General features: G+C 42.5%; 1 protein-coding gene across 3 annotated transcripts; it reads right to left on the minus strand.

Annotated features, from left to right (window-relative positions):
* Nucleotides 1-18,490: 18,490 nt before the first annotated feature.
* On the minus strand, nt 18,491-45,996 carry LOC147612831 (uncharacterized). 3 transcript variants are annotated; one of them, XM_086783474.1, is made up of 13 exons: nt 45,886-45,996; nt 45,738-45,815; nt 45,500-45,667; nt 45,344-45,412; nt 45,175-45,240; nt 45,000-45,101; nt 44,834-44,902; nt 44,536-44,693; nt 44,357-44,447; nt 44,152-44,220; nt 43,971-44,062; nt 43,696-43,759; nt 18,491-18,953 (listed from the first exon to the last, which is right to left on the minus strand). In XM_086783474.1, the coding sequence occupies exons 1-13, from the start codon at nt 45,952-45,954 to the stop codon at nt 18,849-18,851; spliced, it is 1,200 nt and encodes a 399-aa protein (XP_086639600.1). In that variant the 5' UTR covers nt 45,955-45,996; the 3' UTR covers nt 18,491-18,848. The 3 variants fall into 3 exon arrangements, with proteins under 3 accessions (XP_086639600.1, XP_086639601.1, XP_086639602.1); XM_086783475.1 differs by having other exon boundaries at nt 45,738-45,803; nt 45,886-45,973; XM_086783476.1 differs by having other exon boundaries at nt 18,601-18,953; nt 43,696-43,764.
* Between the last annotated feature and the right edge of the window lie 26,093 nt (nt 45,997-72,089).

The raw sequence follows: 72,089 nt of genomic DNA on the forward strand, positions 1-72,089 counted from the left end.
CCTGTTTGCTCACATCCACTCATCCGAAGGCCCATGGACCACCATAACAGGGTGCCCCGCACCATTCTCACCAAGCTACTTTTCTAGCCAACCAACAAAGTGGGCCGAAGCCTTCATCACCACTGAGCTCCAGAGCTCTTGCAAGAACCCAATAGGCAAGGTACATTGTGAAAACATGCTCATCAAGATCCTTTGTCATGCCATTGACAAAGAGCTTCCCACCCTGGTGCCATGCCCAACCGTTTCACACCTTGTGGTGCCCCTTTCCACCAATACCCCCAAGTCCCACCCTCTTCCAAAGAAACCCGAATGGGAACCATCTTGTAATCCATCCATTTCTTTCCCAAGGCCCACAAATGGATGAACCTCAACCAACCACTCACCGTTTCTAACTACGATCTCAACCTCCAATTGCCACCTTCCATTTTCCTCTATCCACCCAAGAAGAAGAAGCTCCTCTTAGCTCTACCAGTGATATGTTTGAGCCTTAGGACTTCTTCACCCCTGGAGGGGTGTGGAGCCCGAACGCCCATCAAGAGAGTCACCCAGCGACCCATGAGATGGCTTCCACCACCTTCCCTCAATCGTCACCCATTCTCACTTCATCCCAACCTCCACTATATCCACTTCAATTAGCCATCCGCCCATGGAAGCATCCCATACTCACCTCTGCAACACCCTCAAGGATCCAATTGATTGGTCTCTCACATGGACCATCTCTTTCCCCATAACCAACCTAGGATTTTGTGGCTCCCCCCAATACTTCTGATGTCGACAATCACCAGTGGGTTGAGCTTATCGGCCATGTCGTCCTAACCTCCAAGCACACCAAATCCTCTAGCAAAGCAACAAGAGCTCAAGAGCTAGGATGCCTACATCTGGGAGAGGGACAAAAATTTAGCCATGCCCAACAATTGCTTCAAGCGGCCCACCATGAGGAGTGAAATTTTTCAAAGATGAACTCAAGAAAGCCACGTGTGAAATCCATTGGCTCCAACATGAGCTTATGGAAAGCCAAAGCCACCTAGGAGAAGCTAGCCAACACTTATGAGCAATAGTAGGATGACATGGATGCCCTCTTCTTTTATGCCCTCGAGATTTCTAAGGTTGTGGAGGTAGCCCAGGCACACAAATTCATAAGAGACTAATTCCTAGATGAGCTCAAGCAAACAAAAGGTAAAGAGGCCCAAGCGGTCTGTGCATCTAGTAGCCAATTCACCAAGGAGTGTGATGATGCCCTTGCCACAAACATAAAGCCACCAAAACCCTCCCAGACTTGCAAGATGAGTACAACCCCATAGTGAACAAAGTGACTGTTGTTGCTAGGGAAGCAGCCTGCCAAGATCTCCTCCTCCACAAAGAAACCATGATAGCCGAGTCACATGCCGCCGAAATTCATCACATGCAGAACCTTGCCTTCGATGATACCACATTGGAACGGCGGAAGTTGCACATGCTTCTCTCATGGGCTACTGACCTTGAAACATTGCCAACCATGAGCCAGTCTACTATCTATACAATTAACCTCATCAATCGCACCCTATCCCCATACTTGCATCATTTTAACATCTTTCTATTATACCCTATTTCTATCATTACCTTCCACACCATTTTAGGCCGCCTTAACACCACACAACAACCCACCATTGTTACCATGTTCTTCCTTGACCAAACCATCTCCTTTAAGGACTCTACATTGCTATACTCCATGGAGTCCCATCCACTTGTGCTTAACCTTGCCACTTGGTGTCATTAGTTCATCAATTCCACAATGTGAAGACCAACCTCATGACACCACCTAGCCTCAACTACCCCATTCATGCAGACTCACTTCACTCAACCATGAAAACCCTTGTTCGTGCTAAGCAATGAAGTCATCCTTCTACCAGTACTATAGCATGCCTAATCATCAGTGCAACCTGTTGGGCATCCTCCGACTATATTATATAGTCTATTCTTACCTCAACCAAGCCCTCGCCCCACCAACAAAGCCACCATTTAGACCATCCATGTGGTTACCCAACCACAAGACATCTCCATGTTTGAGGCACAGGAGGCCTTCATTTTTTTCCAAAGCCATATGCCTAAGGATGAGAATGACAACCTCGACGAGTTCTCACAAGGAACCCACAGTGGCCATGAGTCTTCTAGTGCAAAAGTCCCCCAGCCAATCAAGCCCCCTCATTGTTGGGGTAAACAGATTGGCTGCCAGAAAAAATCCCCTAGAGCCAACCCTAACCACCTCTCTAACTAACCCAACTCTAACTCTCAGCCACCCTCTTGTTTGTCAAGCAATCTGCAATATGTTCCATGGGAGCCCCTTCCTCTTTCACCACTCAACTCCCAAGCCTCGACCTTCCTTAACCAACTAAACCCCACTCAATGAGGAACCACCATAGACTACTCCCAAACATGCCAATGAAGACAAAAAGAAGGATTAAGAGGTGTCCTTGCCTATCCATAAACAACAACTCACATTGCCAACCATCTGAGATCTCCAAGTCCAAGGAAAATTCCATTGTCACATGGATACCCTAACACATGGATTCCTTATTTGCCTAGTGGAAGATCGACCACCCGTGGGTACACCAAAGGATGTTGGCATTTTGTTGATCCCAAGGACTACCCCATCGTCACAGTCACCTCACATAGAAGTCCAACTTGAGTGGCATACGCCCTATCTCCTTGGTAATCACCAAATGTGGTGGGAATACATGGCCACACACAGAGAAATCTGGACTGCCCCCGTCGTTAGTCACATAGGAGTCTAACCCAATGCTCTATCTCCTTGGTGATCACCAAATGTTGTGGGAATACATGGCCACACCTAAAGAAATCCGAACTGACCCCAAGTTCATGCTAATCAAAAGGAGGTGATCTTGGTATGTTTCTGTGTGGTGGCAAAGGGCATGCTTACAACTTTCCCTATATTAAAGGCCCTACACCTCTCCACCATAGAGATGTGGCTCCAAATGAAGAAATTAAATGACCTCTACTACTCGTCGTGCTACTACATGGCGGTTCTTCCAACTCATCATCCTCATCCTAGAGGAGAATCCCAAGAGCCGATGGAAAAGCAAAGAGCAATTGATCTCTTCGATCTCACTAACAGTCCCAACTTCCATCAACAACTTGACCTTTTACGGCATGGTCAAATACTTCCCGGTAACAAAGTGGTGACCTTGGAAGACATGCTAGATATAGGATTTTGGAAGCCCTTTGAGATCATGTTCCAGTCTGGTTGATGACTTTCCCACAAGCCCTTCGTCACATCCTTCTACAAGACTAACGACCAATGTGGATTGGTAAGTCTCAATCCACACCGAGCCCTACTGTCCAATCTTTTATAGGCCCACTTTTGGTACAAAACCCTTATCCAAGGGTACCTAAAAAAAGAAAGAAAGAAAAGAAAAGAAAAAATAAAAAAGAGAAGAGAGTCAAAGAAAGTAGATTATTTGCAGTGTTGAAGAAAGCAGTGTGTTGGAGTTTTCACATGAAGGAGAAAGCAGACTATTAGAGTTTTCTCATAAGAAGCTTTTACAAAGGCCCACCTTTTTCCCAATGCCCATGCACATCACCTACAATATCCACCATGAGCTCTACATCTAATAGTCACATAGGCCTTGTTCTTTCCCAAGCTTGTGTTGAGCATCACCATCGATAACCATCCAAGTACATTTCTGGATGGGGGACCATGGCGGGGTGTAAGCCTCAGCCATGGTATGACCCACCGCCTGGACCTTCCCTAAATCAGCATGGCCTTGTCTTTGACTACCTCATGAGCCTAGTGATTCACACTGCCTCTAACCCATGTTCTTAATAAGCCAAATCCATTAAGCCACAGAGAGACTGCCCAACTCCTTATAGTTATGGGTGCACAACCATGTGTAAGTTCGTGCATGCCTTAAACACCCTAATTATATTTACTTCCCAACAAAAGGGATGTCAAGTAAATGTCAAATAAAGCATTAAAGAGAGTCGAAGAAAGCAATTGAGTTGGAGAAGTCCTTGTTTGGAGAAGTGCCCACACACAAGCACTTCTCCAACAAAAGGGATGTCAAGTAAATGTCGAAGAAAGCAACAAAGAGAGTCGAAGAAAGTAGTTGAGTTGGAGAAGTCCTTGTTTGGAGAAGTGCCCACATACAAGCACACCTTTTGCCTATTTCCCATGTACATCAACTACATATTTCACTATGGGCATCACAATTTTCTCACTTCTCACATCTCATAGCACACACCACTCATGCACCTATAACTACCCTCATCAAACGCTAACCCTCCAAGTACATCTTTGGATGGGGGAACCATGGTGGGTGTCGACCTGGTCCATGGTACAACCCATCACCTAGAGAACCCTCGACCTTGCAAGTACCTCCAATTCACTTCCTTGTGTATCCCAATTCAACACCAGCAACACCTTGCCTTGGCCGCGGGCGGCATCAGGAAAAATCCTAATCTCTAAGCATCACGCTATGAGACCTTGGTATCATACTCTATCGTGCCAAGCTGTCCCAAACCTCCATCTACACATGCCAATCATTCCATGGAGTCCTAGCACTAATTCCACCACTCACGGGGTTCATGCCGCTTCTACACAACACTGCCTCCTATTGAAGGGTACACAACACCACTTCCACAACCAAAGAAGGCTTGGTATGAAGAACCTCTACAACATCACCTATCACTTTCCATGCCACCTCGACAAGCTGGTAGCTGCCCAAAACTTTCCATCACCTTACCCTACAGCACCTATCATTTCCATGCCGCCTCAACAAGATACTAAGTTGCCATTCATAGCTTCCCAAAGCTCCATGTCATATCCTAGACCATCCACACCATCTATGTCCCGGAAGTAGAGATTCACCACCAAATTGCTAACCCCTCTCTTTTGGTGGTTGTATAGTTGTGTTCAATGTCATTGATTTGTTAACGGCTAGCAAAGGTCACAGTGAAGTCTATTTACTAACATGCATCCAATAGAAAATGTTTAAAGCGTCCATGTTCTCCACGTGGGCTATGCTAATACGCATCTAATACCAAATGTTGTAAATCATCCATGTTCTCTCCACAGTTGTGCTAACATGCATCCGATAAAAAATGTTATGCTAATATGCATCCAATAGAAAATGTTGTGAAGCATTGATATACACATGAAAACTTAGATCCTAGTAGGGGAATCTCACGATAGGTGTGCTTGCTAATACCTTCTTTAGTTTTTTGTATGGTCATTGGCATTCGTCTACCCATTCAAAGATAATCAACATCTTATACAAGGGTCTAGCATATATGGCATACAAGAAGATAAATCTTCTCTAATACTCTACATGCCCCATGAATCTCTACATCCCGTTGTGTTGATGGGCAATGGTAACTCTAAGATCACATAGATGTTGTCCTCATTAGTGGAAATGCCATTCTTGGAGATAATATATCCAAGGATAACATCGTGTTTAATCCAAAGTTACATGAATTGACATTTGAGTGGATTTAACAAGATGGGGTAGAGCCTATATCTCTCAAAGACTAGCCAAACATGAATAAGATTCTCCTTCCACCTTAAATACATGCATAGGTCATCAACAAAGGAGATCAATGAAATGCCATTCTTGGAGATAATATGTCCAAGGATAACATCGTGTTTAATCCAAAGTTACATGAATTGACATTTGAGTGGATTTGACAAGATGCGGTAGAGCCTATATCTCTCAAAGACTAGCCAAATATGAATAAGATTCTCCTTTGACAAGTGTGACACCTTGAATGCATGTATTGGTCATCAACAAGGGAGATCAAAAGATTCTTGGATCTTTTGAAGGAGATCAAAGACTGTACACATCAAGCCTTGGAAGGTGGTGGGGCATTGGACAAGCTAAATGGCATGATGCAATACGCATAGGTTCCCCTTGGCCAAGTGACTGTGGGTAATGCAAAAGTTAATCCTTCTCTGCAGAGGAGTCCTTACTAGATATATCACTAGCTACTCATGGTTTGAAGTTGTTGGTAGCTCCCAAAAGGCATGTTGCACTAAGCATGAACAGTGAGGTTATTTTTGTCCCATATCGAGTCATGCATACCTTGTTGTTCCAAGCTTTTATGGAAGAATTTCCATGGCACTCTCATAGTCATCATGTATGGGAGAGGCTTGTAGTCCTGGTCCTCATCTTCACTATTCAACAACCTGTTGCAACATTTACACATGTTGACCAAAACTGTTTGCACAATTGTATCAAAATCATTGGTGAGAATGCCTCAACCCATGGGATGAGTCTTCTATGTCTTCCTTCAAGTTTATATTCAAGGAGGAATCATTACCTTTGTGTATATAAATGTGATTGGCTTCCCAATCATGATCTAGTCTTGCTTCTCTCATGTAAGGCCTCCCAAGGATCATTATGTAAGAATCATTATGTATGACCCTCTTCTCTGAAAATCCACAACCATGAATGTGTGGTGGAAGCTTAATCCAAAGGTCTGATCTTTGCATCTTGCAGGATGCCTAAGAGTTTGGTTGTGTTTCCATCAACAAGCTTGACCATGAGGCTTGTTCCTATAATGGGCTACCCCAAACCTCCTGGTAATCCTTGGTGATTATGTAGACGCCATCACCACCATCCAAGATCGAGGAGACCGTTAGGCCCCTGTATGTGACAGGTAACTAAGCATTCATTTTGTCCCTTCCAAAATAGTGCCCCAACTCATTCATGGGTACTTTTGGCTATTCTTTGATTTTGGTCATAGAGGGATTCTCAATGGGGCATATCGCATCCTCCTCTTCAAGTTCACATTCAGTTCTATGGGCCCATTCATCTAGTCGGATAAGTCTCTCCAAAATTGGTAATTTCCTTATAAAAGAAAACTTATCAAAACTCAAAATTCTGAGCACAAGAAGGCTATGAGGCCTGTTATGTCCCACTAATGATATTCGCACTAATTGTGTTCATACTCACTCTAAGGTGGGTTTAGACCTACTAAGTGTAAGGGATGTGCATTGATTATTCCTTAGAAGGTGGTGCCTCGGAAGGAGATGAAATAAAGTCGTTGCCAATCACCTTAGAGAAAAGTCGTCACACCGACGATTACCTCGGAGAACATGTTACACTGACTCTGATGACCAATGGAAGGCTAGCTTTCACCTCCCCACTAAGTCCTCCCTCAAAGTATCTAGCAATGTGGGGCTTGGTTGGATTGGTTCTAGAGTTACAAGATCCATAACTGGTTATGTTTGCGGCCTCTAAATAATAGTTATGGGTCTATCAAAGGCATGTGGCAAACCCTAATGTTCTCTTATCAAGTCTATGATTGGCTCTAGGATATGGTCTAGGATATGCTCAGGTAGGGTTAGTTTGTATTTTGGACCACTTACTTTAGCACTGGCTCTAGTACCACCCACAACTTCCTCTTTGGCTTGCTTTGTTCTCTCTTTCTTTAACATAGGGTTGGGGTACTCTTGGAAGGTTTTGTAATCTATGGGTTTCTTTTCTTTGGGAAGAGCGAGTTTGTGCGAGAGCTCATTGGTTGTCTCTACCAAGGGGAGGCAGCTTTGGAGCTCTCGTCTGAACCACTTTTAATGGTCACGACATCGTTGCTCTTCACAATTGATCATGCACTGCATTTTTATGTGCTCTTTGAGAAATTCTTATTTTGGACCTCAGCTTCTAGTTCATTAGCCTTTTAGGGATACTATAGCCTTTGAGGCTTGTGCCTTAGGCTCTTTAGCTTCTTGGTTTGAAGTGGTAGCCTCAAATTTTTACTTATTAGCAGCCTTGGATATTCTTTTGGTTGCTACCCTTACCTTGACTTGGAGCCTTGTGATGGTATTAAAGGGGGCTATATGAATAAGTTCTCGTTATATGCTTAACAAGATCATCAAAGTGGTAACATATGTTTTTGCCACCACGGGGGTGATTGTTACACTATTGGGACAATTCTTGTAATTTCAGTGTGTCTAGAGCACTCAGGGGATTTGGTGCAGTAGAGTGTGGTTCCTTTGCATTGAAAGCATTTATTGTTGAGGTTCCGTGCTCTTTGTCACACCATAGCTTCGAATAGAGAGGCATAGTCTATGGGTGAAGCCTATTCATGATACCCATAATGGTCATTTTATTGCTACTCATATGGATCTTGTTGATCAAAAGACTCATAGCACTCTTGTTTCGATTTTCTATCTCTACGGGCAAGGTCATCGAGTACTGTTGTACTCTAGAGGAACATGTTAGGGTGGTAGCACTAAAGGTGGATATGGCAACTAGGGTGGTCTATAAATATCTCTCGCAATATGGGGTTTTGATAGGGTAGGCCTTGGAGCTTGTGCCTACTAAAGGGTGATTGGTAGGGCTAGAAAGTCCAATGGTTGCCTTGGCCGAAGGAAGCATCTGTCATGGTGCCAAAGCTCACCCTATTGGGTTTTCTTCATACCAACAATGAGTTGTGTTATGGTTCCCATGGGGCGTCAACAATGAGCATAAAATTATTGTTTCCCAGGCCTCAACATTGGACACTCCTTACTTTTATGATTTTATTTGTACACCAAACCATATCTCTTCATCGTGGGAATAGGTGTTGGGTGTCTTACTTAAGGTGATGGCGGGGCTGGGGCTAACCTTGAGGCTACCCATGGGCGTGGCCCTGCCAACTACTAGCCTATACGGTTGAGAAAATTCTCTACCAACTCGTCCATGCTCATGTCCTTAACTAGGACTCTAGTTGGTGTTGGTTGGACACTCTTGGCCGATAAGGCTTTGGATGATGTGTCCCCTATCTCTTGGTTTGGGTGGAATTATACATCCTTATCTTGCAGACTATCTATCATGTCTATTACCTCGTGCAGGTGGCAACATGTTGTGTCTAGATCTAGATCGGTAGAGATGGTCATGAAGCCTCTCGCTCTTAAGATCGATCATAAATTAATCAATGAGTGATAAATTATCCATGAGTGTTGCATCTCATATGGAGATACTCAGTTCTAGCAATGAAATCGTGTATTGTTTCTCCCTCCTCTTGCTTGAGTTTATGGACTTATGGAATGGGGCTCCATCTAGACCAATAGAGATGGTTGCATCTCATACGGAGATGCTCAGTTCTAGCAATGAAATCATGTATTGTTTCTCCCTCCTCTTGCTTGAGGTTATAGACTTGTGGAATGGGACTCCATCTAGACCACTAGAGATGGTTGTAAAGCCTCTTCCTCTTACAACCGATCACAAATCGATCAATGAGCAATAAATCATCCAGCCTTTCACGGGTGCAACATATTAGGAGATACTTGGTTCTAGTAATGTAATCCCATATTGTTTCTAGCAATGTAATCCTATATTATTTCTTCCTCTCTTGCTTGAGGTTATAGATTTGTGTAATGGGGTTCCATCTTGCTCCACTAGGCAAGAATCCCATAGTGAAAGTGTGTTTCAAGACTTTGTAACTGGCCTTTTCAAGTGGTTTTAGTGACCTTAACAACTTGACTACTTTTTTAGGCCGTATTTAAATGATGTCTTATTATAAGATCTCATAGTTTCACCCTTAGCCTTAAAGAAAATTTATAGATATTTACTAATTAGTTAAAGGTTAACATGGATACTTGATCAATAGGCCTTTTGTTTTTGTATGAAAAAGAGCATCTTCCACTTATTGTAATGACGCCTTTCCTTTATATTGTAAGCACTCTTGAAACACTCATAGCATGTACCTTAAGATTATATCATGAAGGAACTTGGATTATAAGGTTAAGCACATGTAAAACCCTTTAAACTAGTATGACTTCCCTTGAGTCAATTAAACTCTTAGGTGGCTTGGTGGAAAATGGCTTATATAAGCCAACGGTGTGGATGCTTATTCCAATAGTGTGGGCTTCCCACTTTGGAAGGGAAAGTCATGATGAGTTCAAATCCCTATAGGTCCTCATTTGTGGTGGCAGTGGGAAGCAAAGAAGGGGAGGCAAAAGTGAAAATAAGAGCACAAGAGGTAGAGGCAAACGCGAAGAAGGGGAAGGTGATAGTGAATGCATTGTATTAATAGGTTATTAATTTTTTTGTTTATCTATAATTGTTGACTTTGGTCTAGGCTGTATTTAAATGATGTCTTATTATAATCTCTCTTAGATTTACTCTTAGCCTTCAAATTTTTAATAGATATTTGCTAATTAGTTCTGGTTAACATGGATGCTTGACCAACATACCTTTTGCTTTTGTATGAAAAAGAGCATCTTCCACTTATTGTAATGATGTCTTTCCTTTGAATTATAAGCACTCTTGAAACACTTTCACATCATGTACTTTAAGATTATATCATGAGGAACTTAGATTACAAGGTTAAGCACGTGTAAAATCCTTAGAACTAGTATAGATGCTCTGTGGTCAATTAAACTCTTGGGTGGTATGGGGGAAAAAGGGCTTATTGAGCCAAGGGGTGGGGTGCTGATCCCAACAATGTGGGCTTGCCACTTGGGAAGGGAAGGTCTGAGTGTGATTTTTGAGGGAGCTTTTTCTAGCAACTCCTCAATTCAAAATGTGGACATTCTCTCTCCAGCCCCTCCACCACTACCTCCTCTCATGTCCTCCAACTACCTCCACCGCCGATGACCTCTCAGCCCCACCCTCTAGCCCAATTTAGCTCCTCCCTTCTCTCTCTCCCACTCTCTTCCTTTCAACCCCTATCTCCCTCTCCCACTCTCTTCCCTCCCTCCCTCCCTCTCTCTCTCTCTCTCCCTTCCTCTCCCTTGCCGCCCTCTTCCCTCTCTCCTTCCTTGCCCTCTTCCTCTCCCACTCTTCCTATGCATAATCTCTCCTTCCCTCTCTCACCCTTTCTTACTTAAAGTCATATTAGAGACCTTCATGATGACTTTCCCACCCTCCCTCTGACTCTCTCTCCTTCCCCCTCTCTCTCCCACCCTCTCCCCCCTCTCTCACACTCTTCTTCATTTCCCTCTCCCTCCATCCCTTTCACTCTCCCACCCTCCCTCACTCTTCTTCTCCCCCCCCCCCCCCCCCCCCCCCTCTCTCCTTAATTTCCCTCTCCCTCCCTCCCTTTCACTCTCCCACCATCCCTCTCTCTTATTCTCCCACCCTCTTCCCCCTCTCTCTCCCTCTCTCACCCTCCCTATGTATAATCTCTTCTTCCCTCTCTCATGCTCATCTTCAACCCTTCTCCCTCCCTTTGTACCCCCCTCTCTCTCTCTCTCTCTCTCTCTCACACACACACACACACACACCTCATCTTCACATGCCTTTGTATAGCATTGCATGCGAGTTTATTTTCTACATTTATATTTTTGTTTTTATGACATTGCCTACTCTTTATTATCCTTTTTCATGTCAATACATGTATGTGCCATTACAATACATTGCATTGCATGGCATTGCATTTGGATGTTATATGTGCATGGCATTGCATGGTACTACTTGCCCTTTGCATAGTGTTGCATGTCATTGTATGCCTTTACATGTGATTGTATGTCATTTGAAGCCTTTGCATGTGACTTCATAGCATTGCATATGCGAATACAATTGACAAGGCGAATAATTTACACAATTATACATACAAGATAATATCATTCTAGGAAAGATATCTAGTATGCCTTGCGTACTATTCATAAAAAACAGTGAACAATGTTAAATTATTAAGGTTAATAATTGTATAATTATTATTAAGGTCATGGCATAATTACTTAAGAGGAAGAGGGAGAGAGAGAGAGAGAGAGAGAGAGAGAGCGAGAGAGGGAGTGAGAGAGAACAACATGACAACATTACATCCTCAAGATTGAAAATACTGCTTTCTATTACAAATAAAACCAAGTTTATTCACATACAACTTGCAAATACAACTCTTCTATCATCACTGTTATTCAGCTCCATCGAGAGTTCTATGGGCATCTCTTATCCTCCGGGGTGCAGGCACAAAGTAAGTGAACGATGTTCATTCTCTTTTGCACTTCCTCTAGCAAGAGACGCTCGAACACATCATCAATAAAACCATGGGCTTGCTACATAGCAATTAATCCCACCACTTTGGTCTGCACTAGAGAAATATCATCATCACTACTAGGAAGTAGTAAGGATGTGAGAGCTTTCCTGTGCACCATCTATGGTCTTTTGCTTAACCTCCGCATTGGTGGCCTCCCTAGCGATACGTGCAGCAACAACTTCAATGCTAATTTTTTATGAGGCCAACACAAACAATATGAAGGAGGGTTGTGGGTGGTGTGCTCTACTAAGAATGGTAAGCTAAATGGTGGTTAACTCAAAGTTATATAGAGGTTATATAGAGGTTAACTCGAAGTTATATAGAGGTTATATGTATATAGAGGTTATATGTATATTTATAGCAGTGGGAGAGGTATGCTCTTCTTTTGCACCAAACAAAAAAAGATACCTTCCTTCTTTTTTAATGTCAATAATAATGGCATCTTCACTCAAAATCCTACACCCCAATAATGAAGGCATCTTTTCTTTCTTTTTTGGGGAAGAGAGAGTATGTCATGAAGAACAATGAACAATACAAAATTGAATAGGCTAATATAGCTGCCAATTGTGTGGGCAAGAGAAAATTTTACTCCCAAAAAGAAATTTCATTTGGATCACATACTCTTTACTCAAAACAACATACTATTTGGATCACATACTGTTTACTCAAAACAACAACAAACCGGAAATTTGACAAGGCAATTAATAAAAAAGACAAAGCAAATTATAGTTGAAAGACCACTTTATTCTAGAAAGGTTATTACATCATCCTCTCGGGCTAAAGACATCTACGTACTTATAAGGGCTACAGCAATCAAATACTATTTACAATTGATAACATACCATAACTACCTAGGGTTCCAAGACCTAAGCGCTTTTATGGGCTACTCTATTCTTCAACCCGCCAAGTGCCGATAGCGTTTGCAATCTTCATATTCCACACATACAAATCTCCAGAATCAATAGGCTCATCCACTAGCATCTTGCTCCAAAGATTATGGGCCTATGTCATGATTCTGAGATGTTCTACTGCACCTCCGTCCATTTTGTTGCACAAATCTTTGCAAACCCTATCAAGGGTATCCTTCAGAGTATAGTTGGGGCCATTAGAAGAAGACATAATTGAGATCAACACAGGTTAGTTGATGATGGTGAGGGTTGTTAAGGAAAAGAATGATGATGGTGAGGGAGAGAAATATAATAAGATGGAGAGGGAGGCAATAAGATTTGGAAGTGAGGATTAGAGTAAGAGCCAGGGGTCATATTTATAGATACACAAAGCTAAAAGCAAAAAGAGATTTTGTATGGATGTTTCCTAAATTTAGAAAAGTAGATGCATGGCTATTCCCTAAATTTAGAAAAGTAGATGCATGGATAATTGTTGTGTGTAAAAAGAGGAATTACATGAATAAGTAATTTATTCAAGAATATCTACATAGACATCAATATTAAGAAGACCTTGAAATCATAAATGAACATATTCCAGCCATTGACATACAACCATATTGATTGTCCTGCTAAAATGTTAAAGAAATGAAATGTAAATAGATCTTGCTAGAGAGTTGAGACAAAGGAAATTTTATTATTGCAACATGAAGAATCTTTTCAAAACTACAGTATAATTTCATCAACAGTACAAGGTCCTTTTTAGATTGTTCTCCTTCCTATTGAACATTCTTATTAGGTCCTCCTTTTTTAGAGTGGGTTGATATATAAACATATTATGGTTCGCATCTAACCCAAAGATATGCAAATATACAAAATAAAGGTACATGCACAATATGATCTACCAGCACCTACCCTGATTTGAAAATTGGGACATGTGCATGATGGATTCTTTCCCATAGTCACCTGGTATTTTCATTGTGTAGTAGGGATTCCTCAGTCTCAATTACAAACACTTCCATTTGTCCAGCCTTAATGACCAAATGCTCAAAGACCGTAGCTGTGTTTGAAATTGCCAAATCTATTCTCTTAGTTGCCATATCCGATATGCCACTTTTGTACTTTGTTGACCAATTGGCTACATCATTTGCTTCTTAGCATAGTCCCTTTTGAAACACAAATCCACCAACCTCCAATGCTAGAACCTCATCCACCAGTAAGTTTTGTAACTCGTCCAACTGGCCATACAACTGGGAGTCTAGCAGGTGATTGACATATGGTATTACATACTCTCCAAGTATGATCCACACTGCTGTTTGCAAAACCACATGAATTGATGCCTCTGCCCCCTGACCACTCTCTCATACCATAGAAAGATGGAGTTGAACACCTTGCCCATAGTTCTTGATGCTCTTCTTACACTTGCCATCTTGACCACCTAACCATCCTTGGCAAGTGATCTTGTTGTGTAGAGGTGTTCGACGTATAACCCACATTGAGTCGTGTATGTCATTCTCCAAATTTTCCTACACCTCTGATTCAGTTTCTAATCCCTCTACATTGTGATGACCACCTTATGTGCCAACTGAAGGAATAGTGGATGGAAAGTTTAATCTCCTACCTTGTTTCTTGCATAGTTGGTTTTCTATGACATACTCCGAATGATGTGATGAGTTATCTTCCTCAAGATTTAGAACTGTGGGTTTTCAACACCAGCTAACTGTAACATACCTCCCCTGGGGCCCCTCAGACTCTTGTGTGTTGTTGACGTGACAATGTCGCAGTAATTAAACGGGCTGGCGCATTCCTATCAAAATGCGCAACGGCACAAAGTAATTAAGAAATGTAAGCATTCGTGACACACTGGTGAGTGGGGGGGTGGAGGTGCCTGTGTGTGAGCGTGTATAAGGGTGCATGTGTGTGTGTGGGCCATCCACCCTGGAGTGAGGCGTGTCACAAACAGCAGGCCTACTGTTGCCTCATCTGGGTACCTTGCCTCACACTAATAGCCTCTTCTGTTCCTTTATAGATAGGGCTTATAACATGGCCCGATACTTCTGCTAAACCCTACCTCTAACTAGTAGACTAGCATGACACATGCAATTGAGACCTGGAGTTGATGCACTCAGCTAAGGTGTGCAAGCTTATGACTTGCTCCCCAACTATTGCAAGATAAGGCAATGGTTAAAGTAAGAAAAAAGTGGAAATTCTCTACATGTGAGCTTTGCAAAGGGGGATGTTGTTTAAAGTATGCACTAAAAAGCAAAACATTGCAAGGGGATCAATTGGGAAAAGGAGATTAGAGTAAGGTCAGAGTAGCCAAACTGACTGTCATACCTTTCCCAGTGTCATGCTAATGTTACAAGCTCCCCCATTCCTTCTTACCAACCTATAGCTCACCTTGCTAGATGAACAACTCCAAATTGCATCACATCCATTAGCATTCTATGAACAACTCCAAATTGCATCACATCCATTAGCATTCTTGGTGCTTGCAATATCCTCAAATACATAGGCAACACCGATTGTAACCGAAGATGCAAGGAGGAAGCCCTTATGATGTTCCAATAGTTGGATCTTCCGAAGGAGATCACACATCAATCATTGGAAGGTGGTGAGGGGCATTGGACAAGCCAAATGGCATGATGCAATAAGTGTAGGGTTTGCCCACTCCATAGCAAATGCTATCTTGTATCAGGTGGGTTGATCATCACCTGGATGTAGGCCGAGAATCCATATAAGTTGTAAGCTTCTACTCTGGTGACTCTTTCTAACATGTGGGCCATGTAAGGCAAGGGATAATGATTGCAAACTATGGCGACATTAACTTTTTTTTTGAAGGGGGGAAGGGGTGGGTGGTAAGGTTCCTAATCCTAGTTTAAAGTGTTTATGCAAATGATTGATTGTTTTTTGATTGATTTTAGATGACCTGTTCTCGGGATCATTATCGATGACAACCACTCAGCATGTTCAATCTCATACATAGATCCTACGTTGATGACCTTGTCTAGCTCTTCCTTAACCATCCATTCTTCTTGGGAATGATCATTATTAGTGACAAACACTCAATTGGTCAATAAATCCTACATTGATGAGCTTGTCTAGCTCTTCCTTGACCATTTATTTGTCCATACTTGGCACTCATGTGGTAGGCTCTTTGTTTGGATGATTTTGTGCCTTTGTGGAGAGGAATGGTGTGTTTCATCATTTTACAGAGGGAGTTCCCTTCATGTTGGTGTACTACCACGTGAAAATGTCAGAGGGAATTCCTTTCATGTCAGTGTACTTCCAAGTGAAAATGTCAATTATTTAAGCACGACTAACTTCCTCCTCTTTCTCAGGGATTCGGCAATGAATAATGGCTTACGTTCTTCGCTAAGACCAACGAACTTTTCTAAGCATTGGCTCCAAAGCTACATCCCACTAGGGGCTTACCTTTACAAAGTGCTAGAAATAACAGATTTCACTGCCAATTGATGTTATGAGGCTCTAGTCCTAGTTGAGATATGCTTACAAACTCCCTCCCAAGTAGATTTGATCACCACAACACCAAATTAAGCAAGAAGAGAGAAGAAAACTACTAGAACTCGCCAATATGCCACCAATGTCAAAATGGGCTCAAACTTGGTGTGTAGGTTGGCCAAGCTGTTGATCACACTCATGTATGCTCAGATCTGAGAACAGATGATTGGTGAGTAAATAAGAGCTACGCATGGAAAACCTAGAGGTTTTTATGCCCGCTTTGTTCACACGCAAAGGATCACTCTTAGGAATGTGAGTTAACATGGGTTAGACTACAAGGAATGGACCTTCACTTTGCAAATTCTTTAGGGTAGTGAGCACTTCAACTGAAAGAATCCGAGAGAACATATCAATCATCAAATAAATTAGGTAGGAGGGCAAAAAAGTGTTTGGTGAGCTCTTAAGTTCAATTTGTGAGGTTTTATTTATCATCTTTTGCTTCCCAAAAGAATGATGTATTAGTTTTCAAGCTTCAATTTTGACACAAAAAAGGAGCATTTTGTTCATGTATGGTTTCAAATCCATCTTAATCTCAAATATGCACCCGTACAATTCTTCTAGATATAATGGATCTTATTGACAACAAAACCTTCAAAGCCTCTAAACCTTAAAATGAACTGAACATTTCTTGTAAGACTAGTCATTACTTTGATTTAACTCATCTTTAAAAAGGTATCAATGTAATTGAATTTAATGTTGAATGTTGCATTTTCATTCACATGATTTTTGGCACCATGATAATTGGTTTTTATTCCTTATATTGATTTATATGATTATCCAATGTCTTTCCATGGACCATGTTGATCTCTTTGCATCAATCCAATTTTATATCATACTTTGCTTATCTGGTAAAATCAGAATATATGCTGCAACCAACTTACAAGATTAGATGAATCTCTTAGTTGGCAATGCCAATATTTAAGTGGCCTTGTTATAGATCGCTTACCAACACCACTGTATGTGACGGAAAACTTATAAAATCCTTTGTTTTTTTTCATTCCGACAAATTCTCTAACAACCCTTGAACACGAGGTATGCTCTTCTTGCTGTCATAGAACTTGGGTCAAACAATTGAAGCATCTCAAGTGCAGTTCAAGAAAGTCGAAAGCTATGTGCACCCAAGCTGCTCTAGGTCGATGCTGTTGCATAAGCATGAACGGAACTAAACCTCTTAGCTTTTTTACCTGTTTCGAGATAAATTCCTTCAAATAGCCAAGCTGTAAGGTTGATAGCTAGACTCCCCAAATAACCAAGCTCTAGATTGATATCATGGTCTCCCGTTTGATCATATAATTCAGGGCAAGCCCTTAGTGTCTGAGTTCTAAAAATCCTTCATACCAATATTGTGCAAAGAATAGGACACGTCACACAGAAAGGTCACTCACACAGAACTTCAAATTACTTGAGGCTAAACTCGTCTTCTCTCCTTGCATTAAGATTTATACTTTAGAGGGTCCTTGCATTAAGATTTCCTCCATCATACCGACCTTAACCATAAACCATAGGGTCGGATTATTCAAGGCTACAACTCCTATGGCTTTCACAAACTTGTATCTTTTACTTAACACGGACTCACAAATATGTACACGAAGTGTTTTCTAGGCCCAAGGTTAATACATTCCTGCCCACTACCAAAGCGTTTCCAAGCAAAACTTCATCATATTTGCTTCTAAGGCATTTGGCAGCCCAACAACTATCGGCACTGTACCCAAGACACAGCAGGGGTCAATCATACCCCTAGTTTGTGGCACCTAACTCTCTTTGTAGTCTTCCCATGTGACCCATAGGTATGACAACCTGACTCCACAAACTTATGTAACTCACCCATTGCAATTTTCCTGTTGAGGGGAGGATACCGCTAAATTTGCATGATCCATGCATTTACATATAGGATCATGCACTTACATATAAAATGGAGTGGTGTGCACATCAATCGTGAGACAGCATGCACTTTTCACACGTCCAAACAATACCTAGCATCTGCAATGAGGATGTCTCATTGCATGTTTGTGTAGGGATTCTACAAACTGTTCCCAAGAGCCACCTAGATCAACAATACAAAGTAGCATTTCACGGAGGCCTATATATGACAAGGAAAACTTGCAGAAAACATCTATACATCAGCTTACATGCAGAACCCAAATGGACACTGCATTCAGAATCTCCATTGTTGCACATTGACAGAACTAAAAGGAGCCTTCACTTAAGTGTTTTTACTGAAAGTGAAAAAAGAAAGGACGTAAAAAGGCAGGTAAGAAGCTGCAACCATTGCTCTATAAAATGTAGCATTGAAGAGGTGACCCCATAAGCATTTGTCCTACTATTTTTAGCCATAAACCAAACTCATGGTGTAATAAATGCTTGGCATTTAAGTCCCAAATATTGAAAACCTATGTCATATCAAAGCTCCTGATGGGTGTGTAACAAAACCTCTTTTGAGACTGATCCCGTAATAGGCATGAAGGAAGGTGCAGGTGCATGAGGACTTCATTTAATAGCGGCTTTAGCTAGAGAAGATTTGCATGGACCTGCAGATGTCATGAAAGGAATACCTTGATATGTAGCAACACAACTGCCATCAGTGCAAAGATCCTGCATAATAAAATTGAGGAAGCATGAGCAACCAAGACTTAGCTGGCCAAAAACACAAGCACCAAACCAAATATCATGTCAAATTGTCTATCATAAAAAGCAAATACCAGAAGCAAGAAAAGCTTCTTTTATAATCAGATTAATTCACCAAAGTTAGCAACACATTCATACCGTACATTGTGAGTCATAGCAAAAAGGATGCTAAAATCAAAACTAATGCCTACACAAAAGTCAAAAGTAGTAGCAAGTAATTGCAAGGCACTAAGAAAAGTAAATCTACTTTGTATTGGCCTTGCTATTAAGGTGTCTATGTCATAGTCACATGGAACAGGAACAGACAGATGGAACGGGGGTCTGTTCTGGAACAGGAACAGGAACCCACACACAGGCTGGCATATCCTCCCAAGGTGAAGACCAAATTTGGTGATATGTCCTCATGTGGTGCCTCCACGACTGTAACCAAAGGACAATTGTAATACAAAAATCTTATCTATCCTGATCATACACATAAACATGCCAGAGAAGAGAAAGAAAGAAACAGCTCTCCACAATACACCACACTAGGGGCCAGAAGATGGGCTGACCCCCCCCTCCCCCCTTTATGGTTAAATTACCAAAAAGGAGTCAGCTTCAGATACAACCTTGCAGGTGCCCAAGGATTCTCCACTGGAGTGCACCTGAATCTTCCAGTACAATATGAAAACAGTAACAAATCATATGCTGAATTCAGTGTTCCTCAACGGAACTAGAGAGATTTCCTGGCTTAAAGCACATGTAGGACAACCATGGACAGCCCACAGCATTCCCACATCAGCCCGGGACAACCCTGTATGGTTGTCTCCAACCCTGCCTAGGCCACAAAGCAAAACGACCAGCCTCCAGAGGGCTGAACCCGCAATCAACGAGCCTCAAAGAGTGTTGTACCAGTAGCATAGTCACCAGAAACGAGAAACGGGAACGAAAGCGCTCGAGGAATGGAAACGGAAAAACGAGTTTTTAGGGGTGGAAGTGGCCGTTTCCTGTGACAATATCACTTTGGAATTGAGAAACGGCCATGGAAACAAATGGGGTCCTAAAACGGAGAAACGTGTTTCTAGGGGCAGAAACGGCAGTTTCTTGTGACTATGCCCAGCAGTCGACCAACTCTCAGATGTCTCAGAAGGAGTCGGCCAACTCTCAGATGTCTCAGATGTCTCAGAAGGAGTCGGCCAGCAGAAAACTGCATGCCAAAAGCAATCGGCCAGCAGAAAGAGTCCACCCTTCAAGTCAACCAGCCCTTTGCTCATAAAGGACGAGTCGGCCAGCAGATTTCCACATCTAGAATAGTCGACTAGCACTCAGGGAGATTCAGATCTGGTCCACTAGTAGTAATCAGCTCCAAAACAGGTCGGCCAGCTCCACCATCCACCTAGAAAGCATGCGACCAGCCCAAACACGACTTGCTCTCCTCCAGTAATAGGGTTTCTCCACCAGAAATACCAAGCGTGTGCTTTTTAGGTCTAGTAAAGGGGCACCTACAAGCAAACAGCCCATAATGTCCAATGCCCATCCTTGCCACCACGTATATTAAAATAGTCCTACCCAGTGTGTACGACTTATAAGTTTGCCTAGTCACTTATAAGTCAGTGTGGACATGCATCAATAAATATTTAGCATGTGAAAACATAAAGCTGTAAATTGAGCTTTCAGGACCACTTACCACCTGTAAAACACATGTAGACCACTTATCAGTCCAAAACAAGCGTGCACATGCTCATCTACAGGGTGCCCAGGTGGCCCTGGCCCCATGGATAACACAAGCAAAAATCGCAAGCGTTGTCCAGGCAAACAAGACAAGTCATCCAAATATAAAATTAAGGTCATGCACACACAAGTGCAACTAAACTGGAAGAAACACCCATATGCTCAGTTGTATCAATCCGGTAAAGCGTTCAAGGATCCAAAATCCTTCCAGAATCTTCCCAAAAGATAAGTACAGATGAACACCAGGATAGCTGGTCCCAGGAAAACACACAATGTAGGCTGCACAAGCCATACATGTACTGTCATGTCAAGCTCCATATGCCACACATGTACGATATAAAACAAAAGCAATGAGGAATTTTGTGACATTCCCCTGGCTTCTAAGGGATCGACTGCAGTTGAAAAGCTTCCAGATAGGCCATCAAAAGTTTCGGATAATCCTGAAAAATAATCCTCATCAATCCATTTTGCGTCCATAGCCGATTAGTTTTTAAATTTCACAAGATACCTACGCCTCCCGCATCTTGTGAAAAACTATCTGCTCAGGTTGCAATACCTCCTCAAGCTCATCCACCTCTGGTGGATCTTCCAAAACTAGTTCCACAAGAGGTGATCCCACATAAGCCTCAACAAGCTGACATGAAAAGCATTATGTATTTTCCAATGATCAAGTAATACCAATCTATAAGCCACTTCATTTATCTTTTATAAAATTTGGAATGGCCCATAATACTTAGGTTTTCAAAAGCTTAGAATATCAGCCCTCTTTACCTAGCCGCTTTCTGAGTCGTGCTTTCTCAAACTTGAGTAACACCCAATCGCCTTCCTTGAAAATTACCTCTAGCCTGTGCTTGTCAACTGCCTTTTTATGCTTAGTTTGAGATACTTCTGCGACTTTCCGAACCTGCGCAGACGCAGTATCCAAATCTCTAATATACTCATTTGCTGCAAAGATTTCGTCTTTAGTTCGTAAGATAGGTGGTAGCACCACCTTGCCATAAACTATCTCTAACGAAGCCTTGTTAGTTGAAGAGTGCATAGTATTGTTGTATGTAAACGTAACAAGGGATAAGTATTTCTTCCAATTTGTTTTCTGCTCAGATACATAACATTTGAGCAAATCAAGTACGGCTGAATTTGCGATTTCACTCTGGCCATCCGTTTGAGGATGATAAGCTGATGAAAAATTCAGCTTTCTATCCATGTTATCAAGCAATGCCCGCCAAAATAAACTAGTGGTTCGAGGATCTCTATCCCCCTTAATAGATTTGGACATGCCATGATGTTTGAAAATCTAAGCCAAGAACTGCTTTGCCATGTGCTCTGGCTTAATTGTTTTCCTCACAGGAATAAAATGTGCATGTTTACTAAAGTGATCAATGATAGTCCAAATAGCATCATTATCGGAGACAGATTTAGGTAGATCCATAATAAAATCCATGGCAATGCTTTCCCATGGTTCATGTGAAATGGATAAAGGTTGAGGCAAACCCAGTGTTTTGTGACTGTCAAAATTAACTTTCTGACACACCAAGCACTCACGAACATAATTTTCGATATCCTTGCATAAAGCTGGCCAAAAGAAATATCATTCCAAAGCTTGTGCAGTAGCCAAAATGCCACGATGACCTACATACGGAGGGGCATGACACTCTTTCATAACCTTTTGACGCAAATCTTGGACCACACAAATGCGGTTTTGCATCATTAGAAAACCATCTCGTATCGACAGCAATATCCCCATTCAAATCAGCCCAAATAAGCTGAAAATTTGGGTCCAATTTCCATATCTCGCATCCCTGACAAGTCCTGATGGTAGTCGGTAGTCACTGCATGCACTTGAGGCCTCCCTGACAAAGCATCTGCTACCAAATTCTTCTTGCCTGGAGTATGCAAAATCTGAAAATGAAACATGGACAAGAAATTCACCCCCCTTAAATGCTTCTCTGAGAACTTAGGCTGTGTGAGTGTCGTGAACTCTAAAGATCTATTTTAACCATAAATTCAACCCCAAAAGTGTAATGTTTCCATGTTTGTAGGGCATGAATGACGGCTAATAACTCTCTCTCATAAACCTTCAAATACAATTATGCATGTTGTAGGCAGCAGCTTTCAAAAGCCACTACATGACCCTCAACCCCCAAGCAATCTCCACATGCATCACAGTCGACCAAAAAGAATCTATGCAAATCTGGAATTGGGTTGTCATGTGCATCACAGATGCCATGAACATTCTCAGGGCTAGATCCAGAAGAGGCAAACAGATAAAGATTATGAACCAGTAGAACCAGAATGTAGGAGCTTCACGTGTAGCATCTGAGGTGAGCATGGAGCAGGACAAGTGGGATCATGGAGAGGGGCTGTCGGCTGCAAGAAAAGGGATGCTGGCTGCCAGAGGAGCTGTCGGCTGAAGTCAGCAGAGAGGTTGGGCAGCAGGCGCATCAATGACAAGGACCAGCAGTCGGGCAGCACCAAAAAGGGCTTGTATGGACATGGAACTGGCCGACCAGCAGTCGGCCAGCATAAAGTGTCCAAAGTCCCATATAAAAAGGCCCTCATGCTCAAGGTTTATCTCATTCTCTCCCACTAGGGGATTGAATCATTAGAGGTCCCATAGGGGACAGATTTTAGGGTTAACCACCTTTTTATGAAGGCAGCCAAGGGCTGCAAAGATATATACCTTTTTGTACCATAGTATATACTGAATTTCCAGCACTTCTCTCTCTCTCTCTCTCTCTCTCTACTCTCTCTCTACCTGCGTTTTTGCATCAGATGGTGCGTTTTTGCATCAGATGGTTTTCCAAGAGTGTTTAGGGCTGAAAGAAGACTACCCAGAGCTTCCGCGTATTACATTGGTATCAGAGCATCAGGCTCAGCCAAGCTAAACGCTGAATCAGTCCCAGATGATGGTGTACAAGTCCAAGGTACAGGAAAGTACACGGATTCAAAGCCCAAGGCGAGGAGCACAGAAGCGGGAACAACTCCGAGGAGGTTTGTTGGTGGTGTTCCACAGTGCCAGATGGGGATGGCAGTTCCGTGAGCCAGATAGGTTCTAAGGGAACGATCCCAAGGGAGGTGGATCCTCCAAGGGTGATGCGAGAGTGCCAGACTCAGTTCCAGGAACGAAGACCAAGACGGTGTTCAGAGCCAGGGCAGGAATGGATTGTGGACTAGAGGAAGACCAGATGCATAGATCTTCATCAGAGACAGAGTGGTTTGGAGAACAGATCGGATTTTCAGAGAAAAGGGTTTGCCAGGCAGCATGGATGATGACAAAGGGACTTCGGGACAAGATTGGGATGATGACAGTCATCCAAGAGCAGGTTGGATTCCCGTCATCAAGTTTAGCAGAGGGGGATGTCATGTGCATCACAGATGCCATGAACATTCTCAGGGCTAGATCCAAAAGAGGCAAACAGATAAAGATTATGAACCAGTAGAACCAGAATGTAGGAGCTTCACGTGTAGCATCTGAGGTGAGCATGGAGCAGGACAAGTGGGATCATGGAGAGGGGCTGTCGGCTGCAAGAAAAGGGATGCTGGCTGCCAGAGGAGCTGTCGGCTGAAGTCAGCAGAGAGGTTGGGCAGCAGGCGCATCAATGACAAGGACCAGCAGTCGGGCAGCACCAAAAAGAGCTTGTATGGACATGGAACTGGCCGACCAGCAGTCGGCCAGCATAAAGTGTCCAAAGTCCCATATAAAAAGGCCCTCATGCTCAAGGTTTATCTCATTCTCTCCCACTAGGGGATTGGATCATTAGAGGTCCCATAGGGGACAGATTTTAGGGTTAACCACCTTTTTATGAAGGCAGCCAAGGGCTGCAAAGATATGTACCTTTTTGTACCATAGTATATACTGAATTTCCAGCACTTCTCTCTCTCTCTCTCTCTACTCTCTCTCTACCTGCATTTTTGCATCAGATGGTGCGTTTTTGCATCAGAAGGTTTTCCAAGAGTGTTTAGGGCTGAAAGAAGACTACCCAGAGCTTCCGCGTGTTACATGGGTATATCTTCTCAGAAAGAGATTGGGTATATCTCAAAATCATAAAGCAAAAATTAAAACGATTGGACAAGCCATGCCCAAAGTTGTCGTTTCCGAGCTTCAGACCCTTTTTATTCTAAAGAAGATCAACGAGGTTTCTATGAGGTTGAACTTTTGAAGCTACCTCCTAGTTGAACCATGCATGATGTGTTCCATGCCAGTTGATTAAAGCCTTGTATAGGACCACCTCTCTTTATTGTGTCCACAATGAATAGGAACTAGACATAGTGGACGATGCTGAAATTATGGTTTCGGAACAGATCCTCTTACATCGATTCAAGCACGGCTCCGGCCAAAAAGAAAGATAGTTCCTCACACGAAATTTCAAGATCAAAGGACGGTGTGGTTTAGCAAGAATTTCTTCGAAGATTATTTAGCATTATTGACAGACAACTTGGAGGCTTTGCAACTTCCCTCAAGTTAAGCAGAAGGGAATGTCACGTGCATCCTCGCACTTGGATGCCACATGGACATATCTGTGCAGTAGGTGCGGAACTTGGAGTGGTAATTGGTCCCTTGTGAGCCCTAGTCATGAACGAGACAGCCAAGGTGGGCCAAACTATCTTATTATTCACAAAGTGCTAAAGTACTTCAAGGGCCTGGACAGCCAAGGGAAGTCCAAAGCAAGGTGAACTTGAAGGTCAAGGAATCAAGTCATCTACAAGCTGCAGATTTACAGCCAAGGAAGATCTACACAAAGTCGGCCGTTTTCATCATTCAATAAAGCAAATACACCAGTCCTTGGTGGGGGCCCTTCAGAGGGTATTTGGTGTACTTGTCTTTCTTCTTCTTCTTTTTCTTCTTATCTCTCTCTCTCTATCCCTCTTAACTCCGCTACATTGTGCAATCGTCAAGAACCAAGGTGCTGAATATTCCTTATCGAAGTATAATCTTGTCTCTAAGCTTCGACATGTTACAGAAATTGAGTCACTAGGCACTTGCTATTGCCATGGGGTATTGTATCACAGCCAAATTGGCTTATGGACAGCTTTATGGGTCTATGGATGACCCATATTGGGTAATGGACAGCTTTATGGGTCTATGGATGAGCCTTATTGGTTTATGAACAGATTTATGGGCCTATGGATGAGCCATATTGGCTTATGGACAGCTTTATGGGTCATGGATGAGCTTTATGGGCTTATGATTCAGCCATATGGGTTTATGGACATCAGCCCGCAGCTTCATGGGCTTAGAAAAGGAAAACAAACAAGGGGAGCTAGAGTGCTTCTGCAAACAGTACACGGACACCGATTGGCCCCAAAACGCAATGGCGCCCCTTGCGGTATTTCTTTAATTGATTATAAGAGCTTTGATTACAATAAGGCTCGAAACTCAACCATGACACTAGAACTCCTGAAGGCATCATGGCTTCATATCCACTCGGCTTCCACAAATAAGTCCAGCCATTGTTCACATCAAAAGACTCTTTCACATGAGTCCTATAAACAGAAGCTTTCTCCCATGATCAAGGCTGCCACAACCATCCATAGCCTCTCACCCTATGAACAGCATCACACCCTAACACATCCAATGCTCCTGCATCACAACAAAGACTCCCAAACTGTTTCCCAAAAGAGAACTTGCATCACAGCGCTGCATACCATATAGTAGACACACATGTACACTCCCTCTCTACCTTCCAAGGGTACTATCCATCTCGGTCATGGATTCCCGAACCCCTGTCCAATCAATAGAAGCAAGGCTATACCAAACATGTGTCCACTCCTGTGACCCCTGCCTGCATGTGACCTATCTCTTGAAGAAACCCAAAAACATGTTTCCACATGAAACAAAGACCTGTTTCAGCAAACATCGGGTGACCTGTTTTCCCATGAAACATTTGGTCTGGCCCAGCATGAAACCCATGTCTAAATATGTCTGGCTGTATTTCTGCCTCACAACTATGTTACATAGGTATGCCCAAAACTGCAGGTCCATCTGTTCCTTTCAGGCAAGAAGAAAGCAATCTGCTCCATGGGTATGCACCCATGAGAGCTTGCATCACTCCCATGCTAGGAAACATGACTAGGTGACCTTGTACTTGCAGCCAATAACCCATGTACACAGTGTACTTGCAGCCAAGCAAAACAGCCCATAAACAATCTCAAAATAGCCCTCAACGGGTCTCAAAACAACCCCGGAATTGCTCATGTTCGTAGCCACATGTACTGCCACGAAACAATCCATAAACCCTTCCAAAACAGTCCCGAACCAAAGCAAGGAGAAGCTGAAAGTTCCATCAATTGAACGCCATCGACATGATGTCTATGTTCATGAAAACAACCCAGCCCTTGTTCGCCTTTATGTCCAGAGAAACCAACCCCCTGGCCACCTGTATGTCCAGAGAAACCAGCCCCCTATCTTCTGCAAAAACACGCCCCCTCCAAAAAGCACCAGTGCTACTGGGCGTTTCATAGCAAGCAAGGGAGGGAAAGAGAAAGCCAAGGCGCCCACTGTAGCCCGCCTGTAAGTGTTGTCCAGCGCTATAAGTGCAGTCCAGCCATAAAGAGGCGCTCTGCTTTTTCACCCTAAAAAGAGGCGCCTGCAGCCATGTGCTTTTTCACCCATAAAAGAGGCACATAAAGCAGCCCGCCAGCCCCTTCTTAGAAAAAGCACACACGTGGCCCCCAATAATAGCATATGGGCCACGTTTACTTTCATAAAAAGTATTATAATGTTTTTAAAGGTTTTGAAAACCTTTTGTCCCCTCCCCCCACATGGGGTTGTGAAAAAGGGACCCTTTTTTTTAAACCTTGAGTCCTTTTTTGTTGGGTTACAGGCCTAAATGACCCCCTCTATGTACTCTTGTATATCTTTGTACATGGCCTTTTTTGAAGGCTTAGGATTTTTTTTTTAAAGGTCCTTGGCCAAGTTCACATTGAACTTGGGCCAAAGACTATTTTTTTTAAAAAAGGTCTCAAGACCTTACTTTTAATAAAAGGGAACACAAGGGCAAAATGCCCTAACGATTTTCCCCCAAATCGTACGATCTCTCTCTCTCTGTGTTTTTCGAACCTCTACGCCTCTCTCTCTGTGTGCTCACGCCTCTTTGCTGCAGCCCCCAGACCACACTATTGGACCTTGTGCATCACCTGCTACCTTCCCTGCTCCCTTTCAACTGGTATCAGAGCCCATTAGGGTTTCAAAATCCTATGCGCAGGTGGCTGGACAGCAAGCAAGAAGTGCTTTTCACGCGCTATTTCTCGCTTCCATCGCGAACCCCCTTGCTTCCGGGGTCGTCTGGGGTACCTAGAGTATCAAAACAGCCCAAAACAAGCTGTAATTAGGTCAAAAACAGGTCATAACAGCAAACTGCAGGTTCTCCAAAGATGTGTTAACTTGTGGGAACGATTGTACTTGGTCCCCACTACCCGAAATCGGCAAAATTGCTGAAAACAGGTCCCAAAAACAGGTGTTTACAGCAAATTGCAGGTTTACGCAGGTTTACACAGGTGCACATTCGATGTATTTGAATTGGGGAATGTCTACTTTGCTGTAATTTCTTAACATTGAGCAAGTTTTGGTTCCGAAAGGCCAATTGTGAGTCAATTTGCTGCAATTTCATGCCAGAAATTGGGGCTTTTCCCTATGGATGCTCCCAATTGCTGTGTTTTTGCATTATGAATGCTCTGTGAGGGTAAAAACAACAACATTTGTTGTTTTTAGGCAAGAATTCGCTCGCTGAATTTTCTGCACAAAAATTCAGAATTTGTTATTCTTGCCGAAACTTGCATATTTTGGCCCAATTTGCTCCTGTGACCCTTTGGAGCCATTGTGCACATTGTAGTGAGGCTACATTCCCGTTTTGGTGCAGTTTGCCCAAAATTTCAGCACTTTAGCCCTCTCGTTTGTGCAACCATGGCATCATCTTCCTCTGACGTAAAGAATCTCTTTGAGATCAAGCGCTTTGAGGGAACAGGTTTTGATCTTTGGAAGGATAGGATTCAAGGAATCCTCTTTCTCAAAGATTGTGACAGGGCACTTGAAGCAGAGAAGCCAGAAGATATGACAGATGCAGCGTGGCTTACATTGAACAGGAAGGCCATTACCTACATTAAAATGGCCGTCTCTGATGAGATTTTGGTAGACCTCAAGGGTCTTGTGAATGCGTTTGAGCTGTGGGAGAAGTTGAAGGCAACGTATGAGAATACAACGCCAGTTAATCAGGTGCATTTGATGCGAAAACTTGTTGGCATGCAGTTAGATGAGTCCAAGAGCGCTGCAGAGCACTTGTCGTTGTTTACAGGTACTCTATCTCAGTTACAAGACTCAGGTTTGCCCCCTTTTGATGATAAGCTCAAAGCTATCTTCTTGCTGATGACTCTACCTGATTCTTGGGAGACATTGGTGGTCTCATTGTCAAACAATCCCAATTTGACCTTTGATGGTGTTAGGGGTTCTATATTGAACGAAGAAATCAGGAGGAAAGCAAGTGGAGAGGGTGGCAGTTCAGCCAACATGGTTAGAGGCAGGACAGAGAAGAAGACTGCTTATGCACAGAGGAGTAAGAGTAAGAGTAAAGAAAGGGGAAATGCCAGCAAAGGCAAGGGTGATGTGACATGCTATCAATGTGGCAGGAAAGGTCACAAGAAACCCGAATGCAAGTACTACAAAGCAGAGTTGGAAAGGAAGAAGAGCGGTGGAGACAAAAAGAAAGAGAAGAAGGAAGTCAAGACAGACACACAGGACAGCTCAAAGGACAAAGAGAAGGCCAATGTGGCTTCTAGTGTTATTATTGAGGAGTTGTCAGATGTAGAGGACATCCTATGTGCCACTTTGTCAGCCGACGATGCTCATGAGTTTGATGCCTCTCTCAATGTTCATGCACAGGACATGCAGATCACCAAGAGTGATCTCATTGATGCTTTGTTGACTGTTAATGATGCATTATCTCAGACTTGGATAGTCGATTCCGGTGCTTCGTTTCATGTGACTCCTATCAAGGAGTGTTTCTCTACTTTTAATGCAGGCAGCCATGGTCATGTATACCTTGGAAACAATCATGCATGTTCCATTGAGGGTATTGGCACTGTGCATCTTTCTATAGATGGCACAAATGAGCTTGTCTTGCATGATGTTAGATATGTGCCGGGAATCAAGAAAAGTCTGCTTTCTGTTGGCCAGATGGATATGCATGGTTACAGCATTTTGTTTGAGAAAGGATCATGGAAGATGACCAAAGGCTCAAGGCTGATTGTGAAAGGTACAAAGAAAGGGACACTTTACTGCTTGCATGGAAAGGCCTTGTTGGGCAAATTTATTGCTTTGGCTGAAATTAACTCACATATGGAGTTGTGGCATAAGAGGCTTGGCCATATGAGCCAAAAAGGCCTTACTAAGCTTGGTAATTTGAATAAGCTTGATGCTAAAGGCACAAAGCTTGACTTTTGTAATGAATGTCAATATGGTAAGCAAGTGAAGAGTTCTTATTACTCCGGTGTCTCTCGCAAATCTAATGTGCTTGATCTTGTACATTCTGATGTTTGTAGCATGCCTACCAAATCTATGGGGGGTGCACACTACTTTGTTTCCTTTGTTGATGATCATTCTAGAAAAATTTGGGTTCATTTGCTCAGATCTAAGGATGAAGCCTTTGCTGCGTTTAAGAAGTTTCATGCATTTGTGACCACCCAAACAGGTAGAAAGCTGAAATGCTTGCGTACGGATAATGGGGGTGAGTTCACAAGTGGTGAATTTAATAAATTTTGTGAAAATTTGGGCATTAAGAGGGAGCTTACTGTTCCATACAGCCCCTCTTCTAATGGTGTGGCTGAAAGATATAATAGGACTCTATGTGAGAGGGTGAGATGCATGCTGTCCACAGCTAATCTCCCTCATGGATTTTGGGGAGAAGCTCTAAAAACTGCAGTGCATATATGTAATCGATCCCCTCACATGTCTTTGAAAGGTGACATCCCTGAGGAGGTTTGGTCTGGCAAACCTGCTTCATATGATCACTTACGCGTCTTTGGTTGTGAAGCGTTTGTGCATATAAGACCTGAGTTGAGGAGTAAGTTGGATGCAAAGTCCATTAAAGGCCTCTTCATGGGATATGGTGAAGAAGGTGAAATGGGCTACAGGATTTGGTTACCTCAGCTCAAAAGGGTTGTGCGCAGCCGGGATGTTGTTTTTAATGAGGCAAGGCTGCTTAAAAACAATTGTGCCTCTAAGGATGACCATAAAAAGGTTAAATTTCAGCATGTACAGCCACCTGTTAGGCCTGATTTTGACCCTCAGGATGCACCACATATGACTGAAAATGTTGATGAACCAGTGGTGTTTGAGCCAGATGATGTTGGACAGCAAAATGAGGCTCCTGAAGGGCATTTGCAGCCACATAACAATGCTGAAAACGGGGCTGAAAATGATGTACAGCAGCCCCTTGTTGATGATTTGATTGTGCCACCTGATGTAGACCCATTGCCAGAGAATGTGGATCATTGGGTAAGGCGGTCGACTCGTCCAAGGCGGAATGTGAGTAGATATGATCCCTCTTTGCATTATATTATGCTGACAGATGAGGGGGAGCCTCTTACTTATAAAGAGGCAAAGACATGTGAGCACAGTAAGAAGTGGGAGCTTGCTATGCAGGAAGAGATCAAAGCTTTGCATGCGAATGATACTTGGGACTTGGTGGAATTGCCCAAGGGAAGGAAAGCCATTCCTAACAAATGGGTGTATAAAATCAAGACAGTTGATGCAAAACCCAAGTATAAAGCAAGGCTGGTTGCAAAGGGATATGCTCAAACGAAGGGCATAGACTTTCAGGAAGTGTTCTCTCCTGTAGTGAAGATGACCACTTTGCGTGTATTGTTTGCCATAGCGGCTGCCCTTGATTTGGAATTAGACCAAATGGATGTGCATACAGCTTTCTTGCATGGCGATGTTGATGAGGAACTTTACATGAAGCAGCCCGAGGGCTTGGTTATTCCTGGAAAGGAACATTTGGTATGTAGGCTTAAAAGAAGCTTGTATGGGCTGAAACAAGCCTCTAGACAATGGTACAAAAAGTTTGATGCTTTCATGCTCAAACATGGGTACAAAAGGAGCCATGCAGATCACTGTTTGTACACAAAATTTGATGAGGATGGCAGCCCTATCATTCTTGTGCTCTATGTAGATGATATGTTGATTGCTAGGAAGAAAAGAAGCACTGTTGATGCTCTTAAACAGCAGCTGAAATCTGTGTTTTCCATGAAAGACCTTGGGGCAGCTGAACATGTTCTTGGAGTAAGGATTAGAAGGCAAAGGGACCAGCGCATATTGTATTTGTCTCAAGAAAAATACATTGAAAAGGTGCTGGACAGGTTTAACATGGCTAATGCAAAGCCTCTTGGTGTGCCATTACAGCCATATGTTAAGTTCTCCAAGGATGATTGCCCCAAATCTGATCAGGCAACCAATGATATGCAAGGTGTTCCTTATGCATCAGCTTGTGGTTCACTTATGTATGCTATGGTTGCTACTAGGCCTGACATAGCCCATGCAGTGGGAGTTGTGAGCCGGTTTATGGCTAATCAAGGCAAATTGCATTGGGATGCAGTAAAGTCCATTATGAGGTATTTAAAAGGGACTAAAAACAAATGCCTTTGTTATGGTAAGGGTCCTTTGGAATTGAAGGGATTTTGTGACTCTGACATGGCTGGTGATGTGGATACACGCAAATCCACAAGTGGTTATGTATATACTCTTGCAGGAGGTGCTGTCTCATGGTGCTCTAGACTACAAAAGATAGTTGCACTGTCTACTACAGAGGCTGAATATATTTCAGCCACTGAGGCTTCCAAAGAAGCCATATGGTTGGCACGTTTATGCAGTGAGTTTGGTTTGCCTGACAAGGCACCTATGCTTGGTTGTGATAGCCAGAGTGCCATATGTCTGGCAAAGAATGCCATGTTCCATGCGCGCACAAAGCATATTGACGTGCGGTATCACTTCATTAGGGAAGTGCTTGAGGATGGCCTTATCACAGTTGTTAAGGTACATACGTCACAAAACCCTGCAGATGCTCTCACTAAGTGCTTACCCAAAGCACAACATCAGCTATGCATACAGATGGTGGGAGTGACTTAGCTTAAAGGCGCCATTTATGCCTTTAAGTGGGAGGTTGTTGGGTTACAGGCCTAAATGACCCCCTCTATGTACTCTTGTATATCTTTGTACATGGCCTTTTTTGAAGGCTTAGGATTTTTTTTTTAAAGGTCCTTGGCCAAGTTCACATTGAACTTGGGCCAAAGACTATTTTTTTTTTTTAAGGTCTCAAGACCTTACTTTTAATAAAAGGGAACACAAGGGCAAAATGCCCTAACGATTTTCCCCCAAATCGTACGATCTCTCTCTCTCTCTCTGTTTTTCGAACCTCTACGCCTCTCTCTCTGTGTGCTCACGCCTCTTTGCTGCAGCCCCCAGACCTTGGACCTTGTGCATCACCTGCTACCTTCCCTGCTCCCTTTCACTTTTTGACTTCCAAACCGATACCATTCACACTGTCCACCATGTCCCCGTGCACACCTGCATACTGTCCAGAGAAAAACACAAGGTCGTGACATACCCCCCTCTTCCCAATCTCTCTAAGCCATGCATATGTAACAACATTCGCTGCAAACCAATGGTGTAGTAATAGTCCAAGTTGTATACCACTGTGAACCATACACAACCACAACATCCAATGTGACTAGTACACATACCATAGAAGTCCCATAGCAAATGTATTGTCAGCTCTCAGTACCTTCGGGTGAGACAAAAACTGCACCAAGCAACCTCTAGATGTCATCTGAGCCTGTCTGTATCAAGGGAGCGGAGGTGCTACCCCCCTCTTGAGCATCAGGCAATTCTCCAAACCCATGCTCTGCTGAACCTGAATGAGCCATAGCAAGAGTCGGCTCCAACTCAAAGGGATCGAGATAAAGCTGCAATACCTGAGGTGAATCTGCTAAGTCACCCTCCTCCATCCACTTCGCATCCATCGATGAATAGTTCTTGAACTTCACAAGATAACAACGGGAAACTTTACCTCGTACCTTTCTTTCCTTATGTGCCAGTAACTGCTCTCGAATAAGAACCTCATCAAGTTCCTCAACTTCCGACTGAGCCTCATCTGATACATCCTCAGGCACATCCCCACGGAAAGGTCTAAGTAGACTCACATGAAATGCATTGTGAATCCTCCAGTGATCTGGTAGCTTCAAATGATAGGCCACCTCACCAATCTTTTCCAATACCTGAAAAGGTCCATAATAGCGCATGCTCAACTTAGGGAATAAGCGCTCTTTACCCCTCATCTTTTTGAGCCTAGCTTTCTCAAATCACTAAAGAACCCAATCACCCAATGCAAACTCACGTCTGTGACGGTCTACTGCCTTCTTTTGCTTTTGCTGAGTCTTTTGGAGTGCCAACTTAACTCTCCTATAAGCTTCATCCATGTTCTCCACATACTGGTCAGCCTCAAAGATCTTATCCTTTGTATGCAAAATGGGTGGTACCTTCTTCCCTCCTTCCACAATCTCAAAAGGCGCCTTGCCCGTCGAGGTATGAATGGTGTTGTTATAAGTGAACTCCACCAAAGGAAGATACTTTTCCCATTGTTGCTTGTGCTCTGACACATAACACTTGAGAAGATCTAACGTTGTGGAATTACCCTCTTCCGACTGCCCATCTGTCTGTGGATGAAACGATGATGAAAACTTGAGAGTTGTACCCATGTTGTCAAACAACCCTCTCCAAAATAAACTCGTCATCCGTGGATCGCGGTCACTAATGATAGACGAAGGCATGCCATGATGCTTGAAGATGTTCGCCATGAACAACTTGACCATGTGATCAACTTTGATCTTCTTACGCATGGGAATGAAATGAGCCTGCTTACTGAATCTGCATATGATAGTCCAAATGCCATCATTCCCCGTTTGTGTCCTCGAAAGATCAAATATAAAATCCATGGCAATGCTCTCCCATGGTCTATCTGGAATAGGTAAAGGCTAAAGTAACCGTAGTGTCTTCTGACGGTCATACTTCACCTTCTGCCATACGATGCATTGCCTAACAAAAGAATCAACATCTCTTCTTGAGGTCGGCCAATAAAAGAAAGCCTCAACTCCCTTTACCGTGGCGTCAATACCTCTATGACCTGCATTTACTGTGGCGTCAATACCTCTATGACCCGCATACGGCGGAGTATGACTTTCAATCATAACCTTGAGTCGTAACTCCCTGGTAACACACAGTCTACCATGCATCAACAAAAAGCCATCCCTGAGAGTATAATGATCATGCCGCTGACCCTCAGACATACCCTTCCAAAATCCTCATCTTAGGCATATTGCTCTTTCGTCTCATCAAGCTCATGATGATAAGCAAGTGAAACTGCTGAGACCTGTGGCTTGCGTGACAAAGCATCTGCCACAACATTCTTTTTGCCTTCCACATGTACAATCTAAAAGTGGAACATAGACAAAAAGTTGGCCCATCTCATATGCTTCTCAGAAAGTTTAGTTTGCGTGAAGAAATAACGCAAGGTCTGATGATCTGTCTGCACAGTGAAATCAGCCCCAAGCAAATAGTGTTTCCATGTATGAATTACAGCCAACATCTCTTTCTCATAAACCTGTAAATGCTTCTCGCCATTCTGTAATATACGACTCTCATAGGCTATCACATGTCCTTTCTGCATGAGAAGTATCCCAATGCTATTCCCACATGCATCACACTAGACAACAAAAGCCTTTCGGAGATCCGATAATACCAATACGGGATCTGAAGTAAGCTTTTCTTTAAGCTTTTTAAAGGCTGCAATTTCCCGATCAGCCCATCGAAACGGAGTTTCTTTCTTTGTTAAAGCTTGAAGGGACGAAGCAATCTCAGCAAAATACCGTATGTACCGCCTGTAATAGGAACACAAGCCCAAAAAGCTGCGTACATCATGCACGGTCCTCAAATCTAGCCAATTGAGAATTGCTTCCACTTTTGAAGGATCCATACGGACTCCATCTTTAGCTACGATATGCCCCAAGAAGTGTATCTCTTCCAAGAAGAACTCACTCTTCTTGCCATTTATGACCAACCTATGCTTCCGGAGTTCTTCAAACATAGTGGCCAAATGCTTCCTATGCTCCTCCTCTGAGCGTGAATGCACAATCATATCATCAAAGAATATGCCCACAGACGCTCTATGAGGCTAGAAAATCCTATCCATCATCCTGTTAAAGATGACGGGAGCATTTGTCAAGCCAAAGGACACGACCAAGAACTCATATAGCCCAAAGGTGGTCCGAAATACTGTCTTATGCACATCCTCAGGTCTAATGTGTATCTGATGATAGCCGCTTTTCAAGTCTATCCGACTAAAGACTGTGGAGCCCTGTAAGCGGTCCAATATGTCATCGATTCTCAGAATGGGAAATCGATTCTTAATGGTGTTCTTGTTTAGCACCTTGTAGTCAATACACATGCGCCAAGAACCATCTTTCTTTTGCACTAAGAGAACAAGTGAGCAAAAGGGTGATGAGCTAGGCTGAATCAACCCCTTTTTCAACAACTCCTGTACTTAGCTCATAATTTCCTCTTGTTGGACTGCACTAACATGGTACAACGGTCTATTTGGTGGTGTACTCCCCGGAATAAGATCAATAGCATGATCTTCTAGCCTTTCCGAGGGAAGTTCTCCTGGCAATGACTCGGAAAAACAATCCTGGTACTCACGTAAGAAATCAGTCCTATTTTTATCTAACATAGACAAATTAGATTTAGACTCATCATCTTTTGCATCCTTTACAAAAACCAAGTACGCGAAAAGATGCTTTTTCATTAATGACAAAATGGCCGAAGCCGATACAATAGAAACAGATTCCCCTTCAAACTTTACATCCAAAATATGCTCTTTCTCTCTATGAGTCAAAGTAATCTTCCTATTATACGTATTCACCACCGCATGTACTCTATGACACCATGGCATACCCAACAAAACATCACACCCATCAAGCGGCATGATATAAAACTCCTCATTGTCCACATAACCCTACACATGAAGCCTCACCTTCCCAATAATAGGGGTAACGGGTTCTACATATCCAAGACAAGCCATATTAGCCTCATACAAAGGCCCCATCTCCTCTGCACGGATCCCCAATCTGCCAACCAAATCTAGTGAGATAAAGTTGGCTCTAGCACCTGTGTTGAAGAAAATCAAAGCATTCTTAGACTTGGGCTCCCCTTTTGTGTCAGAGTCCTTTTGGGACTTTCGCTTGGGACAATTGAAAGACATATGTCCCTCCTCAATACAGAAAAAGCATTTCTTAGCATCTATCAAAGCCTGTCTCTCCTCAGGAGTTCTCTTGGACATTAGTAACTTCTTATACCGCTTCTCTGTAGGCACTGTTGCATCACACGAAGCATGCCCTGACTTTTCAATTTTCTTGCTTGTGCTTTTGCTGCCCTTAAATCCAAATGAAACTCCAGTGAGTAATGCATTTGCCGTCACGGCATTCTCTATCATTTGCGACATATTTGTTACTCCAGTCTTTATGCAATAATCACGCACTTCCTTGGACAACCCACAACAATACTTCTCAACCTACTCAGACAATAGCACTGCACGATAAAAAGTAACTGGGAGTATTCCTTATAATCCTTCGCCTTACCCATAGGCGTTAGATTATCATAAGGAAGTGGCCTCACAAGATTGCTACCCCCTGCATTCATGCCCATCATAGGGTCTACATTGCCGGTTCCCACACCTGGCATACCATGCATTCCTGCTGATCCCCCATGTTTCCAAACATACCACTATGCATACTGGGCTGCATGCCCCCATACATGTTTCCTTGCATTCCAGGCTGCATGCCCCCATACATATTCCCTTGCATTCCGGACTACATACCACCATACATATTACCTTGCATACCAGGCTGAAAATGAGCTCCAATATTCCCTTGCATTCCCATGCCTCCCTGAGGGTAACCCCTAGTCATAGATTGGAACACAGAACCACCGCCAAAATAGCCTGGATGCATAGACTGCTGCGGAATAAGTGGCTGTCCAAAAAAGAAACTCGGTGGGTTTGCACCATAAGTGTTCTGCATGTTAGGAAACGGTGCAAAAGCAAGATCCTGTGGGAAGACACCACTATTGCCCTGAGGTGGGTTCCTAGAACGCTCTTGCTTCTTCTTCTTCTTAGGCTCAGAAGGGGCTCTCATAAATTCAGCAAACTTCTCACTTTGTGTGAGCTGCATAAACACATCCGCTGCCCCTGCCAAACGAGCTTTAAACTGGGCATCATCTTCCTCTTTACTTGGCATGTCTTCTGGCTGTGTTACATCCTCATAACGTGCATCTTCTGCAGCCTGTTCTCCTGCAAGTACATCCTCAGATTCAATCCTCTCAGGACTAGTCTCCTGCTCTTCCTCATCATCATAAAAATAGTCATCTTCACTGTCTGACATCTTACTGAAATTTTCAGCAATGGCTTTCCTCCAGACAACCACGACCTCACCCCCTTAAGACAGTTGATGATGGTCCTGACAACGGAACCTTGAAACCGGCCTCTGGTAGAAACCAAAGTGCGGTAGACAGCAATCACCCAATCCAATTGTAGTCCAGCTAATAAACAATTAAACAGGAGCTAGAGTGCTCCAACACAAGAAAGAGAACGACACCTGTTGGCCCCAAAGCTTGGCGCCCCTTTCCGTATTTCTTTATTCAATTTCAATGGAAAAGTTTTAGATGATTACAACATGGCCATTCATGGCTCATATGCCAATCCTCAAGGCCTCTTAGCATAGAGGTTACACAGCTTTGTGTCCCAAGAACACCACACTGTTATCTCCTCTAATCTGCTAAGTCTGTACATCCATGAGGCCTTGAATATGCATCTGACTGAACCATGCACATAGCCACAAACTCAGCCATGAAAACAGTCCACAAACTCATCCAAATCAGCCCACAATCTTGTGCTGTTTCCACCCTCTGAATTGCCAAACCTTTCCTCTCACAAAGGGCTAGAGAGAACCACTCTGGAACAGTCACGAGCTAGTGAAAAGACAGACTCCATAAGACACCACCTGCAGTCCCACCTGCTCACAAAGAGAGAGAAACTTACAGTCTTTATGCCACCTTCCTCCAGAGAGAGAAAGAGAGAAGTGAATCGTCAACTAAGTCGCCTACAGTCAGCCTGTATGCTTCCAGCTTTCCAAGCAAGAGAGAGATAAGAGAGTAATAGCAATTCAGTTTCTGCGCGCTGCCTGCAAGCAGCCCGCCGCCCTGCCGTTCAGATTTCTGTGCGCTGACTGAAAACAGTCCGCCGCCCCCTACTGCCTCTCCTATGCGCTGCCTGCAAACAGTCCGCCTGTATGCTGTCGCCCCTGTTCCTCTATCCAGTCCGTGAGCAACCTCACACACTTTTCCTGCAGCAAGACTGTCGCCAGAGAGAGAGAGAAAGAGAGAGACAGAGACAGAGAGCAATACACCTGCCCTGCCTGTAGCACCAGCCGGTTCCTCCTCTTCCCAAGCTGTTTTCTCCACGTCAGCTTTCAAGCGCTGCCCTTCATCCCCTCCCTTCTCCAAAAAGCGAGAGAGAGAGAGAGAGAGAGAGAGAGAGAGAGAGGGAGGCGTGTACTCCAAAAGTAGAGTAAACCCCTCCCCCCCCCTCCCAATAAATATCCTAGGGGCCACTTAAGGTTTTTAAAACCTCCCAAGGTTATAAACCTTATGAACTTTAATCCCTTGGTCCCCCTTCACGCTTGGGGTTGTCCACACATGTTTCCTTTTTGTCTAGCCACCTAAGTATGAACCTTAAAATATTTATCTTGCTCACCGACCACCATGCTCACACTTATGCTGTACCAATTTCACAGGGTCATGACACTTATGATTCAGCCACATAGGTTTATGGACAGCTATGTGGGCTATTGGATAAGCTATGTTGGCCAGTATCCACAAGGAATGTACATATTTTTGGCATTTTCATGGGGCTTTTTTTATGCAAGCCCGTGTAAATAGTCCGTGTATATGACCATGCCATTGGCTTCTCCTAGATTGTTGGTTGCCTCCGAATCAAAGATGTCATCAGTGAGTCTTGGCCCATGGCGAGGATGGAGTTGAGACTGCTCCAGATACAAGGAGCAAAATGGATCATATTGGGTGAAGGCAAGGGAGGCCCACCATTAGGTCTTTTTTCACATCAGTTTTGCAACAAAGCACCGGGTCTGCAGGTACCTACACCGCAAGGATGACCACCTTGGCACACAAACCTGGCAAGTGCAAAGTGAACCTCACACATCGGATTCCATCCAGAGGGACAACCACTTATATCTTTGTGTGTTCCAGGCTTAGGCAGCCCACTGTTGTAAGATGGTCGTGCAAGAGAAGCTTCAACAAGCCCTTGTTGATGCAAACATCAACGTGCTCTTTGTCTAGGAACGTCATCCCACAGCATCATCTCACAATAGGCCGCCCCATTGTCGTGGGAAGCTTCTCCTAGGGCGTAACCATACCTTCTAGTCTCTTGGGCTCTCGTCGTGAACCAAGGTAGGATTCGCATCTCCATCAACAGCAAACTCATTCCCTAGGTGAAGGACTTAAGCACTATTGTTCCGGACATAGCATAGTGAATGATCTGGGCTTGAGGAGAGGACCGTGTTGGTCTCCTCAACATTTATGCACCAAACGGGGCATGGGACTGACAAGGCCCCCCTTAGGCTAAGACATGGTGTTTAGGGGGTATTTCAAGCAAAGTGGCAATGTGGACTCCACGACACAGCAATAGAGTGCCCCACCATGGATAAGTTGATGTTACCCATTAGGAACCAAGATACCTAGCACCTTGTGGAGTTGGGCAACACCCCCCACAGCCTCCTCTCAAACCATCAAGGCTGAGGTCCCAATCTAGCTCGGCTAGACCACTTTTCCCTTGATGAGAGAGCATGCAATCGCGGGCAAACTTCATCGACATCCTTGCCAGCATTTTCTCTGACTATGGCCCAGTTCTCTTGCACTTGGGGGACCCTTTGCGGCAGGACCATCAACCAAACACTAAGATCCCGAATAGCCTCATCCAAGATTCAAAGATCTTCCAAAGAGCTGAGGGTATCTAGAAGTCCCATCCACCCCTAGCGCCTCCGTTGTTGCAACTCTCAACAAGGCTCTTTAAGAGGTCAATCACCTTTTCCCAAGAAAAATGTCCTTTTATTAGTTGAATAAAAAACCTCTCAAAGCGACAAGAGTACAGATACTGCAAGAGTGCACTCAATGTATACAAAACGTAAGGGAGGCTCCCGACATGGCTAGCAGCTCTTGGAGGGAGGCTACAATAGAGGGGCAGGGGGAAAGCCACAATGGGGACCTCTAGGAGTGGGAAGATCATCTCCAGGTATACATTGTCATAATCGTCTTGTCCCAAATCTATGGCCCCATGCTCAATTGGTACCTATGGTCACGTGCCACCATTGGCAACCGCAGTTTCTACACCAAAGCGAGCACTCACAAAGTTATGACTGCTGCCATTATCAAAAATTACAGAGACCTTCCAGCCCTTGATAACCCTCCATCATGAGGAGATCATTCCTACCAAAGGCCAAAGTGCCCAAAGAGAATCTCTAACACAAACTATGCTCCAAGTGGTGTTTTTCAATAGTAGAGATACGAGGATTACCTCAAGTTTCATGAATAGAGACCGACTTGCTCTTATTCTTCTTGTTCAGGCAAGCCTTGGCTATATGTCTTGGTTGGTTGCACTAGAAGCTCCCTCGTGTCTTCTTTGCTTCAACCTTCTGGGCTGCTTTTCAATCTTGTGGAGCCTTCTTGGTACTTTGTTGAGGTGGAACCATCGACAATTGGGGTTCAGATGACCTTTTACTAATACCATGGGATCACTTTTTATTGTCGAATCCTTGCAGGGTTTATTGTGTGCTTGTGACCATGGATATTATCAAAGCCTTGGAACAATTTAATAGCATCCGCCAGAGTCTTGGGTCCGTTCTTGGAGACCTCCAATTGGTAACCTAGATCTAACCCATGCGTGAACATCGCCGAGGCATGCAAAGGTTCCACTTTACATTGCACCACATAAGTACGGAAGTTGTTCAAATGATGCTTGAATGGTTTTCCCAACATGCTCAAATCTTACACTTTCCAATAGGCCACAATCGAGTCTATCATGGCAAACCACTTGCCAAAAGCATCCATAAACCCCTGCCACGTCATGGGTTTGGGTTGATAATCAACATCGCCAAGGCATGCAAAGGTTCTACTTTACATTGGACCACATAAGTACAGAAGTTGTTCAAATATTGCTTGAAAGGTTTCCCCAACATGCTCAAATCTTACACTTTCCAATAAGCTGCAATCAAGTCTATCATGGCAAACTACTTGCGAAAAGCATTCATAAACCCCTGCCACGTCATGGATTTGGGTTGATAATCATGCCACTAGATATGAGCAAAACATCTTGACTTGAGAAAGCATTCGGTCATCAAGCACACCAATCGAGTCAAAGTAAGTCGTCCAACCAGTTTTTGCCTATAGCTTCCTTACACTCCTTTTTCTCTCACGAAAAAGGCACATCTTGAAACTCTAATTGGTTTTGAGGGCAAATGAGCTGACACAAGGCCTGTAACATCGTTTCAAGGGCAACGAAACGACTGGTTATGGCGGTCATATAAGCTTACAAAGTGTTGAGACTTTGCTCCATCCATAACTAGTGCCCGATTATAAAAGGAATTTGCGTGGGATCATTACCTTGAGCATGCTTCTGCTGGTGGTAGAGCTAGATGGCTCCTCCATGGGAAGGAAGTGAAAGGTTTACGAAAAGATATTATGGTGGATGCGAGGAATCTGATACCCATGTAAGATCCACCATGACCAAACCCTTGAGCTATCCGCCATGGGACCATGTAAGAGCGAGGCTTAAGGCTCATCTAACAAAAATACATCCTTGGAGAAACTCCCCCGCAATAAGACCTTGCGTCCCATACTACCATGCAACACCCTATAGGTGTCATCGCAGTGAACTTATGAGCCTACGTTTCAGTTATATATAATAGGTCTTAAGAGCTTGTCATGAGGAGTCCATGATAACTTGAACTATGGATCTTGGTTAAGTTGGGGGTTAATCAGATTCACTTTATCCTAAGGAGGTGAGCTCTCAAGGGAGGAGGTATGTTAAAAGCTTGGTATAATAAGGTAGTCGATGATAACTTGAACTATGGATCTTGGATAAGTTGCAAGTTAAATCCAATTCGCTTTATCCCTAAGGAGATGAGGTCTCAAGGGAGGAGGTATGTTATAAGATTGGTACAAATAAGGTTTCTACTGTATAGATCATGCTAAGGTATGTTAGGGTTAGCAATTGCCTGTTGGGAAGTGAGTTGATATTCCATAAAAGCAAGGTTATTCAAAGAGCCTATATAAGTGGGTGTTCACTTAACTAAGCATTACAATCTGTGTATAGGTTTGGATCTAGTCTAATAATCCATAAGGAAGATAGAGGACTTTGGTAGTTGGCACCAAAGACCAATAGGAATCAACAGGCAAGGTGGCCTATCTTGCATTCAAGTGTATACACCCTTTCTTATCTCTACAATGCTTGAGGGTAATCCAAGCTATGGTTGGGTTAGAGAGACCATCAAATGCTTCCCTTGTATTCTCTATGTCTATGTATACGTGTGTTTGGTGCTCTAGATGCGCGTTGGACCCAGATGGTTACACAAGCCTTTCTACATTATTAGCTGAACCCTCAATAGTAATGCTGATCAACTTGCCAAATCTCTCCACAAGGCCAACGCCATCAAGAACAATCAGAAACCAGGTTAATTTCAACATAAACATAAATATGCTCTTTTATAAAAGACTAAAAACTGTGGTGCTGCAAGTTGAGGATAATAAATATATTTGAAGGAACCAGCAAACAACTTCCAAAAGCACGAATTAGAAGACATCACTGGCTCAAAAATGTTATGAACTTACAGGCAGAATCTTCTCCAGCTGCTTTTTCTTTGGATTTAGTACTTCTTCTGGCTTGCCTTCATGCCTACGCTTCACGCATGCAATAGATATGAAGCCACATGAAATAAAGCTTTATGAACTATGTATCCATAAGAAAATTAAGTGACTATTAAAGTTTTTAGCATCCACCTCAATCAACCCAACACATCCAAAAACAGAAGAGATGAGCGAGTGAAAGATATAATCGTGCATTTGACCACAAGGTCAAACCTAAACACCAGCTTTCATCAACTTACCCAGCAAATGTTATCCTTTCTCCCACTGCAGCTGCATCTGGTACTATGAGAGGCTCAACCATACTATGATCTGAATTTGATGCACAAAGTACCTGCAGACAAGCATCCTCGTAGCTTGAGTTTCCAATTGTAAATGAGTTACTGCAATATTGCTAGATACAGCCAAGCTCAAAGATGATACCAAGCCAGCAGACACCACATCTCGTAGCTTCCCTGGCTTCACATTTGCTATCATTACAACCTTCCTGTTCTGCAATTTTGAAAAAGTATGAACTCACCAATTCACAGTAATATAGCGAAGATCTATTCTCAACAACAAAGTTATTATATTAGACTTTAAACTCCTCCTCCTGATGAGAAAAAACGCTAAAGCGAATCATGCATACCAGCAACTCTTCCTCCTTCAAATATTTTGCAAGACCACTCACAACCTGCCGGATGCCAACCTGTCCCAGGTCAATCTCCTCCACAAGTAAGCTGCTCATTAGTGGAGCAATCTGATGTCACGACTCACATCTGTTGACACATAATCTCTGTAGTTAAGAGAACAGAATGTAATACTTACGAATCTGCACTTGGGTGCTTCCAAACTTTGACCACTAATCCAACACGAATGTCCAAAGCACTAACACGGGCCTCTCCTTCTTCCTTCCCCTTTTTATCTTCCTTTTTCTGGGCAGAAGAGATATCTTCCTTACCATTTTTGTCTTTTGCTTTGTTGCTCTGCAAACAGAGGATTGTTTAGACATACACAGGACAAAACATTCCATCGCTAACTTAGGCAAAAAAGGACTGCCTAAAGTTAGTTGCTTACTGCTTGTACATTGTTTTGCAATGCATTGAGAAGTCACAAGACCACTCACACTGTCAATGTTTTTTTCCTTGTCATTAGCTACAGCTTTGGCAGCTTCTTTGACCTTGTAAGGCAGCTTCTGCATGATGTATATATAAAGAAAAAATCAATTTGGAAAACATTTTACAAACGCACAATACATATTTCCTGCAGGGAGGGATGGTAAGATGTGAGACCTTGTTGTCCTCTTTTGTCATTGCCACCGGCTTGGAAGCGTGTATACTCCCTGCTTCTGGGTCTGTTTTTGTGGGTTTCTTTGCAGATGCGTCTGAGAAATCCTGCATCCAATTAATTGAGGTAAGGACAAGCTCCTTGATCAATTAGTCAGACTGATAAGGCACGGTGGCATACCTGGGGCTCAAATATGGACTTCTTGATGGAAGCCTTTCGGAAGAAGGAAGCAACCTTATCTTCATCCTGGATGGCCGTAAGAAGCGTAAGCCATTAGAGAGAGAGAGAGAGAGAGAGAGAGAGAGAGAGAGCCAATGTACATGCAGACAAAAGACAGCCTTAAGTTTACCTGGATGTAGTCAAACCAACGCACCACATTCTGATATTCATCTTGGCGCGTGGGAATGATAATATCTACCTGCACAGTGCAAGCAAGCGATCGTCGTCATGATCAAGCCCGCAGCATAGGATGCTAGAGGGCAATAAGGAGACAGGGCTTCTTTACCACAGTATCTCTCACAGCAAGGAAGACTGCGATGTCGACGGGCGAGATGGCCGTGCCAAAGCCATTGACAACGGATCGTTTGAGCAAATGTGCATCCAGGGATTGCAGCTTACCATGCCAGTCGTCGCCCTCCTGGAAAGCCCGGGCGAATGTGAGCCACCGTTTGGCCTGCATCCCACGAGGTTGAGTGAGCAACAATATAAAGTCCACTGTGCAGGGGGAGCGCGCGCTTACTTACCTCATCACGACAAGTGTCGTCCCCTCCTAGCTGTGGTGTTGGTGGCGGCTCTGAATCCCCCCACTCCTTTAAGGTGTCCTGCCACCAGTGAGATGAGCGGTGTGCTTCCAGATATGTGTAACTGGGTAGTGGTTTCTCATTCACTCACCTGCGGCAGGAACTTGGCGAGGAGGGACAGCGCGGAGGGTTTCGCTCTGCTGTTCCTGTCCATGGCCATGGGATGCTAGAATTCGATTCGCAAAGTTAACAAAATACGGGTATATAGATGGAAATGACGCCTTAAAAGATTTTTATTTTTTTTAATGCGAAGAGATTGTTATATTAGTATATATATAAAAAAGATACATCACCCAAAGGTTAAACCTTAAGCTTAAGAAGCTTCCTAAAGATTGTCTTAGCTACTTCCTTTCTAATGATGGAAGCATCAGTATTACTTTTAATTTTTGGGTTATGATTAGTGTTCTAGATTTTTATGAATTGTAAGAGTGCGTCCTACTTCCCTTCCCCCTTCTCCCCCTCTATATATCTGTGTGTGTGCGCGCACGCGCACGTGCTTGTGTGTTTAGAATTAACAACCCAAAGATACCATATCTAACACTTGCGTAAAGTAACTGTACAATAGAGTTTGTGGATTACAAAAAGAATATCCATTTCTTGGCCACAAACCAATGAACCAAATTTTGGTCCAAGGTTGAAAATTATACAACTGTTGCATGGGAACTTTTAATACTATTTCTAGTATTGATATTGGAAGTCGTGAAGTTTTGTTAAAGTGGAAAATTCTTAGCATAGACCACGTGCCATTTTTCGAACCATAAAGCCGAAGAAGGACTTTTACCTACTACATTCCCGAGGGGTACGTAGGTGTTAACACCCCATCCCCCCTTGTTATTAGGAACAATGACCATAATCTACTCAGCATTACATAGTCTGGAAATTTCTTTTTGGAACCATAGATTATTCTCATTAATCATGAGGCCAAGTGTGGCATGAACTAAAAGTGTGAATAATCTTAGGGGAAAAGAAAAGGACTAGTGTCAAGATATGTCCAGAAAGGTTTGCATAAGTTTTCAAGTGCATTGTGAAAGGGTAATGTTTTGAGGGGTATTAAAAGGTTGTAAATGAAGTACTACTAAGGTATTGAAATTCGAGAACTGATTATGAGCTAGCCCAACAGTAAGTTATCAATATTTGGGTCAAAAAACATATTGGTTAAGTTTTGGACCTTCATTGTAGAAATAGACAAATAGCCAAACATGCCATATAGTGATATTACAATTATGTTAATATTATAATAGTAATATTATGATTATACTCTTAATATAATATTATAATATGTTACAATCATATTATTATTTATTTAATATTAATTATTAATATAGTACTATATATATTAATCTAATAATAATAATTTTACATAAACCATGAGTTCATTTCATAAACTCTTGAAGGTCAAGGATGTCCTCGGGATTTATGTTAGGATATTCAATATGGGTGGCATCAAAAGTGTAAAGTACACTGGTTAACATGGATTCTAAGTGTTTGTAGATATTAGAGTATAGTTTCAGAATTCCAAAAGGGTGATATAAAGTAGACTCACATAAGTTTAAATGTTGGTGAGTCACCGATGGCTTATAATCCATTGATAACTTTGTGCTACCACCTTGCCGGTGTCTCGAGAATGTCATATGGAACAAACAGGTCTAATTTTTCGACACTGTTGTCCAGAATTTTAGAGTTTTGTAATACCTGACACCAACTACAAAGGTTTAACACAATAGGATGTAATGGATAAAAGTAGATATCTTGTGGATTAGTTAATACTGTATCTCCTCGCAAAATTCCCATTATGATAGTGGGGTCAGCATCATGCTCAGTATTCTACTTAATGAGGGTTAGTTCACCTAGGCATAGGTCCTCAGACAAATTTATATCACATTGAAGGAGAGGGTTAGTATAGACAAAAATAGAGTAAGAGTTTGAGGAAGGGCCCGAGGGATCACTAGCAAAACTGACCTATCTTCGAGGCTCGCTCAAGGAGTAGGCGCATGTCATTTGTAGGCTCTTTCCGTTGACTTTGGTCCTATATTGGCATTCCAACTCTTGTAGGCGGGAGTCATTGGTGCTAAGGAGGTTCGATATGGCGATTTCATGGACCATCCTTGTAGCATCCAACTCCTCAAAGCGCCGCGTTGCTTCCTCTTGGGCACGTCGGCCGGGCACTATCCTCTCTTTCTTGAGCTTATGTGATTCTCTGAAGTCTTTCGGCAGCCAGAGCCTCTGTCTGTCTTGTAACTACTGGGTGACTTGTGCCATTACCTCTTGGTGTGCTATCACCATTCTTGGCATCTCAACTTTACTAGCACTTATGGCATCATTAAGTGCTCTCACTTTCTTTGCACGTGTCTTGTTTGTTTGTTCTCTTTCTTGTTGTAAGTGAGTAGCCCTGCTTTCTGCTTCCTTTAGACTTGAGGATAACCTTTGGATCTGGCTTTGCAGCTCTTCTTCTTTGGCCATGGACATATGTTGGCGTTCTTGTACTTGCTGGGCATGAATAGCTGTGAGCTCGTGGTTGTGAGTAACCTCCTTCTGGAGTTTCTCCTTAGCCTTTTCCAGCTTTGCCTTACGGTTTGTATTCTCTTTGATTCTCTGAACAATAGTTTGGCTTAGAACCAAATTATTGCTTTCTAGTGACTTGTATCTAGTCTCTTTCTCTTCCATGGCCTTCAAACTCTTCATGATAACATCTCAATGCGTGGCCTCTGCTGCTGCCAAGTGTTCCTTTAAGGTCTATATTTGTGTGTTTGACTCGTGAACCTACTTCCAAAGTGCAACGTTATGATCATGCAGCATGTGTGTAGTGAGGAGGTGGCAATGCCAGACCCTTTGCTCCTGCTCCCATAGTGGTGCACTTGTGCTTGCGGCCCCTTCCAATCCAGCATGCGGTAGGGTTAATAATCCATCCAAACCTTCCATAGTTTCCTGCTTGAACTATTCATAATCAATATTCAGTAGGAAGGATAGCTGGGGAAGTCTTTCTTCATCCTCCATACATCTTCGTTTACTCAGGCTTGATGGATCTTCAGTCCTTGGTCTTTTACCTGTATCCAGTTGGGTTGCTGGATCTTGCACTGGGGTTGATGTTGTTGTCTCAATTTCTTGTGATTCTTCAGCCGGCACTAGGATTGATGATGTCTTTGGCTCCATTTTTGCAGGTGTGTCTACCATTGTAGAATCCTTGAGCAGGGATAGGTTTGTGAAGATAAGCTGCGCTGGGCTCTGAGGAGGAGTAATCTGCTGATTGTTCTTCAGTGGCCTAACTGACAGTGGCTTCCTACAGTGTCAGTACTTCCTAGTATGATCTAATTTCTTGTGCAGCTCAGCCTCTATCTTTTTTGATTCTGCAGAGCCACGTCAGGGATGATGCCCCTCATTTTCCTTCCTATCTTCTTCTTCCTCCATTTCTTTATCTCCTTCATTATGGCTTGTGTTTCTATTAGGACATCTTGGCCCTCGTGCATCTCTGCAGCTATCAGCGGCGCTGGTTGCTTTGGCAGTAATGCTAACTACATCTGATCTACTAGTTTGGGTTTTGGAAGAGTCCTTTCTGCCACATGGTTGAGGACCTGTGTCAGCAAGTAAGGGTTGCATATCTTGGACTGATGGGCTTTGAGGTAGTTTTCCATTTCCCTCTGTATGTAGTACGCCCAGTCCTCTACCTTCTCTTCATGGACTTTTGTGATTTTGTTCAATGGGACCCTGTTTTGTAAGCGGTCCACTAGCTTCACCTGTATGATCAGCAACATAGCTCTGCATGCCTTCTCTGTGGCCTCATCCTGAATATTCTCATATTCTACCCCATTGGAGTTATATGAACTCTTCTTCAACATAACGTCCAAGGGCATCTTGTCAAAGGCATGGGCGTGTACTTTAACTGGTGGTGGGAGCTGCAGAGCTTCACATATTAGTTCTTCTGTGTGATTAGGACCTGCTTTGTTGTGCCATCGGCCTTCATGACTGTGCCCCGCTTGGTAGCTTTGTCATAAGTCTTGATGTACTCAACACAAAGCTCCATGTTGATGTTCTTAGGAAGAATCTCTGCCATTCTGCCTAGGCCCACTTTCTCCAGCTTCTCTTTTACTTCTGCCCCTAGCTACCTCTCCATTGGCCATATGGATCTCCTTGTTGATGATGGCCCCATGGAAAGCTTGGGCATATGGGCCCAAATAGTTTATCTTTGGTCTCCGCGGCATCGGTTTCTTCTTATGACTCACCGGGGAGCCTATAGCGCTAGCCTGGGTTACTGCGGGGGTCTCTGCGGCTTCGGTGTCTGAGGTTGACATCTTAATGTGTGAATGTTGATTCGAGTTGGAGGAAACGGGATATGCGATGCACGATCAAATCCAAAAGCTCAAAATGGACGTCGAATTGTGTTGGAGCACATGATGCGAAATGATGAAAAAGGAAAGATTTTTGAATTTATAGTGCAACCGTCGGACTGGGCCGCTACCTTAGTGAAGAATGCCACGTGGCATCTTGTTTTGTGATTAGCCTGTGATGATGAGAAGTAACCATTTCACGACTGAATTGATTCATGGCATGAACCTTTTTGAATTGGTTCACGGTGTAAACCTTTTAAGATTAGCTTACAGCATGAACCTTTTAGGATTATGAGTGTGCAAGATTTATACCTTCTATTTTTCATCATGCTCAGTCATTCAAACATGCATTAAATGAGTGAATGATACCCAGTTTTACCTTGTATCCATTGTGCGACAAATGGAAACCTTCATCTTTTATTGCCATGAAAACCAAGGTGACACCTTGGCACTTCTGAGTAGGTGTTGCTATAGGCGTTTTAGCTCCATGTGTGAGAGTGTTTGATTCTTCCTTCCACCCAACTGAATAATGTTATTACTGGGTCTTGTGGTTGGGGGCTTTTATCCGTGTCCCTTTGCTGAACTTTTTTGTTTCTTCCTTTAGGGTCCTTGTCCAGCTCCTTGATCGAAATGGTTACTGATATTGCTTTGGCAACACTCAACCCATCTTGTTGAGTTGTCTTCTTCCTCCATACCAGTGTTTGTGCAGTTTGAGCATTGGTTTTAGTTGGGAGTTGGTGTTGCATGCTTTTACTACCCTTTCCTTTATATTCTAGTGGCAACTAGGTGGGGTTTTGGCACCCACACGGCCATATAGCCTTGGTAGTATCCTTGTGCCAGTAGTAAATCTTTTTGGACCCATCGCTTACGAATACCTTGTGGGGTGTTGGTTTGTTTGGAGTACTGCCAACTTGCTTGTAAAGGCCAATTCTAATTTTTGGCCCCTTTTTAAATCTTTCTTATTGTTTTCGTATTAACCTCCTTCTCCTCCTTGCGGGGCTGGTTTTTGAGTTGAGAACCTTGGGCACCCATTGCTGTGTACCCTGTGACTTTGGATATTGTTTGTGTAGGGTTTGTGAAATTGATGCTTTTTTTGTTTTATGTGAGTGGATGTCACCATGCTCGGTGTTGCTATCTCCTCAATCATGGCCTATTTCCCTGTGTTTGTCAGGCTCTATAAGGGTACGAACATGACATTATCACCCTTGTTCAGCAGTGTTGTCCTCTTTTCCCATTGGATATTACATTTGCTAGCGTAAATCTAGGATCGTCTTAGGATCATTTCCTCTTCCATGGAACCTACAGGCATGAGGAACACCTTTCCAACCAAGGAATTGTTTCTGATGAAAATGTTAACACTTAAAAATCCCTCAGCTTTCGTAGTTATTAAGTGCACACTGCGTACTTATGCATTGGTGGGTTCAAGGTGCCGTCTATCTAAGGCTACCCATGTCTCATATGAGATCAGGTTATGACTTGATCCCGTATCTATTAGTGCAATGCTCATTGCATGGCATTTAGCCACAGAGAGTTCCACCGTGAGTCCTACTGGCTCAATGTTCAGTTCCTCTTCGTCCAAGAGAGTCAAGGAAGCCATGTTCACGTGTAACATTCTCTTTTGGAGTAATTGTTTAGCTTTGGCCTCCCTTGCCTTAGCCTCCTCTTGAGCTTGTTGGATTTTTTCATTTGCGAGCTATTTTTGTTGTTTTAAGAGATGTTTTTGCAAGAGCATCTTTTGGGTCAGTGGTCCAAAATATTTGTTGAGTTTGTTTCCATTGACGTAACCCTCCATTTGTACGCTGTCAATTGTCTCAATTCTATAACTGACCCCTGAGGTGTGATCTCAGACACTCGGAAGTGTCCTAGGCCTTTGCATTTGAGTTTTTTGCCCTAGTGCTTCCTACACCATACATGAGGACAAGGTCCCCCGTTTCCAGTTCTTTTTGTTTCAAGTTTTTGTCAAACCAATGCTTTCTGCGTAGTTTCTCAACCATGAGTCCATGCGATGTAATTAGCATGGTGTCATCAAGCTTCTCTAAACCAATTAGCCTTTCAACTAATGCATTCTCCGTCAAACGTTCTTGCACTGCAATCCTTAAGCTTGGAACTAGGTATTCCATAGGCATTACTGCCTCAACACCCTAAGCTAGATGAAAGGGAGTGTATCCCGTTGCTACCTTATATGATGTTCAGTATGCCCATAGGGCCGCTATCAGCTTATGCTCCCAGTCCGTTCGACTCACTTCCAAGGTTTTCGTTCAAGATAGTACACAAAATTTTGTTTGTACTCTTTGCTTGACCATTAGCCTGTGGATAATAAGGTGATGATTTTTGATGGACTACTAAGAATCCAGCAAGTAAATGATTAATCACCTCATTAATAAAATGTGAGTCGCGGTCACTAACTAATAATTCTAATGGGTAGCCGAATCTCGATATAATTTGCTCATATAAGAATTTTGCTATTGTTCGTGCATCAGCTTGCTTCGAGGCTCTCCGTGGTGGCCACGATCACATATCGAGCTTGTGAGGGATGTCTCGCTGGACTAATAGGTCCAACAAAATCTACCCCCCCATTTTTTGAAGGGTTGTCTTACAATAATAGGGGTGAGCGGCATTTTGTCCCTTTATTGTGGGATAGCAAATCGCTGACATTCTTCACACCTTTTGACAAATTCTATGGCATCTCCAAATAACATAGGCCACCATAATCCTGCTTGAAGTACCTTGCGAGCCGTGATCTCTCCAGCAAAATGCCCTCCTGCTATCCATGAATGAGCTTCATCCAATATCGTGAACAAACTCATTTTATCTCACACATCTTCTTAGGACATTGTCTTTACCTAGCTTATATACTTCTCCCACAATTAATTGCTAAGGTGCAGCAAGCTTGATAAGCCATCGCATTTTATCTTTGTTCAAGGGTGTTTCTTACAGAAAACCATAAGCTAGATACTCAAATATCTCTTTGCTCCATTCGGGCACCATGTCTAGTTTGAACAAATAAGCATCCGGGAGTCATCAACACTAGTTGTTGATTTCCCATTTGGAATTCTTCGGCTAACACATGTTGTGTCCCTTTTCTTACCATAATTGTCAAGTTGAATTCCAACAGTAATAGCAACCAGCGTGTGATTCTTCCCATGGTGCAATGCTTATTCACTGAGTATAATAAGGCTTGATGGTCCCAAAGAATACGAATTTGTTGTGTCCCTTTTCTTACCATAATTGTCAAGTTGAATTCCAACAGTAATAGCAACCAGCGTGTGATTCTTCCCATGGTGCAATGCTTATTCACTAAGTATAATAAGGCTTGATGGTCCCAAAGAACACGAATTTGTTGGCCAATAGGTAATGTCGATACTTCTTGACAGTGTAAACCATGGCCAATCCTTCTCTCTTTGTGGTGGTGTAATTCACCTGTGTAGTAGCATCATTCAACTAACAACTAGCGAAGCAGATTGGATAGTTCAATTTGAACTCACCGGATTGGGCTAGTACGCATCCAATATAGCAAAGTTTGATGCATCAATATGCACATGAAATATGAGGTCCCAATTAGGGGGTCGTAGAATTGGCGCACTAGCCAATGCCTTCTTCAATCGATCATATGCTTTCTGGCATTCCTTAGTCTATTCAAAGACAATTAGTAGCTTGTATAATGGCCTAGCGATTTCAACATAAAAGATTATAAAGTGGTGATAATACCCAACGTGGCCCATAAATCTTTACACACCTTTGTAATTAGTGGGCAGTGGCAGCTCCAATATCAACTTGAACTTGCTATCATCCGTGGATATACCGTTCTTTGAGACAATGTGTCCCAATATCATACCATGTTTGACCCAAAATTGGCACTTTAAAGGGTTTAGGGATATACAATATAATCGACATAGCTCGAACACCTTCCTTAAGCAAGCTAGATGGTCCACCCATCGAGAGCATGCACACAGATCATCAATGAATACCTTCAACCACTTCTACAAGTATTCTTTGAAGGCTGTGCACATCAATTGTTAGAATGTTGCTGGGGCATTGGCGAGACTGAAGGGCATGACTTTGTATGCAAACATCCCCCACATTGTATTGAAAGCTGTCTTATGCTGGTCTTCTGGTGCTATTGACACCTGATTGTAGCCTGAAAAATCCGTCCAAGAAGCTATAAGCTTCTTCACCAGCCACTCTCTCCAAAACATGTTCTGTATAGGGTAATGGATAATGGTATTTCCTAGTAGCTGCGTTGACCTTTTTAAGATCGACACATACCCTAAGTTTTTCATTCTTTTTTGGCACTATTACGATTGGTGACAACCAATCTATGTGTTCTATCTCATAGATGAAATCCACATAGTAATGAGTTTATCTATTTCCTCCTTTATAATTGCCACATACTTAGGATTCATCTGGTATGGTTTCTGCCTAGTTGGTCTTAATCCTTCCATGATTGGAATCATATGCTGCACTACCTCATGTGGTACTCCCTTCATCTTCTTGTAATTCTAGGCAAAACAGTCTTTAAATTTCTCAAGGAGGGCAACGAGCTCATTTTCTTAAGCTAAAGTCAAGTCCTTAGTAATATATACGGGTCTGGCTTCCTCCCTTGGTCTTGCAATATCAACTTCCTTGACTTTCGTCGAGCCATCGTATGATGTGGACAGCCCATCCTCCTTAACCCTTGTTGCCGTTAGTCGGACCACTTTCCGTCCATCTCAACAGTGTAGGTTTTGAAGTGGTCTGGTATTGCGAGCAAGTCTGGTTTATCCTCATTCTCACTTTTTGTTTTAGCCATGACTTTTCTAGCCTCACGCTCGGGTTCTGCCAAAGCTTTGTTTCGTTTTCGACACTGAGCTTTTGTAAGCTTAGGTGTTTCTGGCTCTTGAAGGGTGACTTTCTCCTTATGTTTTCCCTCTAGTGATATCTTACTCCATTTCTCACCCCAATCCTTAGAAAACTCATTGTGTACCTTAGTGGCTTCAAGGTATCTCAGCCACTGGGCGGTATCCGTGGGTTTTCTTCGTAATAGGGCATTTCATCGAGCAATATATCATTTCTATTTTTTCCATCTTTTGAGGCGTTAAGTGTTAGTATGGCCTTGTGTTACGGTCCCTTCTATGTTGGAGGCATCCTCTTTTTATTCTTCCTCAATGGTTTGCCAATTAACCATACAGATAGAGGTCATAGGGGCAGTTCTAGATTCTACATATTGGGTCTCCCTAGGTTGCATCACATCTATGGTAGCTAGCACATACATCTAGTTTTCACTGAAGTCTGGAGGAGGAAGTGATGCATACATTTTCGTTTCCTCATCTTTCTTGGAATTTTCCACCATGGGCTGGCATATTTGTACGGATGTGGTTTGCTCCGTTGTGAACGAATCATTACCAAATGGTTGCCCTTCCATGGGGTGTCCTCTCCATGTTCTCAGATATGTCTTTAAAATTTGCACGTCCCTACGCACATACACATGATCTAATGCTCAATCATGCACCAATTCAGACTCCCTCATGAAGGGTCTCCCAATATTATGTCATATGAGTCGGGTTGGTGCAGGAAGTCCATTACCACAAATGTACGATGGTAGCAAAACGTAAAGAGTTTTAGTTTCACATTCTCCAAAAGTCCAATGGGTCTTGAAGATGTTTCATTTGCCATTTTAACGACGATTAGATCTGATCTTTTTAGATCGGGGTTTCCCTAGTTTCCCCAGCAACGTTTTGTGATGATGCTAACCCTTGCCCCATCATCCAAAATAGCCAATGCCTCGTACCCATCATGATGAATCAGGATTGTAGCATTTGTGTCGTCTTTCATAATAACATCCCAATTGATTAACTGGTATCTTGACGACTCGAGTTTCCCTTATGTGTTTTAGGGTTCCACCTCCTTTGTAGTGTTGGCTGGCCTTAGTCCGCCCTCTACCCATTCCTTTATGTCTATCCATAGGATTGGTGAACTACGTAGCAGTTGCCCCAATGGCATTTGCACAGGCGTGGATAGTACATCCATGATATTTCCTATATCTTTGGGTTCTTTGGAGATTGAGGGTTCTCCCCAGGTATGTGTCTCATATTCATCCTCCCTAGGGAAGGAATGGATGGACTCACCCTGCACATTTTCCTCAAACATCCTGGACATTGTGTTTGCTTGAGATCCCTCTTCTGTTTCTTCTGGAATTGGAGTAGGTACATCTAATTCCCTTTCCTTTGTTGGCTCGTTTCTTGGATACATTGTATCCTTGATCCAGTTAGCCCTTAGCTTGGCTCATGAACTTCCTTATCTCCTCTTCGGCATTTGGGTACTCAACGACTCCTTTAGGGGTCGATGGTCTCTCCCTTTGCTCCTCTAGGTCAGTCTCTTTGTGGTTGATCCCTTAATCCCCTTCTTCTCTCAATTGGGTGGATCCGGTGTTGATCGTATCTTCTTTAGATCCATCTTGGATTGTGACCTTGGTGTCACCCTTACCCCACTTTTTTTACTGAAATGTGTGCCCTGGTTCACTAATTATTTCCACTGGCAATCCATGCCTAGCAATAATATCCTTGAAGAGGAACTTCACCACCTCTTTTGCGGAATTGCTTTTCATGGCTTTAGCTTCTGGCCATTTAGGAAAATAGTCGGTTGCCACAATGATGTATTCACACCTGCTACCATTCGTGGGTGGCTTTATTGGTCCAACAAAATCCAATCCCCACTTCATGAATGGAAACAACGGCAGTATGGGGGGGGGAGATGTGCAATCTATCAAATCACCAGGTTGACCCATCCACGACAGACATCACATTGCTTTGCTATGTTGTTGGCATCCTTCATGACCGTTGGCCATCAAAGGCATGTTTGCAAAATTTTTCAGGCTGTGATTTCTCCACCCATGTGTCCTCCGGTTATGCCACAATGTGATTCCCTCAATACCGCTTGATGTTCATGGTCCGGGACACACCTTCGTAGAATCTGGTCTATGCTTCCTTTGTAGAAACTGCCCCCGGCAATCATTGTGAAGTTTCTGCTCCTTAGGCGATCCTTTTCTTTTGTCAGCAGTGTAACCTTCTGAGAACGTTCCATCCTCTAGAAACTACATCATATCATAATACCAGTTCTCTCCTGCTTCTGCCAGTGCTACTGTGAATAGATTGGTATCCAGGAGTTGGTCATCCACTCCATCTAGAGCTGGTTCTCCAGAATCCAGTTTGGACAGAAAGTCCACCACACTACATTTTATGGGCATGCTGGATGGTGAATTCGAATTCTTGAAGCAGGAGCATCCACCTTGCCATCTTTCCTACTAGAAAGCTTTGTTCACTAGATAAATCAGGGCTTGATAGTCCACATGGAAAACAAATTTGTTTCCCAAGAGGTAGTGTTAGAACTTGTTCACAACATATATCATTGAGAGAGCTTCCTGCTTTGTTGTGCTGTAGTTCCTTTTCGCCCTTGTGAGGGCTTTTCTTGCATAGTAAATAGGTTGCATGTACCCATCTTGCTTCTCCTGCATAGTGCACTGCTCTGCTTTATCTGAGGCATCTACATATACATGTACCCATCTTGCTTCTCTTGCATAGTGCACTGCTCTGCTTTATCTGAGGCATCTACATATACATGGAATATCTCATTCCAGTCTGGGGCACCACTTGTGTACTTGATACCATTCTCTTCAGCCATTGGAATGCTTTTTGACACTCCGGATTCCATTCATACTTTGCATCTTTCTTGGTAAGTGCATACAATGGGTTGGCCACATGTGCTAAATATTTTAAGAATCTAGCATGTCACTTGACCTTACCAAGGACCCTCTCAAGTTGCTTGATGTTCTTTGGAGCAGACATACTAGCTTTAGTAGGATCTATGGCCAATCCTTGGGCTGACACTATGTGTCCTAACTTGGCTGGATTTAGCTTGAGCCTTGTATCTCTGCACCTTTGCAGACACAGCCTCAAATGATAGATGTGCTTTGCCTTATCCCCCCTGATACACTAAAATCATCCACAAAGGCTTTCAAGAAGTTTGTCAGGTAATCATAGAAAATCTCTTGCACCATTCTTTGAAAAGTAGCCACTGCATTCTTCAGGCTGAACATCAATCTCGCCACACGAAGACAACCCATTCAGTGATGAAGTTGTTTTCTCCCTGTCTTCTGGTGCCATTTTTACATGGTTGTACCCACTAAATCCATCTAGAAATGAGTACATTTCCTTCCCTGCCCTGCCATCTCATCCAGTAATGAGTCCGTGAATGAAAGTGTAAAGGGATCCAAGGTAGTTGTGGCATTTAGCTTGTGGTGGTCCACACAGATTCTGATCTTCATGTTCTTTTTGGGGACTACTACAATTGGGGATATCCAAATAGCTTTCTATACTGGTACAATGAAACCCACTCTCAGTAGTCTGTCAATTTCTTCTTTGACTTGTTTGGCATAGTTAGGGTTCATTTTGTACCTCTGCTGTCTAACTGGCAAGGCTCCTTCTCTCAAATTGATGCTGTGCTGGAAGAATTTAGGGCCAATGCCTTCCATGTGTCTTTATATGACCAACCGGAGACATCCTGGTATTCCTTCAGTAAGGACACCAACTCTTGCTTGAATTTAGGGTCAATGCCTTCCATGTGTCTTCATATGACCAAGCAAAGACATCCTGGTATTCCTTCAGTAAGGACACCAACTCTTGCTTGAATTCTTCTTCTAGTTCCAAACTAATATTCACTGGCTTTTCTTCTTTTTCATTTCCTAGATTCACCTCTTGTAGTTTGTCTGGGCTTACTTTTGCGGCATTTCCCTTCTGGTTCTTTTTTTGCTTTTGAACCCAATCATGGATTTCTTGCATTTCCTCCTCTTGCTCCAAATTTCGGGCTCATTCAACCTTTGTGACGCTTTCTCTTGCATGGTTTTGCTTAGTTTTGCTCTTCTTGAGCCCTCCGGTTTAGTGAAATTTGAGTCTTCTTTCTTCATTTCTTTGGCTGCTTCTTTCGCTTGTCCATCTTTTGCTTGTCCATCTTTTGCTTCCGTAGCATAGTGCCCCATCACTTCATCTACATGTAACTTCTGCAGCATAGTGCCCCATCACTTCAACTACATGTAACATGTATAAATACACCAAGTTAAGATATTCGCGGAGTATTCTGTTCTCTTCATCATCATCAAATCCTTCTAACATATTGAATGTTTCCACATGAATTGGTCTTTGGGCAGGTTTTAAATCTCTCTCTAACTATTGCTACCACCATCTCTGCCCACCATCGCCCAGCCCAACCCAGCCCCCTCCACCACCAACCTTGCTCCTTCCTTTCTCTCTTGATCTATTACCATCGTCCCTTCCTCTCCTCTCCTCTCTCCAAACGACATTCAAGTCTTTTTGTTGCTCTTCTCTCTCTCTATATGTCTCTTTGTTCACTCTTAATATCTACCATCCCTCTCTCTATCCTCCCTCTCTCCCTCTCTCCCTCTTTCTCTCTCTTACCTCTTATTCTTCTTTTCCCTTTCGCTCTCTATATCCTCCTCCTCTCTCTCTATCCATCTCTTTGCTCACTCGTTGTCCTTCCTATCCCCTTCTCTCTATCCTTCCCTCTCTTTACTCACTCTCTCTATCCTTCTCTTTACTCACTCTCTCTATCCTCCCTCTCTCACTCTCTCTATCCTTCTCTCGCTTTGCTAACTCTCTCTGTCCTCCCTATCCTACTCTGTCTATTCTTCTCTTTACTCACTCTCTCTATCCTCCCTATCTCACTCTCTCTATCCTTGTCTCTCTGTTCTCCCTATCTTACTCTCTCTATCCTTCTCTTTACTCACTCTCTCTATCCTCCCCCCTTCTCTCTCTATCCTTCTCTTTACTCACTCTCTCTATCCCCCCCCCTCTCTCTCTCTCTCTCTCTCTCTCTCTCTCTCTCTCTCTATCCTTCTCTTTACTCACTCTCTCTATCCTCCCCCCCAACTCTCTCTCTCTCTCTCTCTCTCTCTCTCTCTCTCTCTTTCTGTCCTTCTCTTTTCTCATTCTCACTCTCTCTATCCTTCTCTCTCTTTGCTAACTCTCTTTGTCCTCCCTATCTCACTCTCTGTATCATTCTCTTTACTCACTCTCTCTATCCTCCCTATGTCTCTCTCTCTACCCTTCTCTTTGATCTCCCTCCCTCCCTCCCTCACTCTCTCTCTCTCTCTCTCTCTCTCTCTCTCTCTCTCTCTCTCTCTCTCTCTCTCTCTCTCTCTCTCTTTCTGTCCTTCTCTTTGCTCACTCTCTCTATCCTCTCTCTCTCTCTCTCTCTCTCTCTCTCTATATTTCCTTCTCATTTCTCAACACAGTACACTTAACTCATGTTTTGCGTAAAGATCCTCGAGTCTACAAACTTAACACTACCTTATTCATCCACACAATATAGAAAATGTCAATTCTTTATTGCTTTGTACCACATGTTTTGCATAAACATCATTGCAACTGTCAATGATATCTTATTGCAAAATCCCAACATGCATTGCTCTCGCTCTCTTTCTCTCTTTTTTAATATGAAAAATAAGATCATGGCATAATCATAAACAATTGCTAAACCCTGAAATGTATTTGGGAAAGTTATCTTATACTATTTTGATATTTTTGCAAGGATGGCCACACCCTATACTCCAATATCATGCCATATGACCTCTCTTCGACGCCAATCCCTAATTAAACTTGCATTTGCCGCTGCATTGCAATTGAAATTGTTATTCACCATGCTTTGTATATATCAAGAAGAAAGGGAAAGTAATTATTATCACGTTTAGGGATTTGTGAATCCTTCAGCCTTTGCAAATTGCCATCAATCAAACTATCTAAAATTTTTGCTTTTTGGTCATTTGGCAATGAGCTAGATGCCAAGATATACATCCTATCCTCTGTCAAACAATCCGGTTTCTTGTACCAATTAACTTGCACTAGTCGTCTCCAACATAACACCAAAATTAAACCGCAACATTAAAACCATTAAATGTTGTTACCCATCAAATAGATAGAGGAAAGAGTGTAGGATTTCTTACTCAAAGAAACCTTCCCCTAGTACAGGGTTTGCAATCACCGCCAACTGTCTTGTAACATGCCTCCACTTTCTTTTATCTTTATAAAATGCAGTTCTATTTTCTCTTCGAACTCATTTGCAGGCAAGCTATCTACTAGGGTGGCTGTGAGGTACTCATCCTATTACTCACATGTTACAACATTAGTTGATAATATGTAAATGTTAATCATATATTGCAAGTGTCAGAAGATTGAAGGTTTACCTAGAATACTATTTGGGAAAGTTCTGAAAGCTCACAGTTATACCAAGACGGGAGACCCTTTTTTTTCTACATCGAGGTATGCTTCTTCATCCTTGTTCATTGCTCTAGTGTGCCTCATAGGTGTTTCCTTATTTGCTAATCCAAGAGTCCTAATGAAGCACACTTTGTCCACAAGAGACAAAGAAACATAGCCCACTTCATTCATCCTATGAAAAAAAAGGACGAGTTATAATGAAAGATAAAACATACACTTTGACCATCCCATGTCAAAGAGACTTAAGATATATATTCTGATAATGTATACGTTCTGTTACCTATTTAAACAAGCTATGACTGTGAGGGCCTCCCCCTCGCTATCCTCATTGAAGTCAATAATTAGTCCTAAATTTATTTTAAAAAACTTAACATTGCGTAGAAAAAGTAGGCAATTTAAGACTACTCACATTTACTAATCTCTTCAATCCATGCCACAATGTGATGATTTCCGTCCCACACATAGAACATCTTGTTGCTCATAAATTCCCACTTCATGCCTTTGATCACATTCTTGAATTCCTTGTTTCTCATTTGCCATATGTCATCCCATGCACTACCATCATGTTGCATCACTACTCTAACATGATTATGGGATGAGGAGATAGAACAAATGAATATGTATCAATCGACAACATAGCCATTTGTATAGAATTCCCTTGCCAGCTTCTTGTACCTAAATTGCACTCTTCTTATAGAGGGGTTAGGCAACATAGCCATTTGTATAGAATTCCCTTGCGAGCTTCTTGTATCTAAACTCCACTCTTCTTATAGAGGGGTTAGGCACAAGTCTACACAAGGGAATAGGTGGCAAAGGAGTGGATTTCTACACCTACAATGCACACACATAGGTTGTGCTTGGGAGTTGTACAAATACCTTATGCAAGATTTGGTAAAAAGCGGATAACACTTATCTTTACTCCATTTAGGCTATCCTGTAGGAGTTCTAGTCGCAAATGAGTTGCATGTGTCACCATGAAGTGGTCTTCATTATCACCTTCTTTTTTAGTTCCCTCCTCCACCTCTCCTACTTTCTTTATTGCTTTTATGGATTTTGAAGAAGCATCTTTTTTTGAAGAGCATGGTGGATTTCTTCAAGGAGGAGCATCATCTTCATCATCTTGTTGCACTATTTTCCTCCTCTTCTTTATACTTGTCACTTCTTGGCTTGCTTGTCTAGCATGTGTGCTCTTTAAGCGTTGTGCACGCTTTAGATGTGGGGTTTCCTTTGATGTGTTTGGATCAATCTAAACACATCGACATATACAAGATAAATTACTCAATCGCTTGCTACAAATTACTCTTCAACAAAACCACTAAAAAAGAGCATAATTGCAAAGGTGGGAGAGACATGTAAAACCAGTAACATAATCGTTTGCTACAAATAGTTTTTAGAATCTCCACAAAAAGAGCATAATTGTAAAAGCGAGAGAGATATAACTACACTTACATAATTGCTTATTGGCCATAAAATGATGTAGCCTTTGGTTTAATTTAACATGCTGATATCACCATCTTCGAGAGGACAAGGAAGAGGTACTTCTCCCACTTCAACATCCTCAATTGACATGCCAACATGACCAACGAAAAAAGGAATTCCATGAACAGTATCCACAATAGGGTTTACGTGCAAAATGGTCCCAGTAGCTACTTTGGTGCTATTGAACATAAAGAACACTTGTGTCCCTCGTTCAAGTTGGGAGGACGCCATGTGAAAAAGAAAAGCTCGAAAGGAGATTGAAAGAGGAGAGAAAGAGACCGAACAAATAGACTTAATAAAAAAGAAATAAACTAAGAAATTAAGAAGATATCTAAATAGAAAAAAGCTATAAATAGAGAGAAAGATTAAATAGAGAAAGAGCTAAAAATAGAGAGAGAAAGCTAAAAATAGAGAGAAAAAATATTAAGAAAACAAATTTTAGGGTTAGAGAAAAAGAATGAACAAAAAGAAAGAGAGGTGTTGGAGAGAGAGAGAGACAGAGAGAGAGAGAGAGAGAGAGAGAGAGAGAGAGAGAGAGAGAGGGATCGGGTGCGAGAGTGAGAGTGAGTGAGTGAGAAAGAGGGAACAGTTGAGAGAGAGAGAGAGAGAGAGAGAGAGAGAGAGAGAGAGAGAGAGGGTGCGAGAGTGAGAGTGAGTGAGTGAGAGGAGAGAGGGAGAGCGAGCGAGAGAGAGAGAGGGGGGGTGTGGGCATGAGAGAGAGGGGGGGGTGTGGGCATGAGAGAGAGAGAGAGAGGGGGGGCGTGCGTGTGAGAGAGAGAGAGAGAGAGAGAGAGAGAGAGAGAGAGGGTGTGTCCTTAAATGAGGGGAGGGCCGTGACGTCACCCTTAGTGAGAGGGGGCCCTCCCCTCACTTAAGGCCACCGCCACCGCCACCCATCCCATCCCACCCCCCTCCCCCCCCCCCTCTCTCTCTCTCTCTCTCTCTCTCTCTCTCTCTCTCTCTCTCTCTCTCTCTCTCTCGATAAACCACCACTCTACCTTTATCTGTCTTTTTTTCTCTCTCTTTTAAAAAAGGAGATGAGAGGGAGAGAGAGAGAGAGAAGAAAGAATTGAGAGAGAGAGAGAGAGAGAGAGAGAGAGAGAGAGAGAGAGAGATCAGGCGAAAGAGAGTAAGTGAGAGAGAGAGGGCGGGCACATTGGCGAGTGGGTATGACAGAGTAAAAGAGAGAGAGAGAGAGAGAGAGAGAGAGAGAGAGAGAGAGAGAGAGAGAGGCAATTGTCTTAGCTCCCTTGACGTCGCCCTTGGTGAAGGGCGCTAAGGGGCGATTGCCCCCCCCTCTCTCTCTCTCTCTCTCTCTCTCCCCCCCTTGGTGAAGGGCGCTAAGGGGCGATTGCCCCCCCCCCCTCTCTCTCTCTCTCGCCCACCCGCTCTCTCTCTCTCTCTCTCTCTCTCTCTCTCTCACCCACCCGCTCTCTCTCTTTCCCTCTCTCTCTCTCTCTCTCTCTCTCTCTCTCTCTCTCTTTCGATTGATTGACAAAAGAATGATTGCCACAAAAGAATGATTGTTACAAAAGAATGATTGAAACACTTGGAAATAATTATTTTATATCACTCTTAGAATTGATTATGCCTAGAACTTAGAGAAATGATTATTAGATTAATCAAGGTTACGAAAAAAGGATATATTTGATAATACGAAAAGGAAAAAGTATTACAAAAAAGAAGATGTTATTATATAAAAATTTATATATTAAATAGAATAGATAGTTACTCAAAATCATGATTTTAATCATAAAAATGTGATCATTATGTATAAATTATATGTATTCCATGAAAATTAAAGGTAGTTAGATAAGTAATTATTAATGAGAGTTACTATGTAACTATTTATTATTAAATATAATTCTTAAAAATGGATTTTAGATTCGATACATTAATGACACTATCTATAATGATTGAAGAATGTTTTTATGTTTGTAAAAAATAATATTTTTTAAAAAATAATATTTTTTAAAAAATAATATATTTTAAAATTAAGTCTAATATGTTTAGATTTAGTGTTTAAAATTCGAATTCGTTCTCATTAGTTTGTTGTGTGTTTGTGAGCTATAGTGCTTGACAAATAGAGATCTTTTTCTTTCCTATCTTCTTTTGGCCTGCTTTTTTCTTCATTGACATGGAGAACACAACTTTTCACATTTTTGTAGGAGGTTTGGAGAATGATCCTATTGTTAGAACTGTGCAGGAATGTTTTTATATTACTAAACCTGATGATTTTAATGGAATGCTATATCCTCATTCTGGATTGAAGGTTTTTACAATCTAACCACAAGATGATGGTGTAGATCATCTTATATCTATTCAGTCAGCTAGACCCATTGGAGAGGAACCATGTTATATATTTGATAAAGATATAATAAGTGAATACCCGGTTATTCCAATAATAGGAGAGTCAATCAACACTATAGTAAGCACACCAAAACAAGTCATTATTGATCTTACAATGGAAGATTCTCGCACAAGTACACCACTTCAGAAGAGTGTGGTCAAATACTTATTGTCGGAGAAATCTCATGTAGGTGTTCTTCATAGAATGTTATTGGCAAGCACACATATTGAGAAGGTAGAAGAGATTCATCAAATCTATAATGGCAATGTGGCTTTTGAGTTACTGAATGTACGTGACCCTTCAGTCTCTCCAATGCAAGGAATGGATCAAGCACATGATGGCCATTGTTGGGTGAAACCTGCGGGTGAGCCATGTGAAGTTTCCTGGAGTAGTACGAAAGAGTTCTTGTGGAGGCTTATTTAAGTGCACTTATGTCTTGTGTGGAAGCAGAACTATGAACGGCACACTGAATTCAACATCATGGATTGGTAAGATTATTATCTTGGCTTAATTTCAGTTAATAAGAGAATTTATTAGTACTTTTGCATATTTCCAAATAATAGGCAAGCTCACATAGAATCTTTTGTCGCATTGGGCTTAACAACGGATGGATATGGCTCTCTAGCTTGTTTCTACTGCCAAGAATAAACCTGTATGTAGAAGAATGTGTGCTGCTACGGTGGACTATTGTATGCCTACTGACCTACATATTACTAGATTGATGATACATCAAGGGCAACATTGTCATGCAGTGTAAAGGGGCACATCAAGACATGCATTGCAAAAGATGAGAGAACTTGTGCAAGAGGTAGTTTCAGAGGTGGTTACAAGTGGTCCAAGGAAGATACAAATGGATATCACCAAACAACTTGTATTGGATGTAGTTGTCAAGAGGTATATGAAGGATGGATCAAATATTAGCAACATGGAGTTGTTGCTATTATTGGAACACATGCATCCCCTAATTCAATGTCAAAGGTAATGCGTATTCCATAAATTCTTTGATTATTCTTCTTAACTTAAGTTTACAGTTTGTTAAGTTCTCCAATTCTCTTATGATTCAAGAGGATGGTATGTGCTTCTAGGATCAACGGTTTAGTGAAAGGAGTAGAGTTCAGTATCCTAGAATTGAAGAGACAATGCCCTTTTAAGTTCTTCCATGGTAGCCATTTTCTTGGGCAAGCTTTGGACGAGTCATAGTGGTGTTACATGGTTAAAATGTTAACCACAGAGTCCGCATATGGGGTTCGATATGGTAAACCATATGCACCAAATAGGAGACAGTGATTTGTCTTGTCAAATTATTTAAAATTATGAACTTGTTCTTAGTGGCTACTTTACAAGTGTTATATGATGGCATGCAGCCTACAAGAGCTCATGACAAGTGTGACTTGCGAAATGAAAGAGGAGGACATAGTGGCACAAGTTCTTTTTTGAGAAATAATCAACAATGTTGTGGTGCAAAAAGGGTTTTCCAAACCTGATGAGGTGGGAGCCAATTGGAGGGCAGTCTATAATAACCGACTAGAGAATATAATGGGAGGTCGTGAGCATTCCTATTTTTTCATTGGAAACAAAGCTTAAACATCCATACAATACAATATGTAGTCAGGAATTTTCAAGAAGATCACAAGCAACTATGCCATCTTCGTGGTGTTGTGCATTGAGTGAAGAAGAGGCATTCTTGAAATATAGACACATTAGATTGTGGTGGATGAACGATAAAGTTGCTGATGCAAACTTACCAGCCACCATGGATTGTTGGCTTAGTTGGTGGCACACTAGATATCCCCTTTGGAGGAAGCACCTTATAAGGGTAAGTATAACTTTCTGGATTTGAAAACCAATAGCTTGCATTTGGAATTTGAATTGTAAATCTAGTCTTTTGTTGTGGAATGTGGTTGGAGCTTACAACTTTGATTCTTATCAGTTAATCTTTTGTTACAGGAGGTGGACGACGCTACTTTGTCACACATGTCGACCACCAATCTAGCAGAAATGAAACATGCAAGTTGGTTAGAAGGAGAGGGTTTCAAGGGAACCATCTCTTTATATGATACTGCTGTTTTAGACCTCGCTAATGCCCTCTTGCAATCCACAAAGAAGCATGCATTCATGCAAGGTAAATATCACGGAGCAGCACGCCTCACAATAACAAAGTTGATGGAGAAGTCCATAACATCAAAAGCTCCAAGTCCGTTAAGCACTAACAAATTGGTGTGGGGAAAGCAGTGAGTGGCACTCCAGTTTCAAGGCTTGCCAACTAAGAGGGTAAATTGAGGATGCAAGATGCAAGACGCAAGATGGAACTCAAGGGCTTAACATTGAGGCAATATTCAACTCAAGGGCTTAACACACTGAGGTGTGATGATTGAGGCTTGATGAAATCCTTCACACTATGTATGTGTGGGATTCGGGTCGCATATATTTCCATTTCATAGGACACCACCCAACCACCCTTGAAAGGATCCTCTCTTGATAGTTGAATGGAGGAAACCATCCTTGATCTTATATGCTTGCCAACTTCAACTACCCATGCATATGCAACTTCATCTCCTATATGCTAGTCTTTCTTGTTGAACATTATGCATGATCTCTTCATCGCAGTGTATATGCCCTTTTGAACAATACTTGCACCTCAATACTCTCCCTACTTTAGAGCCCTTCTTTATAAGGGTTCATGTAGAGTACTCGGTTGGGTCTGATATCATGAAGAAATCCTTCATCAAGGAAGCAATGTATGTGCATCACACAAGACATAGCCTAGCCACCAGAGCTTCTCATAAGCTTGGTGAAGCGCTTTGTGAAGTTACAAAAAGGTGTTGTAAAAGGTAATTTCGTGCAACATTAGGAGAAAAGTTAACCAATGTGGTTAACCTACTCGACTAGTCTTTCATGAGGACCACATCTCATGTGGAAGTACTTTTCCTTTGTGATGTAGTCTCTAATGCATTCTCCATATCCTTGCTTTAGATAGATTGTAAATTTGAGCAATGGAACTCATACCCTTACTTTAGATAGATTGTAAATTTGAGCGAAGGATATCCTTGCTTTAGATAGATTGTAAATTTGAGCAATGGAACTCTATCTCGCTCTTCTTGGAGAGAAGCCAAGGATGAAGGAGGATCTCAAGACCTCAAAACTAGATTCTTCTAATGGGTTTATAGACCTTAACCACTATTTTGCCTTGCCTTCAAATAAAGGACCAAAAGCACTGATCTTTGTGAGGTCATCAACCTCCTAAAAGCTTTGTAAACTCAATCAAACATTTCCAAGTATTGAACAAGAACTCCCAAAAGCTTTGTAAAATTAATCAAACATTTTCAAGTATTGAACAAGATCAACATTCCTATAAATGTCGATCATTAGCTTTGAGATATGGATTAGCTTTATCCATCCTTGATGTGTGCATGGGTATTATTTGCATGGTGATCCCCTTGTCCTTGCCAACCTTAATAGTCTTTCGCATATTCTCATGGTAGTGGGATATGAGGTTGAGGTTATGCATAAAAACCTACACCAAGGTCTATGTGTCTTACTAGGTTAGGTTGCATTAGGTCCACGGAAAAATGTCCATCACATGCCAGGCCTAGAAACTATTGGTCTTTTGGTAGCTAAGGGATTAATTGTGGTTTACTCGGTTGTTTTTTGATGTTTCCAATTATGTTTTTGGGTTTTTGTGTTATTCCCGATAAAGGTGACTGTACACTTGAGTAGGGGTGCTACATTACATATGTAGTACAAGAAGGATTTAGGACTCGTGGCTTACGTGCATGCTCAACAGGTTGTGCGAGGTTGGAGAATCACTTGCCCATCCACGATGAAGGCTTGGATGACTGGTGGACGTGTCGAAACTTTGGCCTTTCGGTTGGCAAGTTAGTGTCGTGAGGAGACGCGTAGGGGTGTCACAGTGAAAAACTTGGCACCTTGGGTGGCTCATCTAAAATTAGGTCTATTGGTGGTGCAATCACTACACATGGACTTTGTGACACATTCATTATTGTTTGTTCCACCTGCTTCATTATCTGGTTTGTACACGTGTGCGAGTGCATGTACGTGGTGCACGGGTGGGTACACATGCATTGTGCAAATGTGTGTGAACAAGTGCACATGGTGTAAGTTTATTGTGCAAATGTGTACGCGCATGTGTGTGATGCAAGCGCATGTGTAGGTGTGGGATGCACATTGTGCAAATACATATTTTTAAGTTTTTTTCAAATGTTTCTAGTTGGGCTTTTGGATTTTTTATGTTTTTAATCATTCTCGGTAAAGGTGATTGCACACATGAGCGGGGGTGCTACATTACATATGTACAACAAGGGTTTAGGACTCATAGCTTATCGTGTGTGCAGGTGGAGAATCACTTGCCTATCCACGTTGAAAGCTTCACTGCCACACTACAACCGGCTTTGTTGCGTAGTGCACTTGTTTGAACTTTGGCCTTCTAGCTGCTTGACGAGTTAATGTTGTGGCAAGACACATCCCTACTTCCATATGTACAACAAGGGTTTAGGACTCATAGCTTATCGTGTGTGCAGGTGGAGAATCACTTGCCCATCCACGTTGAAAGCTTCACTGCCACACTACAACCGGCTTTGTTGCGTAGTCCACTTGTTTGAACTTTGGCCTTCTAGCTGCTTGACGAGTTAATGTTGCGGCAAGACACATCCCTACTTCCATGAGTTGGTCGTTATACCACTACTTGTGCCATAGTTTTTCAACCATCAATCTATTAGCAGATAGAAATCTTTGCTCACTATCACAATCTTTGCTTGCCAAGTTTCTATAAGACAACTAACCTCTTCGTGGAGGGGGTTTCCCTTGAGATTATGTCTGGCCATAATTCAGAGGCCTACTCAGAGACTTGGAACTAAGATTTGGAACCAAGTGTTCCATTGGCATGACTACATCAAGGCCGAATGCAAGCTAAAAAGGTGTGCTATTGACAGCCACCTTGCATGCTATGTGGTAGGTCTATAGAGCAAAGTACTTGTGTTCCCAATCTCTCCTCGATGCTTCTATTGTCTTGGTTAGAATAGTGCACACCATCTTGTTTGTGCTTTTGGCTTGGCCATTTGCTTATGGGTAGTAAGGTGTCAATTTTTGTACAGCACAAGGAACTCTTTAAGCAAGAACACTACACTTATAAAAATGATTTGGCAACCACTCACTATTTCTACTGGGCAATCAAAATTGTTAGTCACATTCTTATAGAGGAACTTGGCAGTAGATCTCACATCAGCTTTTTACATAGATTTCCCCTCGGCCCGTTTGTTTATGGCGATAATGATGAAACGTGCTTGATTCCCGTAGTGGCTGGGCTAATGGGACCCACAAAGTCTAATCCCCATTTTTCAAATATTTGTTCTAAAAATACAAGGGTTAGGGAATTTTGGTCGTTCACTTGGACTATGGCAAAACCTTTGGCACTCATGTGACAACGTTTAACAAACTCAGCTATGTCTCTAAAGAGTGTAGGAGGGCCACCAAAGTCCAGGTTGGAGAACCTTGCAGAGTCATGTCCTCGACAAAATGTCCTCCACTTATGCCACAATGGGCTTGCTCAAGGACGACGACAGTCATCTTCATAAATTCATGTCCTCATGATGATACCATCTTGACCCTTTTGATATCATCATGTCCTCATGATGATACCATCTTGACCCTTTGTGCCTTCCCCTTTTGCATGACGGCGGTGAATTAGAACTCCAAAAGAATGACCAACCATCTAGTGATGCACCCCATTGTGCAAGGCTTGTTCACCAAGTACAAAAATGCTTGATGGGTTGATAAAGAAAATAAATTTGATAGTCACGAGATAATTTCTATACTTTTTTACATCATATACCATGGCTAACCCCTGTCTTTTAGTGGTTCTGTAGTTGTGTTTCAACATCATCGAGTTGACACTAGTAAAGGTCACATGGAAGTCCATGTTATGCTCCCCTAGCTGTGTGCTAACATGCATCTAATATCAAATGCTCCCTTTACTATGTGCTAACATGCATCCAATAGAAAACGATGAAGCGTCGATATGGACATGGAAAATTAGGTCCCAATTGGGGGATCTGAAGATCAACATGCATTCACTAGAAAATGCTGAAGCATCGATATGGACATGGAAAATTATGTCCCAAATGCTCCCCTAGCTATATGATAATGTGCATCTAATACAAAATGCTCCCCTGGCTACGCACTAACATGCATCCAAGAAAATGCTGAAGTGTTAATATATGGACATGAAAAATTGGGTCCCAATGAGTAAGGGATCTCAAGATAGGTTCACTTGCTAACACCGTCTTTAGTTTTTTGTATGCACAATGGTATTTATCTATTATTCAAAGATAATCACCAACTTGTACAGGGGTTCGGCATATATATCCTATAAGAAAATGAATCTTCTATAATACTCTACATGCCCCATGAAGCTCCCCCTCTAAGATTACAAAGATATCGTCCTCATCTGTGGAGATGTCGTTCTCTTAGAGACAATGTCTCCAAGAATAACACCGTGGTTAACCCAATATTGACATTTGAGCGGGTTTAATAAGATGCGATAGAGTGTGCATCTCTCAAAGACTAGCTGAAGGTGAGCAAGATAGTCCTTCTCACTTTGAGTGCATGCATAGGTCATCAATCAATATCCCTAGGATCTTCTGAAGGAGATCCTTGAAGGTTGTACATATCAGTGTTGGAAGGTGGATATTAGTTAGGCCAAATGGCATGATGTGGTATATGTAGGTCCCCCATAGAACATGCCATCTTATATTGATTGGCAGAGGCTATTCTCACTTGGTTGTAGCCAGAGAAGCCATCCAAGAAGTTATAAGCTTCTGCTCTCATGACTCTCTCCAACATGTGGTCGGTGTAAGGTAAGGGT

The sequence above is a fragment of the Cibotium barometz genome, chromosome 45 (assembly GCF_041138505.1).
Source record: "Cibotium barometz isolate CiBa-2024 chromosome 45, ASM4113850v1, whole genome shotgun sequence".
Taxonomy (NCBI): Eukaryota; Viridiplantae; Streptophyta; class Polypodiopsida; order Cyatheales; family Cibotiaceae; genus Cibotium; species Cibotium barometz.

Coding starts and splice junctions, on each gene's coding strand:
- LOC147612831 (XM_086783474.1), bottom strand. CDS start 45,954: ATGGCCATGGACAGGAACAGCAGAGCGAAACCCTCCGCGCTGTCCCTC. Junction 44,694..44,833: donor AGGAAAAAAACATTGACAGT/GTGAGTGGTCTT, acceptor CTCTGTTTGCAG/AGCAACAAAGCAAAAGACAA. Junction 44,221..44,356: donor TGAAGGAGGAAGAGTTGCTG/GTATGCATGATT, acceptor TCAAAATTGCAG/AACAGGAAGGTTGTAATGAT.